The 55,557-nt window shown below is 31.8% G+C and overlaps 3 protein-coding genes and 1 pseudogene across 9 annotated transcripts; 2 read left to right on the top strand and 2 right to left on the bottom strand.

The window, feature by feature from the left end:
• The first annotated feature begins 13,777 nt into the window (after positions 1 to 13,777).
• Positions 13,778 to 17,944, top strand: LOC120083543. 3 transcript variants are annotated; one of them, XM_039039339.1, is made up of 8 exons: positions 13,778 to 14,219; positions 14,621 to 15,109; positions 15,286 to 15,445; positions 15,637 to 15,928; positions 16,727 to 16,799; positions 16,874 to 16,964; positions 17,186 to 17,265; positions 17,348 to 17,944. In XM_039039339.1, the coding sequence occupies exons 1-8, from the start codon at positions 14,139 to 14,141 to the stop codon at positions 17,531 to 17,533; spliced, it is 1,452 nt and encodes a 483-aa protein (XP_038895267.1). In that variant the 5' UTR covers positions 13,778 to 14,138; the 3' UTR covers positions 17,534 to 17,944. The 3 variants fall into 3 exon arrangements, with proteins under 3 accessions (XP_038895267.1, XP_038895268.1, XP_038895266.1); XM_039039338.1 differs by having other exon boundaries at positions 13,796 to 14,219; positions 15,634 to 15,928; XM_039039340.1 differs by lacking the exon at positions 17,186 to 17,265 and having other exon boundaries at positions 13,782 to 14,219; positions 15,634 to 15,928.
• Positions 17,945 to 21,587: 3,643 nt separating this feature from the next.
• On the bottom strand, positions 21,588 to 22,155 carry LOC120082722 (histone H4). Its single transcript, XM_039037999.1, has one exon. The coding sequence runs from the start codon at positions 22,084 to 22,086 to the stop codon at positions 21,775 to 21,777; it is 312 nt and encodes a 103-aa protein (XP_038893927.1). The 5' UTR covers positions 22,087 to 22,155; the 3' UTR covers positions 21,588 to 21,774.
• Positions 22,156 to 28,414: 6,259 nt separating this feature from the next.
• On the bottom strand, positions 28,415 to 35,201 carry LOC120082534 (leucine--tRNA ligase, cytoplasmic). 5 transcript variants are annotated; one of them, XM_039037738.1, is made up of 4 exons: positions 34,987 to 35,201; positions 33,856 to 33,975; positions 30,572 to 32,197; positions 28,415 to 30,425 (listed from the first exon to the last, which is right to left on the bottom strand). In XM_039037738.1, the coding sequence occupies exons 3-4, from the start codon at positions 32,176 to 32,178 to the stop codon at positions 28,760 to 28,762; spliced, it is 3,273 nt and encodes a 1,090-aa protein (XP_038893666.1). In that variant the 5' UTR covers positions 32,179 to 32,197; positions 33,856 to 33,975; positions 34,987 to 35,201; the 3' UTR covers positions 28,415 to 28,759. The 5 variants fall into 5 exon arrangements, with proteins under 5 accessions (XP_038893666.1, XP_038893667.1, XP_038893668.1 ...); XM_039037739.1 differs by having other exon boundaries at positions 30,572 to 32,188; XM_039037740.1 differs by having other exon boundaries at positions 33,856 to 33,902.
• On the top strand, positions 34,555 to 52,449 carry LOC120083917 (annotated as a pseudogene).
• Positions 52,450 to 55,557: the final 3,108 nt, after the last annotated feature.

Below are 55,557 nucleotides of genomic sequence, written 5' to 3'. Positions count from 1 at the left end.
CACTTGCTCAATCGTCTACACGATTGTTATTCCTCTGGCCTCTTCCTCGAACTAAGTCAACACAGAGCCCACACTTCTGGATTCTCACACTGAGAATACCAAGGTAGCCATTGTGGTGGTGTCCTCACTCAACTTGATTGAGCTCGAGGTTTTGGAGGTCATTCGTTGTGTGTTCGTCGTGTTCGTGTTTGCTGTTGATCGTGTTGTATCGTGGTCATTGTGTTCGAGCGTTCGTATGTTACTGTCATGGAGACTAAACGAGCGATCGTGATCGAGGGAGTTTGAAGCATGAGTCTTCAAAGATATGTATTTATTATCCCTTGATCTTATTGTAAAGCATATTGTAATTTCATATTGTGTATAACCTGTAAGTTTCCATTTTTTGACTGTAATTATTAGTGTTCAATTTCGAATGGAATTTGGAACAATCATTCTGCTGCTCATGAAAATCCTCATGTCTGATTTCCTTCGATTAGAACTACTCCTATTCAATTTTTTTTCACAAGTTCTTTTAGGTGTTTAAGCTGCTAGTCCTATATCTCTATAATTAACTTAATTTTAGGTTAATTCATACAATCTCTAACTCCTACTGGTATCTTATGTCTAAGGTTACGTGACAACCTATGTCTACATTATTAGTCTCATATTCTTTTGTAAATTTCGCTTATGTCCTAACCTTCACAGCATTAAGAATCCACTAATATGTTAAATCAAATGTCCAGTTGAACTTAACAAGATAACATTCATTCAAAAAAAGAAACAAAAATGATAGATGCAATGTGATACAGTTGCATTGGCTCAATCTATATTATCTTAGGGTATCCACATGACCGAATCCCTTAGAAAATTAGCCCATAAATAGATGAAAACTAATAAACTTTAGTAATTCAAATATCATGGATTACAAGTGTCAATTCAAAGACTATATATAACGACCTAACCCATACATGACAGGGTCCGACCACTATGACGTGCATGCCTAGACTTTTCTATCATGAGATAAGTTTTGATCAAAAAATTTTAAAAGAACATATCTAAAATTCTATTAATAAGTAACAAAACATTACAAAAAGTTTCTTTTACAAAACACCAGGATCCATAAAAACGTTAACATAGTGGAACAAAATGCATATATGACCAAAACAGTGAGTTTGATGGTTGGCCCCTTGAGCAACGTCCAATCATGCCACCTACGTTGTGTCCTTACCTACAAAGTCTGTAAAATAGGAGAAGTATATAATATAGCAGTAAGTAGCTCTCACTTAAGGTAGTGACCAAACGTACAATCACATGCAGCATGTCATGAAAACATATGATTGGGATCCAAAACATAAACTTATAATAATATGAGGTAATCGATTACGCTTCCAACATAAGTTCTTCCGCCCTAGTAGGAAGATGAAGACTTAAACAGAAACTAACTCATCTGATGATTAGCGAGACATGCAATCAGTAGGGTCAAAGTCGCATCCAACAACAACTATTAGCATAATCATAAGATTGGATTAGAGGGATGCGATCATACATACCTTGCTAGCCCCTAACATAAATATAACGTAAGATTGGGTTAGAGGGGTGCAACCATACATGCCCTGCTAGCTTTGGAAGCATAACCTATACCCAATTAAAACTTGATCTTAACATAATCATAAACAAACATAATGCATGGGGTCCCTTGTAGAGAAACATGTAATGTAACATAACAATAATAACATAATAATGCAACATAATAAAAATACACTACCATAAAACACTTACAGAAAGAGTGAGATAACTACTTACCTCGATTGCAATCTTAATTATTCCTTATGGTTTGGTCCTATAGATTTCATAAAGAAGACTTATGATTAAAACTAGTTTTAAGACTATTGTATTAACAAACTTAATGAACTTGCTTATTTATAGAATTATAATATTAAGTCTTGAGAGTATTAGTATAATTACGATTAATTCTTTAATGGTGTTGATGATGATAATATTAGTGATGGTGGTGGTGGTGGTAGTAACAACAATAGAATGATAATAATAATAATTAGAAGGAGGAGGAAAGGGAGAAGAAGAAGAATACAATAGTAATAGTATTCTTCAAGTAGTTGCAGCAATAATTTGTAATTTCAAATTATGTAGAAAAAAAAAGTTGAATTTAAATTTGATATTTAACTAAAATATCAAATATAGTTGGAAATAAAGAAACAAAAGTATGAGGACTTACTTTAATTGGCCAACATCCAAAAGTTGTTTTCAGTTTTATCTTACCCAAAAGTCTCTCACCACCCCTATTTATACAATTCTTCTATCGCCATTTCCAATATAATATATTTTTTTTCACCAACTAACTTCACAACACACGTACTATTTTATTATTTTATTAGTTTTCTCTTCTCCACTTAGTCGACATTCAATTTTACTTTTTTTTTTTTTATTAAAATACTATTATTATTATTTACTTCTTTTAACCGATATACTCTCATATATATAATTATTATTATTTTTTTAATTTACTCTCTCTAAAACCTTCTTCATGTTTCCTTCTTTATTTTTCCTTTGAACTTACTAGACTTCTCTTCTTAAAAAAAATCTTTCTATATCATTATGTATTTTTTTGATATTTACTTATTTAGATACTTATTTAATTAATATCTTATTTGTCAACTTATTTAATGGCTAATAAAATTTATATGTCAATTTTAACCTTAATGTCTTAAATCTAGAAATGGTCTCCTCTAACTAGTGTTAGAAAATTAAATTTCATGTAGAACCTAAACGAAAATTAAAATTTCAACTTATAATTCCTTATAATATTTATATATACTCGGGTTGTTACCTTAAAAAATAAAGAATAAGAAAAATAGCAAAGAATAGATAAAGAATATTGAAAAAATAGTACAAATCCTCACACTAAGGGGCTCTCTAGGATGGATTCAACCTTTCTCAAGGTGGATCCTCACTCTACACACATCCCATGAGTAAGGGTTACGTAAAAAATTAATATCTTCAAAGAAATTTTCATTCTTAAAGAGTCTTGGTTGAATTTCGTGGGTTTCCTTCTAAGGTGGGGAGATTATTGATTCTTAAGGATTCCTTCACAATTTATAGGCCAATAAGGTTCAGTGGAGGCCAAAATTCATACCAAACAAATTTGGAGCTAAAAAATGACTAAAGACTACAAAATCAGCAAGCGTTGTACGAATGGAACACGCTTTGACTCGGTTAGGGCACAATGTGGGTGCATCAACCATATTTCCTGCAAATTTGATAAAATAACTGTAAAATCTCCTAAAATTTGTTCAAAACATCCTAAACTAAATTAACATTGTTAAGTGACAAGTGTTCACATTTTACTTTTTTTAGACCATTATAGACAGTAAAAACATGCACTTTATAACATTTATCAAATCCTCCATGGGTCTTCTAAGGTCCTATCGAGGTTTCTCATGGGTCCTCCAATGTGACTCTTAAATCCATGGATCTTATAAGGACTTCATATGTAATACCCCGCACATTTTTTAGTAATAAGATAATTTCAGTAACTTTATTATTTGTAATTTCAGTAATTGTTATTAGTTGGAGGGCATTTTTGGAATTTTGAACTTCAAGTGTAAGTGCGGGAATTTAATTGTTGGCGTGAAATTATTCAAATTGGAAATTAATGGCAGGAATTAATTTTTTTTTTAAAAACGGAAAGGAATTTAATAGTAAAACGGAAAAAAATTAAATGTAATGGAATTTAATAGTAAAATGGCACCCTAACAACAACATTTTTCCCCTTTTTGACAATTGTTCGACAGTTCCCTATTCTATTTCGAATTTGAGTTACCCACTTCTTAATGGCTCCAAATTTCGAACAACAACCAACAAGGATTAAAGTTGTTTTGCATGTTTGTTTGATTCAAGGTTCCATTGGGCAAGGAAGAGGTTGAGCTTCTAGTTTCTAGAGTTTGCGATTAGAGGTAAGTAATCTTACTATTGGAACTGCCCACGAGCCAGGCATTAGATGTATGCTAGCATGATAGACTGATAGTATAATATGATCAAAGTATGTTCTGGTACGAGATCTGGATTATTTATTTGTATACATAGACACTTGAATGCTAGTATGAGATGGTATGTGCTTCCATATGGTTGTATTTGATCTGATGATGTTGAGGTATAATGTATGTTGTAGAACCATGATGTTGAGGTATATGTGTATGTTGTAGAGCCATGATGTTGAGGTTTATATGTATGTCATAGATTCGTACAGTGATGATTATGATGTTGAGACTGTGCAAATGTCCTTACTGATTAGTTAGATCTCCATTAGATTTGTATTTCCTTCGGGATTCACCAGTTTGTGTTTTCGGGATCCACCAGTTTGTGTCTCCTTCGGGATTCACCAGAGGTAGTGGGCATACTTAATACAGTAGGATAGGACTCAGTCTCCTTCTTGACCAGTTTGTGTCTCCTTCGGGATTCACCAGAGGTAGTGGGCATACTTAATACAGTAGGATAGGACTCAGTCTCCTTCTTGTTTCATGTGTATATGTGTCCCATGAGAATTAGAGCAGTTTATATGTTTCACCAGAGGTGGGTATCTAGAGGACATAGATGTCCAGCCTAACACCAGTAGTGGGGCTACTTACTGAGTATTTTGTACTCATTCTTTCTCATGTTGTTTTTTCAGGTAAGGGTAGAGATGCACCGGCGATGGATAAGTAGAATTCGTGATCGAGCCATCGGGACTAGTTTTTACGCTTCCGCATCGTGAGATTTAGAGTTTTTTTTTCATGTTTCTCTTAATTTTTTAGTTTTGATGTTTAAAACTTGCTTTTAAGAATCATTTTTCAAACTTATTTATTATCCTTTATGATTTGTGGGTACCCTTCTATTGATTTAGTATTTGAATTTAATGGAAGTCTTTTGAACTTACCTTGTTTAATTAGCATTTATTTCGTCATAACCGAGTGTCGTTTTGAGTTCCATGCATGCATGTATTTAGTAACGGCCTAACTTAAGTCCTAGGGGGTCGAGTCGTTACATCATGGATCCTCTAAGGTTCTCCAATTGACTATTAGGTCCTATTGAGTCTTCCATGGGTCCTCTAATATCCTTCGTGTGAATCCTACATCCTCCATTGGTTCTATTGAAGTCTTCCATGAGTCTTATTGAAGGCTTCCATGGGTCTTCCAAGGTCTTCCATGTGACTTCTAGGCCCTCCATGGATCCTGCTAAAAAAAATTAATAATTTATGTAAAAAAAATAATTCAATTCATTTAATAGATTTTTATTATAAAAATAAGTTAAGTAAATATTTTAATATATCATTACTGATTTATTAAAATAAATATTTATATCATTTTTGTTAAATTAATATTAATAATTAGTTAGCTATATTCAAAGTGAAATTATATGTGAAATAAAAAGCAGATAGAAAGGGAAAGAGAGAAAACCCATAGTTTTGGAAATGAATAGAAAACCCTTATATGTGGGAAATGAGAATGTCGGGGAATAGCTTATTCCCAGGCAAAGAGGTGAAAACTACGAAACAAACATGGAATTGGATACCTATGCCAATTCTTATGCAGAAAATCTGCCAACCAAACGGCCCAAAGGTTTTCAATGGGTTTTTTGAACTACCTCTAAGCTTTCTTATGAAGTCTATGAGCTACCTCTAAACTTATATGGGTTCTTTAAGTTTACTTCTCTCTCATGGGTTCTATGAGCTACCTCTCAGCTCCCTCACGGATCCTCTAAGATATCTCTAAGCTTCTCATAGGTCTTTTGAGCTATCTATTAGCTTCCCCAAAAATCCTCTAAGCTACTTCTAAGCTCCCTCGTGGGTTCAATTGAGGTTTTCTATAGGTCGTTTGAGTTTCCTTATTGGTCCGACCAATCCACTTAGATCGATTTCCTAAGGCCATGGGTGTGACTATTTCTCGAACATAGGTCCCACTAGCCTTAGTCGGCCATCTCGAACCTTTATCTTTATCCATGAATGTTCTATCTCTCTAGACTCTCAATCTCAGTCCATTTCGATAAATCTATCCATAATAATTTTCTTAGTGATTGATTTCATTGCAATATATTTATTTGATCATTATTCTTGTGCAGTTACAAATTAGAGGGAAAAAAAACAACACTAATCATATATATAATTGCATTAAGTATGGGAAAACATTTTTAAAATAATTAGATGAAAAGTAATAATTAAAAATTTTCCCCCCATCAATTACATATGATCTAACAATAGCTTGATTCTCCTATATTTGAATTTAAAGAACTTGTGGGATTTTAACATAATATCTTAACTTGGGGTCCATCATCAAGTTTTTTTTTTTTTCCTCTAATTTAACATGCGAAAATGTAAATACAAAAAAAAATTATAACTTTTTGAATGAGTATATATCTCCTAACTAGTTAAGTTAGCTCGAGTTAGTAATTATCATTCTATATGATTTTTAAAAAAAAATGAAAAATAAATAATGACCTTTATTTAATTTGAATTGTGGTCCTCCAAAAATCAAAAGCCAACTCTCCCATGTTCTTTTAAGGTGAAAATAAAAAAGCTTCTACATATGTTATTCCTTTCCCTACTAAAAGAAAGCCTTGAGAAAAGAGTTCAAGCTTGCTACTTTACAATGTCACCTTTTCCCCATCCTTAATTAAATTAAACCCTAAATTTTTAAATTGATTCTAAAAGTAATTTCCTTTATTGAATGGTATCTCTCACCAAAGAAATATTCTCTAATGTAAGTAGAAAAGTATAAATTTTGAATTTTGAAATGTGGGCTTTGTTCAATTGTTGTTGTCTAAACTCTTTGAAAAGTAGATATAATTTGAAAGTTCATACTTTGATTTTAAAATTTGGAGAAAACTTTTTAAGCATTTTAAAAACATTAAAATATATATAAATATAAATTAGAGCTAGAATAAGCTTTTCTATAAATAAAATTATTATTATGAATATTTGAATTTATTGACAATCATCGAGTGACTTGAAAAGAAAAAAAAGAATTAACAAATTAAACATCCCTTTACCCCATAAACATCCCTCTAGATCCAACTATGGATCTTTAAAGTAGTAATTAGGACCTTATCTATGTATAAGTTATATGTATACATATATTTGGATTAACAATGGATGTAATTTTCCTTTCGTTAAAATTTCACTAGTGAGCACAACTAGACGGTAGAGATAAATGGTAAAAAATTTGACACATTTTAACATTTTTATAGGTTGGAAATCGATATTTTTATTTTCAATATTTTTATCTTTTCTTGGCAAATGTATTGTAATTAAAGTGTGTGGTTAGGGAATTGAAATTCTGACCTCGAGGTCGATAGTACAAGCACTATGTCAGTTGTGTTACGCTCATATTGACGTCGATATTTTATCGATAACTTTATCGATATTGATATTTTATTGATATTATCATCGACATTTTCATAAAATTAAAACGATTATTTGTTTAAATTCATTTTCATTTCGCCTCAGAATTTGAAAGATGGTTATTTTTTGTTATCTAAAGTTGTGAAATATTTATTTTAGATATTAAATTTGTAGTATATTTTATTTCGATTTCAAAACTTTTAAGATATATTTGTTCGTCTTTAAACTTTTAAAAATTAATTTTTTTCGTTCTTATCATTAATGAAGTGATATATATATATATATATATATATATACTAGAGTTGAATCGTGAATAGATATGAAGTGACAATATTAGGACTAAAATAATTGTTCAACTAAGTAAACATTTTAAATTTTTTCAATAAAAATAAAAATTTTAAGTATTCATAGACAAATAAACATGAAAGTGAAATATTCAAAAAAAAAAAAATCAAATCTTATTATTCTTTCATGCAAAGAATTTCCTAGTAAATAGTTGTCTAACTATTCAACAATTATAGTTTTTACAAGTCTATAGTTTAAAAAAAAAATAATTTATAATTTCTAAATCATATAGATTAAATTATAATTTTACCTCATTATTTCTAAATTCATTGCGAGTATTCCTATGTTTACTTTGATGAAATTAATAAGTTAAAGAAGATGAACATCTTATTTTAGAGAAATTTTGCTACCAAAAGATTCAAAACTTGCTCTTTTTCTAAAATGCTATAAAATTAATTACATGGAAAAAAACGGTGGGAAATGGAATTACAAATTTACAATATAATTTGTTTATTTTTTATTTTTTAAATATCTGAATCTAAATCTTCTTCTGACTCCACACGTCTCCCAAGAAAAAATTAAATTAAGAGGAAAAAACCAAAAAAAAAAAAAAAGGAAAAAGAAAAAAAAAAGTATTTAAGAAAAGGAAAGAGGGATTGAATTGGCGAAGCGCTATTTGAAGGTGATTTTCAATCATCACACCCACGCCCTTAGCTGAGTTGGCAGCTTCATTGCCACCGGATGCACCGAATACCGTTTTAAATTATAAAAAATACCCTTAAACTTTTTTACATATTTTAAAAATAGTTGTAATATTATTTTTGAACTTTTATAAACATTTCAAAAGTATCATTAAAATATAAATTTGTTAAAATTTAGATGAAATTTGAGATGTGAAATGGTGCAGTAGATGATACATAATGAAAATTTGAACCATCATATCGTTTTAGGTCATCTCCAAAGAATTCCAAATCTCGATTTCTATTCGAAATTCTCAAGAATTTAATACTCCAAAGGTAGTTTTGAAACATTTTTTAAAGTTGAGAGGTAATGTTGCAACTTTTGAAAGTATATGGGTATTTTTTAAATAAAAAGGAAAGTTCAAAGATATTTGTTATAATTTAGCCTTTATTTTTTTAAAATCGATAATATATATCTTAACCAAATTAGATATGTTTAGATGGACCACGAAGATTTCATATAATAAAAATTTTCCAAATTATTCTCGTATATTAGTTAACTATGTATGAAAGTGGAGATTTGAACTTCTGATTTTTAGTTAAAGTTATAATGTTTTAATTGATTGAACTAAATTTGGATTACCAATCACATCAACATTATTCAACAACAAAATGAGATTTAATGGTAGTGAAGAACTATATGTGAAGAAAGTTTTATAGTTAGAAAACGAGCACAAATTTCAAAATAGTTTATGAAGGGATAAGAATTTATCTAATTATATATGAGTATAATTCAATTGTCATGAGTCCACTTGAAACCATTTCATTTTTCATTTTTTGTTTATTAAATTTATGTTTGTTTTCTCTTAATTTTCTTATCATGGAATTCTTATTCAATCTCACTCAATGCTAAATGTCTTTGGATTCTCATTTTAGCATCAAGATTCTATTATTTATGACATCTTGACGCTACAAAAAATGTTCTATTCTACCATTCATTTAGGATGTAACATTTCGATGCTACCCTATTTTCTTATAAATTATCTTATTTTCAATAAGAAAAAAAAACACACTTTGGATAAAATTGATATTGAACTAATTCATTTATTATTGAGAGAGTTTGTTAAGATTTTTGGAGCGTCAAAGAAGAGTTCCATAATTTATAAATACAGAATCACAATAGAAACGATCATTGATATACAACACTAGATTATTTCCGTTTATTTTTATATAGTCTTGTAATTTTATGAATTTTACATTTGGTCTCAATTTTGTTTTAGTGATGTAAAGTACCTAAAAAAGAATTGTTTTTATTATTTATCTCAAAAAAGAAAAGAAAAAAAGAATTGTTTTGCTTATTAATCATTCATGTTTAATTGTTGTTAATGCTTGTGTTCTTTTGACCAAATCTTGCATGTTCTCTTGTCTTGTAACCCTTCTCTTTTCTGAATAAAGAATTTCAGTCTCTCTCTCTCTTCTTTTTTTTTTTTAATTATTATTATCATTATTATTTCACTACAAAATCAGAAAGTATGGAAGTATTAATCATTACCAAACAAATAGTGACTTCAACCCATTATTTCTCCTTAAAGAGAATATAAAGGCAAGTATATTTATCACCAACAACAAATTTGTATATAAACCTACACCTACTCAATGTTTCTTTTTTTTTTTATTTTAATATCATTTTGGTTCCTATATTTTGAAGTCATTTGATTAATTTCGTCTAGTACTTAAACATCGTTGTTTGTTTATTGTTGAATTTTTAAAAATAAATTATTATTTATTAATATTTTTACTAGAAAATTTTAAAACATATTCACTTATTATACTTTCTTATACAAAAAGTGATAGGAATATTTTCTAATATAGAAAAATAAATCAACTTATTGCAAATATAACAAAATGTGTCACTGTCTATCAGTGATAGACATCTATAGACATCTATAAGTGTTTATCATTGACACTGATAGATGTCCATCTGCAGTATCTATAATTGTTAAACAATGACATTTTGTTATATTTGAAAATATTTTCAATGGTTTTATCTTTTAAAAACATAATTATCTAAATTATTGTTATTGCTATTATTATTATTATAAAATTAATTTTAGAAAACGGGACTAAAATTGAACAAATATCAAAATACAACTACAAGTTAATAGTTATATCTCTCTTATAAAGTTCCCAAATTTAAATTTCCTTAGGTCAAATGTGTATTAGGAAACTTTAGAATTTTTACCCATTAAAAGTAAGAGGGATTTAAGTTTAGTCTATTAACTTTATCTTTTTTTCAAATATATGAATCATGAAATCCCAATTTGAAATACATTATAGGAATCTTGTAGAAAGTAATGAATATTCTTCATACCATGACCAAGGATTAAATATATATATATGATTCATAAATTTATACGACTTGATATCGATATCAAACATCGACCAATCTATAAAAAGAAAAAATAAATAAATTTATATCTCTAAACTTCAAAGTTTGTTTCACTATAAATTTTAAACCAATTCTTACAATTTAAGATTTTTAATTTTAATAAGTGAATCCATTTAAAAGTTTATGTTCAGATTCATTTAAAAACTTGTCATGCATAAAAAGTCAATAATTAAATATACAAACTTATATGTGAAAGTATGGTTCATAAGTTTATCTTTATAAATCGGGTTTATAAAATTATAGAAATTAGACCCCTTTTAAAAATTTGATTTTTTCTTTTTTCTTTTTTTTTTATGACGTAGTTTTCACTTACAATAATAACTTCTTCATGTACTTAGCTGAGTTTAATTTAATAGAAATTGACGTATATTTTCTCTCTTAAATTTCATGCATAGTTGTTAGGGAAAATATTTAATGCCGAATACTTAAATTTATGTAATTAAACTCAATATACTAATTATAGAAATCCGTAACTTTCACGCTATTGGAAATTGAAAAAGGGAATATGTGGTTTTCATTCCTATTTTTCTATTTTTGACGAGTGAAGAATCCAAGCAGTTAAATTCTCGCACTCATTTATTTAATTTGTTTTAATAATTAATTATTTATTTTTTAAAAAAAACTAAATAGGTAAGCACTATTTTTCTTTCAATTTTTTTTTTTTTTTATCTTCTTTTTACGCATGATTTAAAAAATCAAGTTAAATTTTAAAAATTAAAAAAGTAATTTTTAGAAACGTTTTTTGTTTTTGAAATGTAGCTAAGAATTCAATTATTGTACTTAATAAAAATACAAATCATTATAAAAAAATAAGAGAAAATAGGATTGATTTTCAAAACTAAAAACTAAAAACGAAATTATTAACAAACGGATTTTTTACCCCCTCTAAATAAAGCAATAAATAAATAAATAAATATGGATGGATAGATTCAACAAATGAGTGACGCAACAAATTTCAATTAATATGATTCTCATAACCTCTCAAATGAACCAAAACTCACAACTTTCATCCTCCATCATTAAACTCGTTTGAATCATATCTAAATAAATAAAACACCTCAAACATAAATTATATTTATAATTAAAATTTAAAAAATTATTTTTTTCATCCTAAATTTGAACCCAATTTTTTTTAAGGTCCCTAATGCATCTCTAAATTTTAAAACATGCGTAATAAATTATTCATATTCACAGACGTTCAACAAATTTCTAAATTGTATGAAGTGTCTTGAATAGGTTTATGAAATGTTAACATTAGTCTAATAAACTTCCATTTAATAGTATATAATAAGTTTCTTTAACTATTAATTTTGTATCTAGTAACCTTTGAAGCTTTAAGAAATTACAATCTAAAGACATATGAAAACTTATTATACACGAATCTAAGTATAGTTCAACTAGATAAAGCATATATTCTTCATGAAATTTGTCTTTCCACCATGAAAAAAATGTTAAATTACAAGTTTAGTCCCCTACACGGTTAGGTTTGTATTCATTTAGACTTCGTTTGGTAACTATTTTATTTTAAAAAAAGTAATCCTATAAACACTACTTCCGTCTCCAAATTTATTCCTTTGTTATTTACTTTTCACCAATAGTTTAAAAAATCAAGTCAAATTTTGAGAACTAAAAAAAGTAGTTTTTATAAAGTAGTTTTTGGAATTTGAAACTTGGCTCAGAATTCAACTATTGTACTAAGAAAGATACAAAACATTGTAACAAATGTTGATGAAATCGGTTTAATTTTCAAGAACCAAAAACAAGAAACGAAATGGTTACCAAACATGACCTTAGTTATTAAACTTCAAAAAATATCTAATATGTCTCTAAACTTTCCATTATATCTAATATCCCCTACATTTTAAATATCTATTTCATAAGTCCTTAACCTATTGGTCGTTTATTTAAATTTCTAAATTGTGGTGTATAAAATTAAGAATTTAAGATCCTATCACATATGCAATTTGATTCTAAATATAATATACCACTTGATTTTTTGAAAAAGAATTAATCTTTCAATGACCTATTAGATACAAAACTAGAAGTCTAAGAATTTGTTAGAGAATCTTAAAGTGGATAAAGTTTTAAAATTCAAACATTAAATTTGTAATTAAAAATAAAAGGAAAAATTATCTTTGTGGTCTCTAGCTTTTGGGTCCAATTTCTATTTAGTTCTTAGATTTCAAAATGTTATACATTTAGTCCTTAAGTTTTGAGTTTAGTTTTAATTTAGTCCCTAGATTTAATGCTACAATTTTACCTTTGACATTTGAATTTTGCTTCAATTTGGTCCCTATTTCTCGAGGTTTACACTTTTAACCTCAATTTTTCACTAAGTATTCACTTTCCGTCTTTTGGAGTTAATTTATGTTAATAAACTAAAAATCCTTAAAAGAATTATAATGAATTAAGTCTCAATATTTTTATCACTTTTAAAATTAAATTTAAAATTTTACTTCTAGTTGCTTTTAATTAATTAATAGAAATTGACATCAATAATAAAAGTAAGTATTTAGTGAGAATATGTTGAAATTGTAAATCTTAAACCCTAGGGACCAAATTCAAACAAAATTTAAATTTTAAGAGTAAAATTGTAACATTTTGAAACTTAAAAACTAAACTGAAACGAATTCCAAAACTTGAGAACTAAATGTGTGACATTTTAAAACCAGAGACCAAATAGAATTTATAGCCAAAACCTAGGGACCAAAACGATATTACTCCCAACATAATACTTACTTACTAGTTTCTGACGCACAATCTAAAAGCAAAAAAAACAAACATATTTTAATTAACATGAAATTTATACTGTGGCTTTTAAAGTTAGAAGCTCACCCGAGCAAAAAAAAGGAAAAACAAACACACAATTAAACAAAAGAACAAAACTTGGATTGAACAAGAGAACAAACTAAGAATAAGAAGAGAACAAAGAGCAAGCAGAGTAACAGTCTCTGAAGAATGACTGAAAAAATTTTAAAAAAAATCTCGTGAATTTGAGAGGTAATTGTTTTAAACTTGAAAAGGGTGTTTTTGTGTTCAAATGTGATTCGGCCAACAAGGCCGTGCGGTTATGGTTGGGGTATTGCAACAGCGAGAGCAGCCAGCATCAAGCAAAGCCTTTATTTAGTGCCATTGGCGTCAGTAGCTCCACCTTTTGCTGCAATAAATGTAGCCTTCCCTCTTCTTCTTTCATCCCTTTTTCTCCTCTCTTTTTCTCTATTCTATTCTTTACATTTCAATTTCCCCTCTCCTCCTCTCTTTTATGTGCAAAGCTGATCCAAATTTGAATGTTCTTTGTGGTTTTTGAGGAGTTTGGCCTTCTGGGTTTTGTTCCTTTTCTTGATTCTTAGCTCTAATGGAAAACGAGGATAAGCTTGTTGTTCAAAGGACTCAGGTGGGTTCACGTGAAGAACCCATTTCAATTCCTGTCCAAAAGGTATGATGAATGAATTATTTTGTTTTTTCCTTGTTTTTTTCTGGGATTTTTCTTGTGGTTTCTCACTGCCGGAAGCTCTAATTCGTGTTTGTTTTAATGCGGTTTTTCTTGTTTTATCCTCTGATTTTCGTTTTTAATTCTGTAAGAACATTGATTAAGCTGAGCTAAGAGGAATGAATGATTGTAGCTACTGTTTCTTAAATTGGCTTGATGAATCAATATGGAACTAGATTATATCTACTCTCTTTTGTGAATTTTTGTATTGAAGTATTTTTGCTGTTTTATTACTGAAAATCTTGATGGTGAATTACGAGTTTGTTTTTCTGAAGGTGTTGTGAAATACCCTGTTTCTCTTTTCTTCATGTCCTTGTTTCTGTTCTTATTTTCATTTCTTCTTCCAGGATGAAGGTACAGCTGGGATCACTGAAGAAAAAGAGCATTCTAATCAATGGAAGAGATCGAATCTTGTCCTCGAGATACCGTCTCGAACACCCGAATCGTCCCCACAAGATTATCATGCTATAAAGATGCCTCAAACTCCTAGGAAAGTAAATTTTCTCTTGACACCAAGTCCTTCAGATGTGAGAATTAATGGATCTGGATCACCTGGTCCATCTTCATCTAGAGGCAAATCATCTATAAGAAGTCTCTTTCCTAAGTTAAGCTTTATCCATAGAAGTTCTTCAGACATTGAGAAGGTTGCTAACCTTGCCCTTGAAGGTTCATCACATGGGGCACAAGAGAAGCCTTCAATATCTAGGTCTTTGTCTCTTTCAAAGATATTCACCCCTAGGATAAAGAGGACTTCATCACTACCTGTTACTCCCATCATTCACTCGAATCCCGAATCGGCGCACGGTGGAATGAGAGGAGGCGCTACCAACTTTATTGTATGCATCCACTCCATAATTTCAATGCTCAAGCATTTTGGCTCTTTTTTAAACTTTTTGTTCTTTTCATATGTTTGGTTATATAGGTATCTATATTGTAAACATTCTATGAAATGTATTGTGGATTAGATATGTTGCAACTTGGGCAATTTTATCCAATCTTTGTGTTCTTTTAGGGAAAAGGAGCTCAACGAAAAATATCTCGTTCACTTTCTGTCCCGGTGAATGATAAAGAGTCAAGTTTGAGGAGGATGGATTCATTTTTCCGTGTAATTCCTTCAACACCACTTGTGAAGGGAGGAAGTGGAAAGCTAAATATACCCATAGAGGAAGCTGGTATGATTTGATGAAAGCATATCAAGTACTGTTGGATTACTTTTTTTGTGGTTTTTTTTCTTTATAATGAAACTGACACTTTGAGGTTGATCAAATGGTTGAGGCCTTACTAGCAAGATCTTCTACTCATATTTAGGGGAAAAGATCATTTTGAAAACTAATTTAATGGTGTTTATTTGATGGTTTAGAAGAAGATAATGCTGGTGAAGATATACCTGAAGAAGAGGCTGTTTGCAGAATTTGTCTGGTTGAATTGTGTGAAGGTGGCGAGACGCTAAAGATGGAATGCAGCTGCAAAGGTGAACTTGCTTTGGCACATAAGGACTGTGCCATCAAATGGTTTAGCATCAAGGGGAATAAGACATGTGATATATGTAAGGAAGAGGTCAGAAACTTACCTGTTACTCTGTTACGGATCCAAAGTATTCGAGCTCGAAGCACCGGAGCAATCAGAGCTCTGCAGGAAGATGTCAATGGATATAGGTATTTCAGGATTTTGTTTGGGAACATTTTTTATTTTTCTTGCTTTGTCCACTTGAGGCTTTAAAACTAGTATGATACTTTGTTCTCTTTGTTTGTATCATTCAGCATTTGCTTTCCATCTGATTTTAATTTTTGAACTTTATTTTGATCCTCAAACTTTTAGATGTTATATTTTTAGTCCAAAAAACTTTCAAATATATTGTTTTAGTCCCACAGTTGTCTAGAAAACAATTTGAAATTTTCTCATTAATTTTTAAATTTTTTATATTACTGAAAATAGAATTCTGATTTGTTTCCAAACTAAGCACATGACCCATTAAATCTAGCTTCAAACTATTCATTTTGACATTTACTTATATGATAAATGAATGGATAAAAAATAAAAATTAAGAGGAAACATGTTTTTTGAAGCAAAGTTCAAAGACAGTCAAAATGTTTAAAAGTTCAAGGAACGACTTTTATTCACTTCTTTAAACATAATTTCTTTGGCCCATAACATATTATACTGTTTGTAACAGAAGCATGAAAGTGAAGATTCTTTCAATAAATCATGTCATCAAAAACTGACATGAAAACTTTGAAGTATAATTCTTTTTTCTTGATCTCTCTTCTCTTCTGCATTCTGTGCTAAGAAAATTTGTAATGTCGATGATGAAAGTCGTCTTCAGATAACGACCGAAACATAACATTGATTTTCATCTTTGTATAGCATGTTCATTTATAACCATCCTGTTTGGTTCAATGTCCATCAGCAAAAAGGGGAGTTCATTAAAATTTTCAATGTGCAAATTTTTACAGGGTCTGGCAGGAAGTTCCCGTGCTCGTAATCGTGAGCATGCTTGCCTATTTCTGTTTTCTCGAGCAACTACTGGTAGGATTTTCATCTCTACATATTGTACATTGAATTCTTGGCACATTCCCTTGAAAATTGTTGTCATCTTTCAGGTCGGTAAAATGGGTAGTGGCGCTATCGCAATATCCCTCCCTTTTTCTTGTGTACTTGGACTGCTCTCATCCATGACCTCATCAACTATGGGTAGGCAATCTAATAATGCTGTGTAACATGTAACCGATCTTATCATTTTTGTTAGTTTCAGGGCTCACCGACCATCGTTGTATCGGAAAGTGGTCATCGTGTAGCCATTAGTGTTTATCATTTTCATTTTGGAACTTGTTTACACTACTTGATTATGATGCTCTGTTATTATGAAATGTGATTCCAAATTTTTTATATTCTAACTCGTGAATTATATATAGTTAAGAGAAGGTTCGTCTGGGTATACGCCTCATTTCAGTTTGCTCTTGTCGTTCTCTTTGCACATATCTTTTACTCCGTGGTGAGAACTCTGTGCACATGAATCTTTTTTATGCAATTAAGATGTTATTTTCAATTTGGTGTTGCTTCCCTTGTTGCAATAGGTTGGCATACAAGCAGTTCTATCTATTCTTCTTGCAACTTTTACGGGGTTCGGTGTTGTGATGAGCGGTACTTCGATCCTAGTTGAGTTCATCAGATGGAGAAGAAGATGGCAAGCTTCATTGGAGCAACATCAAACACAGATGATCACACGACCAGGCCAGTTTCCTAGAACATCGAGTGTATAACAAGAAAACCGTCCAGACTGATATCGACACCGAACCAGATACATACTAGAGGAACAATAGCAGAAGTGTATTTTGTTACTTATACCATACGCAGTTTCGCTAGCTCAATCGGTCATAGCAAACGTGTGTAAATGAGAAATTTGTGTTGTTTACCTGTGTTTTTCATCAAGTCAATGAGGAATTGGCTTCATAGGCTTCTTTTTGTTTCTTTTTCATGGTATTTTGTAGAACAAAGTTGCATTGTTTTTTCTTTTTTCTTTGGTGGATGAGAGTGCACTAAAAGCATTTGTGAAAGTTTTTATGTTATGTAGATTTGTATCACTCACTTTCTGATGTGAGTGATTTATAGAATAAACCATTCCTCTTGTAACATACATTCTTTTTCACTTATTTTTCATATGGATTTGTCAATATTGCCAAGTGTATACACTTGAATTTATTGTAGCAAGGGATAACCTTATCTTATGAAACAAAATGAATGTATTTTATAATACTTGAAGTAGAGAAGTTATTAGAGGTGCAGTCTGTATTTTATGGTTTTTGTCAATTGTTTCACATATGAAAACGCATTAATTTCCTTATCTATTGTTTACTCCATCTAATATTTGTACCAACTAATCTAAACCTTCAATGGGTTGTTTTTTTTCTTAAAGTTGAAACATAAAAATAATCCTCAACGGCCAAAACTTGAAATTAAAAAAATAAATGAATGACTCTCCAACCAAAGATTAAATTACAATTATGCTTTTTCCATTAAGGAATTTCAACTTTTAACCGTCTTTTTTCGCATCTTCCCGTCTCTATCTGGCATCTCTCAGATTCTCACACAAAAATCTTGTTATATCCTATTGCTAAGCACAAACTGTCATGTGAGAGAATTTTGCTACAAAAATACTTGTCTACTATTTGGACTATACCTAGTTTTTACGGTCGAGTTGGATTGCTAGCACGCAAGTATTGCTCGAGTTCGTTAGGTTAGGCAAATTATGAGCTTAGGGTTTAGGATTCTTTTCCACTTTTTTTTGGTATTCTATCTTAAATATCATATTTTATAAATAGAAATAAAAGTAAATTGTTCCACCAGTTTAAAATTTGTCTGGATTTTTTCCATTTGACCTTTTTTTTAAATTACAAAATTAATTGAAAATATTACCTTTTATGACCCTAACTTTTTGGCTATAGATTCATTTGGTCTCTTAATTTTTTAAATAGAAATTTTTAAATGGTTATAGGAATTTAATCCATAAATTTTTTAGAAATAGAATTAAATGGTCATTGGAAAATATTTAACCATTTGTTACATTAAATAACTTATTTTTATTACTTTTTAATGGATAATAAATAATAAAATTAATAATAAAACCAAAAACGCTTTTCTCTCTAATCATTTTCATCCTTTTTCTCCTAAATCAAAAAGGAAAATTATCGTAAATAGCCTTTTTAAATTTTCACTTTTCAAAACTAGCACGTTTTTTGAAAACTCGTTAAACTAGTTTTTGATCAAATATTATTGTTCGCACGAGATTTCAAGAGAAATTTATTTCCTGAAATTTGAACTTTGTATTTGTATTAATTTTGTGGAAAGTGAGTACAATCTCTAATACATAATATTTTGATACTTTCAAAATAAACAATGATCTTTAAGTTGGTTGATCTTGAATGATCGGCCTTTGAGCTTGTTGATTTTTTGGGATGATCGGCCTTTGGGCTTGTTAATCTTCTTGGATGATCAGTCTTTCGACTTAATGATGTTTTTAGATGATCGACCTTTGGGCTTGTTGATCTTCTTAGATGATCCCTTTGGACCTGATGATTTTCTTGGATGATCGACCTTTCGGCTTGTTACTCTTCTTAGATGATTAATGCTCGCACAAGGCTTCCGGAGAAACTTGTTTCGTGGAGTTGAACTTGAGTTGGTGTTGATGTTGATGTTGATTTGATGCGATGTGGTTCGATCTCTAGTATTTGATCATCTGATTCTCTTTCAGTCGAATGCGTACGCTTGATTTGAGGAAGCGAAGCGTGTGATGATTTTGGAGTTGAAGTCTTGAAAGAATGCTTGTATCTCCAAAGGACTTCAGTCTTCAGGTGTGGTCAGGAGTTAGAGAGTCTTCTAATTGTTGATCATTTTAGATCGGCCTTTTAGGCATGTTGATCTATCTCCAAAGGATTTCTTACCCGCTTGGAGTAGTCTTTGGGCCTATGAGCTTTTCCTTGAATTTGAGAAAATTGAATTTTCAGCTTGTAGGTTATAAAAATACAATCAGTTTATTGAAGTCTTCTAATCTTCAAACCTTCAAATAATTTAGAACTTTAAAATAATTTAGATCTTCAATTCTTTAGAATTTGAGTGTTTTAGTCTTCGAAACTTTGAGAAACTTCAGTTTTCAGCACTTGAGAGCGTTGGTTTTCAAGAATTAGGAGCTTCAATACTTGGATCTTGGGAGTTTAAATCTTCAAAGCTTTAGTATATTTTCTGATTTCACAACTTTATGTCTTTTGATCTTCAGAGATTTAGTATGTCTTCTGATCTTCAGAGTTTTAAAGGAGTTGTGTGCTTTAAAGGAGTTGTGTTCTTTAGATCCTCAGAGCTTCAGGTAAGGCCTCGAACTTCAGAGAGCTTTGGCCACTTTAGCCTTTAATTCTTCTAACCTCCCCCAAATGAAAAAGTAAAGCCTCTATTTATAAAGGTTTCTTATGAGCTTTACATGAGCTTAGACCCAATTGCTTTATTGGGTCCAAATTGGGCTTGGACTTAAATTTCAATTTGGCCCAAAATTTCACTATGGGCTTAAACTGAGATGGACCTAAAGGACTTTCATTACTCGACCCGATCTAAATTATAATTTTTCCAATAGGCTCAAGCTTTCAATGATGATGTGACAGTTTTGGATTCACTAAAATTTCTCATTCAACGATTATGTAAATTTTAATTTTCAAGTCTTTAACTTAATTAAATTATTTTTTAATGGATCTCAAGTGATTCTATTATGATTTTTAAATTTCAAAAAAAAAATTAAAATTTTGGATAATTTAGACATCCATATAATTGTTAAACTAAAATTTGATGAAGGATTTGAGAAACTACGTAAAATTTGAAAATCTAAAATTTGGCGTAGGATTTAGAAACATTAAAAAATGGAATAATCAAATTTTATACAAAAGTTATTGGAAAAAATATATTTTTGGTTCCATTTAATCCCCTAGGCGATAAGCTTCCATGTCCATCCACAAGTAAAATAGAGTAACTAAGGAAAAATATGTAAATACTACCTTACCTTATTAAATTATTTATATATTTATTATTGCTAATTGTTGTGATAGGCAATGAATAGAGATAGATTTCAAATAAACTATAAAATTAATTTAGTAATAATCCTAAATACTTGAATATGAATTATTAGTAATTAATTTACCAATTATTTATTTTAAAATTTTTGTATGATTATTATTTTGTAATATATATAGTTTTAAAAAAATAATTGAATTATAACATAAAATAATATGTTTATTATTGTCTATATTCTTTTTAATATATTTCTTAATTTTAAAATTTTCAAGATCAAAATCTAAAAATCGCAGAAGCCACAACAGTTTTCAAAAAACAAAATGATTGAATTTTATGAATTTGAAAACATTAAACAGAATCTGAATCCCTAACCTTCAATTTTCGTCGTCGAATCCCTTCGCGATCAAAAGCAAAGGAGAACAAAAACTTCTAAAATGCTCAAATAATAAATAATTTATAAATTTAAACTACTAATTGTATCCATTTAGACTAAACATTCATGCATTAAGATTACTTCGGAAAATTCTAAGGAAACTTTTGCTATCAAAGGTCTAATAATTTGATTAATAAAATTATAAGTATCCAAATCTAATATAAGAGTGGTGTTGATTCGATATATACACTTAAGTTTTCAGAAGAACACGTCATTCAGTTTCATCTTGCTAATGAATGCATAAGATTGAAGCCAGAAATCACCTCAGAAACTAATTTAAGAGCTGAAATTACGGCTTAGAAATCAGATCCAACAATCAGAAGAAGAGTGGATTTAAGATGAACTGACAAAATAAAGAGTTTCTAATTATGCAAAAAAGATTTCAAGTTACAGGATTCTCCATCAAACGAGAGAAATCAGCAATAATATACAATCTCTCCAGAATCAGAACCAAATTTCAACATCCAGACCACCAAAACCACAAAATCCCCAAATTCAAACCCTAGATTCTAAAAAACCTTAACCTCCAAAGCCATAGAGAGTACGACCTTGCCTCTTGAGCGCATACACGACATCCATGGCGGTGACAGTCTTCCGGCGAGCGTGCTCAGTGTAGGTGACTGCGTCGCGAATGACATTCTCGAGGAAGATCTTGAGAACGCCGCGAGTTTCCTCGTAGATCAAGCCGCTGATACGCTTTACGCCACCACGACGAGCAAGACGGCGGATGGCCGGCTTGGTGATTCCTTGGATGTTGTCTCTTAAAACTTTGCGATGCCTCTTGGCTCCTCCCTTTCCGAGGCCTTTTCCTCCTTTGCCTCTGCCGGACATTGTTGCTCTGATGAAGTTTTGAAGGAATTTCAGAGAAAAGAGGCTGAGACGGATGTTGAATGAGGAAAATGACAGAGTTGGTTATTTATATAGAAGATGAGATGGAAGGATGGCCGTTGGATGGCGATCCGTGTGTCGAAAGGATTTATTCTTTTGACCGTTGGATTTCACACGGATTGTGCCTTTAGTGGTTGGATGGATCCGTCTCGCGGATTGAGGACTTTTATTTTTCTTTTGGGATTACTCCATTCAAATGACCAATTTTGATCAAATTTAATTTTTGATGGACTAAATTTCATATTTTTATAATATACAATATTATATTTTACGGGATTGAAAATATAGAAACTAAAATAGACGTACATGAATCAAAATCAGATTTCAACCTACAAAAATTTATAAAGTTTCGAGTAGATTATATTTTTGTTCCTGTACTTTATATTTAAATCTAAAAAAGTAAAGCGAGTTTTATGTTTTCAATCTAGTATAATATATTAACAAAAAAATCAAATTGATATAAGGCAAAAAAAAAAAAATCTTTAATATATTATGGATTTTGTTTTAAATTGTTCACTCTTTGATCTCCCTTTATAGTCTGGTGGTAGTTGTAATTACAAATTCAAACTTTCAATTGTAAATATTATGTTGTCAAACTTCTAGATGTGTTGAAATTTGACCCTCAAGTTTACAATAATTATAGAAATTGAATTCACAAATGAAAAACATTGAACCCTCAAAGTTATACAGTTATATAAGTTTGAGGGTCCAACTAACACTTGTGTAAGTTTGGGGACTTAATTACAACTACCACCATATTTTAAGAATGATTTTTGCAATATACCCTACTTTAAAAATATGGAGTAAGTCAACGTTGGAGAAGTCTAAAGCTAGGACCTCCCAAAAACATGAATTTTAGAAGCCACATTATCTAGTTTTGAGAAATATTGCATTGAGGACTGCATGACCAAGTTAAGCTCCATTTCTAGACTACTTAGCACAACTAGTGGTTTTATATATGAGTGGAGAGAAATGTTCATGATCATGTCAAAAAAAAAAAATATCCTAACAATGTTACGTGTAGATTCTTCTCTTTGATACTTGGAAACATCTTTTTGGTAAGAAATAATATATATGGTAACTATCTTATCATATAATATATATATATTAAACTATATGTTATATCAAATATAACATATATAACTTATAGTTTCTACGTTGTATCAAATATGATATAATTTATAATTTTTATTCTCTTACCAACGACATTTAATATAAATTTCATTTATATTAAATTTTATTATATGAATTCAATTCACACATATTCAAATATTAATTTCCTCTCATATATACTTTATATTATAATATATCAAATATATTATATCAATTATATCATATGTAATTAGATTAAATTAATTATATTATATATAATTAATTTTCTCAATTGTTTTGAACAATTCAAATTAATCCAAAAATGGATTCTCATTAATTTCCGTTGAACTACAAAGGGGATCTCATGGACTTGTAGCTTGAAGCTTCAACGCTACATGAATTATTAATTAAACTCTTTAATTAAATTATTCATCATCTGTTAACTGTCGGACACTTCACTAAAGACCGACAGCTGCACTCTTCGCACTACAGATATATTTCTGTCCATTGAATATAATCAGTCTACAGTACGATGACTCTTTACAAATTGCTCATAAGTACAACTAGGCCAAAATTACCGTTTTGCCCATATAGTTACATCTAACTCCTTATGTACCACTAATCCCTCTAATAAATGATAAAACGTAGTCCAACTATGACCAAACCCCTCTCGGGCCAGGAGAGGGTGTAACGCCACATTGTTCAAGTCTCGAAATCAGCCCTTAAGAGAGCGATTTATCTACTTACCTCAACATTGGGGAATGAGTGAATTCCTTCTTGTGTAGCTATATTCCCAGCTCCCTAATCAGACGAATCCCCAAAATGGTAGGCTTGTTGAGTCGCCGATCTAGCTACTATCACTCATACAAATTAAAGGACCGTCTTCATAAGTCAAAGTTCACAACTCACTCAGAATTCAGGTAATGTCAACTATTGTCATCCTAGTGAAATATAGGTCTCTATTATGAACAGCGTTATATAATAAAACTAAACATGTTGTGGTCCGATCTTATACAAACTCCTTTGTATAGAATACCCTCGCTCACATGTCTCTCCATGAATGATCAGAATCAGATCATTTGCAACATTTTACAACAATTGTAACATTTACAAAGCGGGTCATACTCGTAGTGTCACCGGGATAAGGTATCCAACCTTATCCATCTACTACAGACCATTTAGGTTATCACTTAAACACGATCCACTCGTATGTCTCTACATACATGTTTAAGCTACAGGATAATCTTGGATATTAGTTTATTGGTTTGTGGGTTTAATGCAACTAAATGTCAAATAAAACCTCACATATTTTATTAGATAAATAAGATGTTTGTACAATACAATTACAAACTGTAAGACCATATGAGATTCAGGGCATCAATCCCAACACTTATGACATATAATTTATATGAATGAAACAAGCCTTTGTTACTTACTTTAAAAAAAATAAAAAATATATGTGCTTATTTGTTTTATTCGCTATTATGGCTTAAAATGACGATCATGATAGTTACTTGTCAACGTCTTCAAATGAGATGGTTGGTCGAATGTGTAACGCCTTAGTCCAATGGGCAAATGAATGAATCAAGATCGCATACGAAAGAAATGATCCTAAAGATATGAAAGTATGGTGAAGCAAGGCTTAAAAGAATTGAAAGTTACTACCTATACCAATACTTTTATATTATAGAGTTGTTGAAGGACACCCTGATAGAATTTTTTATTCTTTTTGAATAGATAAAAATACATTTAGAGCTTTATATGAGATATTGAACATCTTTATTCATAATTAAGTCGATTTACACACTCCATTAAGATTCCCTCTAAAAACTAGAGATTTTTACACGAAAAAGTTTTTGTACACCATATATTTCATAAATGTCCAAGATTTTGAATTATTTCGTTAATAGCTTTTAATTTTTTTTTTATTTTGAACCAATTTAGCGGTTTCACCATTATTTTGAAAATTTTGAAATATTTAATTCTTTCCTTATTAACATCATTTTCTAATTCTGACTTTATTTTTGTTATTTATTAATTTCGGTTGGTATACATATAATGCATGACATGTCCTTCATTTTAGAGGATTTTATTTATTTTCTTCCATATTCCTAGCTGAAAATCGATCATCTCCATTGAGATATCAAGTATATGTCGAATATACTGGTAATATACTAAAAAATGTAAATAGTATATGTCAAATATACTAGTAACATACTAAGAAATGTAAATATACATCACATATACGATGATGTATTTTTAGGTGTGTTTACAAATATATTGAAAATTATGTTATTTGATATGTAAAACGATATATTGTACAAATTGTCTTGTTAATGTACTTATCAAATATACCTTGGTTTACTTCTAGAAAATTCAAATATATATCGAATATACCGTATTATATATATCAAATATACCTTATTTTCTTCTTTTATACTTCTTGTCAATTCTTGTTTTTGTTTATGAGGGGGACAGTTTTTAGATTTTCTAACAAACTTTTTATTTGTGTAGATTTTGAAAATAAGACCGTTCAGGAAGCCATGACTGTACAAAAAAAAAGGGAAAAAAAAACTTCCTTTGCATGCATCTTTTGAAATTAATATTTTTATAGTTTTTTTTTTTCAAAACAAAAAATTGGATGGTAAGGAGGCTGGAAAAGTAAACTAGCCCAGACTTTTGTCTAAAATAGACTATTCATGTGAAAAAAGTAAAATATTTTTGACAATTATATAATTTGATCTATTTATTTATGCTATATGTGTAGAAAGCCCTAAAACTATTAGATACATTAATTTTCACATGTGCATAAGTTTCTTCGAAGGACTTCTCCAACCTGTGAATTAACAAAATAGGTAGTTTCTCAATTTCTCTTCTTCCTCTACTTTTCTCTATTTATTTGGCTATGATTGTGACACAACTTTACTCAAGTTAATAAAGTTTAAGTTGTGTTGGGCTAGTATCATATCGGTGCACATTTTCTTTACTTTGTAGACACTCATTTGCCCATTCAATTTTGAAAGAAAAAAAAATGTGGATCCCTTTTGTGATTAAGAGCCCATCTTTGATCCAAACGAAGTTTTATAATCTAATTAGCTTGTTGCAATCGAGTTCTCATGTCCCTTTTCAAGCCCCTTTTCAAGTTTATCTCAAATACGATGTGGTATGGTACTCATAACTTTGTTGGTGACCACCACTGTCTCGCATTTAAATGCGACCAGAAACAATTTTTTCACTCATTTTAATTATTAAAAAAAGAAAATTGTCTTCCACTTCTCTACCAAAAAAGGCTATGGCAAATCATGTTCACAAAGAAATGATCTGAAATTCAATCTCCGTCAATCTAAGATTATTTCTTTCAATCATATTGAGGCAAGACCTAGATTTAAGGTGATCTCAAAGATGATCTATCTGAAGAAATTATCGGTAGCTACATTGTGACTTGTGAATCTCTTCCCATCGAAAGCACAACACAAGTTCCACAATTCTATAAAAAATGTTGAAAAAGAGATGACCGAATGAGAGGATAGTTTATTCCATCTTCGATTTAATTTCTTGTACTCTCAATAAATATTAAAGATTTAAAATAAGCAACGTTCTTAATTGTTTTTGCCAACCTTGAAAATTTTAAGACTAAAATTTACTCACCAACTTTTTCTATAAAAAGAAGAAAAAAAACCAATGGATTCATTAAATGAAGCTTGCCATGAGGTACTAATACATTGGAAGAGGAGTCTTCCTCAACAACGTGTCCTAGCCAAAGAGGAAAGCTACTTTATCAGACAGTGGACATATTTGTCAAAAGACACTTTTTTTTTTCTATCCACTCTTTAAAAATGTTTTTAAAATCCAAGCCCATTCTTAAAAACTGAAAAACAAAACAAAACATTGTTTTATTTCTGAAATAGACATGAACTAAACAACCTTAAAATCTTTATCCTTATAAAGAGATGTTTTGCTCTTTTCAACATGCCAAACCCTATATGACAGGTAATTAAGACATCAAGGAGATATGAAATAATGACAAAGATGGTTGGAAAGATTGCAAAAAGACACGCACAGTGATAACTTTGACCTTTTAAAAGAAAGTATTGAAACTTGCAATTGAATTTGAAATGTAGGAACTCAAAGTATTGCCATGAGCAAAATGAATATTGGGGGAATGCATGCTGGAGAAACCAAAAGATGATTAATAGATTGCAAAAGTTTGAGAATACATGCAACATTGTAAAAGCAAACAAATATGAAGGAAAATATAGCTTCGCAATTGTTGAGAAACAAAAACTTCTATTTTAAATACGGAAAACCATAACTCTACCTCACAAACACTCCCTAATTCTTTCAACCAATTTACACTCCTCTATTTTAAATACGGAAAACCATAACTCTACCTCACAAACACTCCCTAATTCTTTCAACCAATTTACACTCCAAGCCACAATGACCGATTAAATATAAACTAAACCATAAGCACACCAAGAAATATAATGGAAAATCCATTACATGATGTTGCTGATCCCACGTTGGAAAAATCAAGAGACTCCACAATCTTTATAAGATATAGATAGACTACCCTTCCCATAATCAACTTGGTTTTGAGATGGAACCCATGTTATTTAAAACATAATAAGCAACTGGGCATTTGTATGAATCTCAGATACTAAACAATGTTGGACAATAGTATCATGTCTTTGGACAACCCTCTTCTATCTCATCACCATATTAAAACCAAATACCACAAATTACATACAGATCAAAATAATAAACCAAAAAAGAAAGAAATAATTTACTTAATTCGAACAGCAAGGAAACATCAGTCCAAAATCAAAGATTTTAGCATATTTTGATTTAAATGGGGGAAATATAGTCTATCATATTCACAGCAACTGACATGTGAATATTAGCAACAGTGTGTGATACAAATGAGGCCTTTTTTTTTCCTTTCTTTTTCTGTAAAGGAATTGTGAACTGTTAAACGATGCAAACTAAACAAGTTATCTAAGCAATAACAAAAACTTACATAGTTTCAATTCTATATATTCAAAATAAGTAGTTCATTCATGGCAGCAGGCAGCAAAACTGAAACATCTTCATAACCAAAGCACGCAATATAGAATTTAAAAGGAAAACCATGAACCCCATACTTCAACATCAACAGGATGCTGCAAGAAACTATAAATTATGACAGGTAGCCAAAAGAATAGTCTAAATGAAGATTGACTACAAAGTTAGAATTACACAATCATAACATCCTACCCATCCTCGAAATATTGTATTCAGTGTTACCCATTTGATCAAGTTCACAATCCAATGTGTTCGAACTATAACTTCAACGGAAACTACACCGACCTATTAAAAATGAATTTTTTCCCCAAACGGCACTCACTCTTTAAAAGACAGGAAGTTTTGAATTAAATAAAAAAGACGTATAGATTCAAACAAAAATAGTAAGTCTAATAAAACAGTTGAGTATATAGCCAGAAAGACAATTAAACCTCACCAGAATATGCCTTCGATATATTTCTCAATTTGTTAAGAAAATCGCAGTAGGATTCCCTGGAGATGGAGGATTCTGCTTCAACAGTGAAGCCAAAGCACCGGCTTTCGCAAGAGCATCTGCATCAGATGCACGCAAAACCTGCACCTCTTCCAAACCTATTTGCCTCCTAATCAACTCCAAGTTCTCATTAAGAACATCCATCTCCCCAAAAGGAAGCTTCAAGTCCAAGGCTTGAACCCCAAGTGAAGCAGCCTCATCCTTCTTAAACCTCAAGAATGGCATACACAGCTTCTGTGTTTGTTTAAAATCTGCTGCCTGCCCTAATGAACTCTTCTGTAGTGCCTCCATTATTTCACCATCCGGTGCAAATGTACGTTTAGCTGTGTCAAATTTACTTCGGAGTATTCTAAGGCATTCTGCTTTCCATCCATCAAATTGCTCATTCACATATATCAAGCCGGTCAATTTCTTGTCCTCAATCACCGTTGTGACAGGAGCGCTCTTCTTGTTGCCTTTTTTGGATCCTAAAAGTTGCTTTTGAAGAAGCTTCCTCATCAGAACTATTGAGTCTTGGAGATATTTGTTTGCACTTTTGAGAGTTAAATCAGGAGAATCAGCTGAAGGCCAGCCAGCATTAATGACAAATCCTTCCTTCTTCAACAGATCCCTCCAAACATGTTCCGCATAGTGTGGACAAATTGGAGTAATGAGTCGCGTCTGGACATCCATAAAACGGAAAACCAAATAACGATTCATGCCTCCCGCACCACATGAGAACCTGTACTCATCCCTAGCTGCTTGGAGATCATAAAAACCAGTCTTCAGAGCTTCACGGAACATGTAATCTTTGTAATTTTGCTCAGTCATTTTGACAGCTATATTGATTTCGTTTTCAAATACCCGATCGGCATAAGTTGATGGAGGGCCTGTTCTAAGGAATGAAGCAGAATCAGCCTGTAGAATATCTTCCATCCATGCTATTTCTTTAGTCAAACGTAATATTGCAGCATTTGCAGTCTCAAATACAAAATTTGCATCATCGACACCATCACCAGCATCAGCCAATGAGAATCGTGTGGCATCAGCAGAAAACTCTTCAATTGCCTCACGCAGAGTTCTAAAATTCCCTGTAGACTTGGACATCTTTTCAGAATTAAGCATGATGTGCCCATTACATCTGAACCCACGAGGCCAATGGCGCCTTGGCATAATTGCAGTATGATTGTAAATAGAGAATGTCAAATGATTCTGAATAAGATCTTTTCCAGAAACCCTAAGATCAAATGGATACCAATACTCAAACTCCTGTTTCATCTTCTTAAGAATTGACTGCGAGATGTCAGTTGATTTTGGTTCTTCAGCGCCACAAAAGACAAAATCCCAAACTTCGTCTGTCATCTGCTCAGGTTTTATTGCAGAGTCACCTGATCCATACAAGTCCCCATTCTGCAACAAGTGAGCAATGGTGTAGTAAGCCATGTAAATGGTGGAATCAGATAATGACTCAACTAGAAATTGTTTGTCCCAAGGGATACGCGTTCCAAGTCCGAAACTTCGTGAGCATGCCCACTGGTTGAGCCAACTCAGTGTGTGCTCAAATCCATGTCTTGTCTCATCAGAAAACAGATCCATGATGGCCAAGCACTCTTCAGACAACTTCTTCCATTCTGATTCCCCATATGTGATGTACCTGTTAGGAATACCGTTGAATAGAGATTAGAAATATTTCTATAAACAAAAATATTTTTTTTTGTAACATGAAGATTAGAAAGATTATTGAGTCAATAGTGATATGTTTATTCATTAACCAAAGAATTAGTTATAGGAGATAGTCACCATTGATCAGTAAGAGCTACAATGCACTCATCTCCAGACCGAGACATAACACGCTTCTCAGGTTCACTATAAGGGATAGCTTGGCCAGTTTCAATTAGCTGGCTCCGAATCAAAGGCTTTGCTTCCTGTACTTTCCTTCCAGCAAATTCACCAACAATTAGTGTTCCATCAGTAAATCCTCTCAAATACGTCAATCTTTTAGCTTCAGCAAGCTTGTCCTTCTCATTCTGACTTTTAATTTTTAGATCCAAGCAAACTTTTTCAGCAGCCCTGTCTCCAAATTCTGGGATATCAATGATCGGAACAATATCAAAGGGAAGCACCCATTCATCTTTAACACCATACTTGGCCCTAAGAGCTGGTTTTGATTTTAGATCATGCATCGCCATATAATCATCAGGAGCATCACTAGGTACACTGGTCACAATACCAGTTCCCTTATCTGTGAGAATTGTAAGCATGGGAAGAGCATAAATGATCTCATTAAAGGCTAGAGGGGACTTCAATGGAAGGCCTATCAAATCATTACCAGTCAGCTGAACCAAGCAAGTAGGTTTTTCGGGAACCCTAGAAAATTTTTGATAGGATAAGTTAAGGGCGGCTCTTTCGGTAATAATAAATACATCAGTATCATTAATTTCAAATGCTCCATATTTACCATCAGGCAGTACCCATGCATTTGTTTGACCATACATGGTCTCAGGTCTCAATGTTGCAGCGGCTAAAAACACTTTTCTACCCTCCAACACTCCCAATTTAGGAGGAAAAGGTGGCACAACCTCCATCTTAATCAGTGTGTAATCCTGTGGTTGAACCCCTTCACCAGTTGCCCTATCATGATCTGCACAGGGTTGGCCATCTAAGGGTGAATATATAGTATATCTAACATCTTTCACAATCTTCCCCATGGATTTCAACTTTCGCATTTGCCACTGTATAAATGAATCAAAATATGGATTGATATCAGTAGTAATAAAAGATCGTCTCCAATCACAACCTAAACCAAAAGCCTTTAGGTCTTCCATGGCCAAAGGAGGGAAGAATGTCAACCAGTTATACGGATTTTGGAACTTGGATATCTCACCATCAGACAGACCAAAACTGCGCATTATTTCCCACTGGTACATCTGTCCACCTGACTTAGAGGCTGCCTTAGATTTCTTGCCCTTGAATTTGTCAGGCAATGTCAGATTACTTTCATTTGTCTCCTCAGCTTCTGCTTTCAAGTTTTCTTGCTCTTCTATTTCACGAGGGAAGACAGGTGGATCACCAAATTGTTGGATTTCCCTAGCAAGCTTATCAGCAGAGGCCTTGATAGGCATTCCTGTGCAGTGAAAACCAAATGGTAATAGGACGTTTGCACCTCTCAGCCTATGATATGCTGCAGCAAACTCCAATTTTGAAAGGGAAAAAGCATGACCAATATGCAAGAATCCATTCATATAAGGGAAGGGGAAATTTCCAAAGAACTTCTCCCCCTCTTTAGGAGGTGTTTCACATGCCTCTGCCCTGAAAACATCATTCTCTTCCCATAAAACTCGAACCTTCGCTTCAATCTCTCGGAGACTGTCCCTCCTAGCAAAGCTTTTCCCACTCTCTGATGCCATGTCTGCAAGACTGAAAAATCTGCAGGCATTCAACACAATATCATAACTACACAATAGGAAGCACTCTAAAAATTTAAGGCATATGGAAAACATTTACACAATATGCAAGTAGGTCAAATTCCAACAATTCAACTAATAAATGAACTTCCATGCGTCATTTAAGACTTTGCAAATCGTGCGAGAAACCACTCCCATTTAGAAGAGTGATAGGCAAGGTGCATCTTAGAACTCAAATCCATTCAACGATGATCCTAATTTAAGGGACTATATTTACCAAGTATAGAAATAAATAAACAAGAAGTACCATTCAAAAATTAATCAATCTCTAGTAGAATTTGGGGACTTTGCTTCTAAACCATCAATTTTTTTTATAGAATCAACAACTTTCATTGAGAAAAAATGAAAGAATACAAGAACATACAAAAAACAAGTCCAGAAAAGCAGCCCTTTAAAGAAAGGGATTCCAACTAAGTAAGATGTTACATAGGGAATAATTACCAAAAAGCTTCGAGACCAAAACCCAAAGCAAAACATGAAACCTCACTAAGGTCCCTATCCAAACCTCTAAACACTTTATTGTTCCTCTTCCCCCAAATATCTCACAACATAGCACACACCCTAGCAAGCCACAAGAAACGGTCTCTCTCTTTGAAAGGCAGATGGAGGAGGAACTCCCTAATCATCGCGTGAATATCCCTTTGGCCAACTATCTAAACATCAAACCCCTGCAGAAAGCAAATCCACACAGACCTTGCCAACTGACAACCCCAAAGAAGGTGATCTAGGACTTCCTCCACCTTTCGACAGAGAATACAGCAGAAAGGACCCATTGATGAGATCATCTTCCTAGCAAATCATTTTAATCATTGCCACTCTCAACAATTATAATTATTAGGCTAAATTTACCTTTGTCCAAGAGTTTTTCCTGTGGTCCGCAAACCAATTAGACACAAGTGAAAACTCTTGGACCAAAATTGTAATTTACTCGAATTATTCATATTGAAAAATAAAAAGGGTACAACTTCCAAAGTTTTTTCCTACTATCTTGAAACATGCAGGGATGGAATTTCAAAAACCACAAGAAATAAAAGAAAGTAAAGCTTAGGAGTGCACGTGAAGTCTAGCCTCTAAAATTACTTGTGTACATACTACTACAAGTCCACAATAGACTTACAAGATCAAACATTATGCCCCTACAAAATTATTGATGAGCAAACATCAAATTATAGTTTACAACAATATATGACAAAATCCCACAGAAAAGTGAGAATTGTATCTACTCCATACTCATTTTGAGTTCAGCACAACATTTGGGCTGGGGAATTTCTCCCACAGAAAAAATAAATAATAAATAAAATAATTCATTTGACACTCACATAGAAAAACAGGAATGAAAGTGAACTGAATACCTAAATACCCTAATCGGTCCAGGTTACTACTTAAATTGGTTCAATCCATGAACTGGGTCATTCCCTTGACATTTAAAATTAAAAAACTCAAATGTGGTTCGAACCCCCATTGACAAAATGAAATTCATCCTCTCCAAAAATAGAAAAGAGATAAAGCACACACACACAGATTAGTATTAAAACAAAACCTTTACAAACTCTAAGATTAGAAGTCGAGGGAACTTCAAAAGGAGGGATGGACGAAGGGAGACTAAAGTCATGCCAATACCTTATATTCAGAACAGCACGACGATTTGTGGAGAACGGCAAAAAGCTCTTCACGGAATGAGAAAAAGCCAGTGAGAGACTAGTAAATTATTAAACCAACAATAGATAGAGTATGCTTGCCCTGTAAATCAAATGCTATTGAGAATGAGATGAAATATATATTGAAAAATAGGCTTAAAAGTATAAGAACAAAGAAGAACAAATACTTCCATGCTGTAGATAAATAATAGTAATAACTAATAAGATAATAAAAAAAGGATAAAAAGCAGAAGAACAGAGAATAAAACAAAATGAACATGGAAAATGTAACAAATTTTGTCCCTAAACTTTGATGTTTGTGATTATTTGGTTCCTGAACTTTTAAGATTACAAATTTAGTCATGAACTTTGATATTTTTTAAAATCCAAATATCTACTAAACCCCATAATTGAGGGAAGTTTAGAGTTCAATTAGACATAGAATTTAAATTTATATCTAATAGATCAAGTAATTATTAAAAAATTTGAAATTTTCAAGAACCCATTAGACTCAAAATTGAACGTTAGAGACCAATTGGACACAATTTAAAGTTCAGGGACTTCCAAAGAAAACATATCTTGAACTGTGCAGACTTCACAACGATCTAACTGAGAGATCGGGGGTCATGGAAGACTAAGTATGAATCTAAGCGATGAGCTCTTGTAGAAGAATCCGGTGGACATGCGTGCCGGAGCAGTTCAGCAGACAGGGAGATTGGAAGAGAAGAAAGAAAAGGCGATGCCAATGGATGCGACTGCAGAGGAAAATGCGGCTGCGGCAATGCGAGTGAGAAGAAACGAGGGAGGGTTGTATTCTATTTTGATTTTATGAAAAAAAAAAAACAAATTCCAAGACACCGCTGCAAACTCCCACAAAAAATCAGTACAACGCACATGAAATATCATACATTTTACGTACTGTAAACACAGTCCAAGTACTTGCATAATCTACCAACATGTTGGAGCTAAAACAATTAAACACGAACGCAGAACAAAATTTCATTGAGAAATTAGAGTTGAGAGAGCATAAATCGCATGAATCGACAATAAACAAATGAAATAGAATTTTTTTGGAAGAAATCAATCACATCGTGGAGAAGGTGAAATGACATACTCGAGCTTTGAGCCTGCAAGCTAAAAGACCAGTCGGTTGATAGAGAGTGACAGTAGGCCGCCGTCCGTTGACGCCGTGAGGGCGGTGGTCGCCGATCGGAGGTTTTACAAGGGCAGAAGCTTGCAAGGGATATAGATAGAGGGAAAGAGGCCGAGTGTGGAGAGGCCGTAACTGAAATGGAAAGATGAAAATTAGGGCTAACTTCAAAAATGAGATTGCCCCCTTTTTTTTTCTTATTTTGTTTATTTCATTTGTCAAATCTATTGAAAATAAACACAATTAACATTTTTTTTTTTTTAAAAGAAAATGAATAAAGGAGACACAAATAAACAACAACGAGAAGAAAAAGAATGGAAAAGAAAATTAAACAATTAAAAAGAAAAAAGGAAAAATGACATGTTTGTTAATATTGATTTTTTTTTATACTTTTTTAAAGATAAAATTATCTTTGTATCCCTAAATTACAAATACATCATATATGTGAAAATATCATTAAGGGTGTGTTTGGTGCGTGATAAAAGTAGAGAGTTGAGTTGAGTTGGTAATTATTATTTGGAGAGTTAAATTATCTGGGGAGTTAAATTGTATGTGTTTGTTTGCAGAGTTGAGTTGATAATTATTGTCTGTATTTATTGTATAGAGTTGAGTTAAGTTGAGAGTTGGAGATCTGATGCAGTTTTTTGTGAATGAGATTAGTTCTACTGTTTGTTTTCTATTTCATTCTTTTATTTTTTAGTTTTATGCTTTACTATTGTTGATTAATTTTCAAATATACACGTATTTTCTCAAATCATTTATGACATAAACTGGACAATCTCAATTTTTTTTCTTAATTTGTAGAACATAATAGATTATTTTTCATATATTCTTTTCAAAAACTGTAATAATTCTAATTCTCTTCAATCGGTAAAACATACCAACAAAATATATTTTATATTACTGCTAAATTAATTGGTATATTGTATATTGTATGTATATATATTGAAGAAAATTATCCCAATTACTAATTGATATATTGTATGTATATATATTGAAGGTAATTATCCCAATTACTAAGTGATATATTGTATGTATATATATTGATCTTGCTAACTTAACTTTATTATTTCACATATCATAAGTTTATTTTTTTTATATAATATGGATAATATATTTGGAATTGAAATTGTACATAGGATAATTACTTTTCATTTGATTATGATGATGAGAATGTGATGTAGTACAGTAACATTTTTCATAAGATCACAAAAATAATATGAACCGGCCGAATATGTGGCCGTTTCCAAAAAAAATTCACAAAATATATGTTCTTTTCGATACTTATAATATCTGTGTCATAATACAAACACAAAAAATTTTTACGACAAAATTTTTTTCGATACTTAGAATCCAAAGGTTTGACGATAAAAAAAAAAAAAAAAAAATCAGATATGGATCCAAACAGCAAAGATGAGGGAAGAGAGAAAGAAATGAAAATATATTGATTTTTAGGATTAGTTTTGAGGGGATAAAAAAGGGGAGTTTTGAGTGGGTAAAAGAGGAGTTTTAATAACCCGTTTTCTTTATGGGTTTAACAAACATGGGTAATAAATACCCACCCAACCCAATAACTCATACCCATTTATCAAACACCTCTCCTAAAGGGTTAAAAATTACTCTTAAAGTTTTCTATATAAATAGCACTTATTTTTGTCGATTATTTTAATGACTCATTGATAACTTGTAGAAATACAAGTTATTTTTGCTCTTAAGTTGGAACAACTAAGGTTTTTAATGATAAACTCTCCTCATTTTTAGTAGAAACACATGGATTTATTCAAACATCAACAAACTCATGCAAAAGAAGTTTTATGACTAAATATCGCGGCACTAACGCACTGAATTGCAGGATTTCAACGCAAGGATTAACATTAACACATTATATAATTGCCGCAGGAAAAGCTCTAACGCATGGGCCATGCGTCGGAGGGAGTTCAACGTAGAGAAGATTCATTGCTCTAGGCTAATTGTGTCACATCACCACTTGCAAGTATGAGCATCTGCAGCAGGAAGTGTCTGAAAAGCTTCCAAGTGACATGCGGCGTCTGAAAAGCTTCCGAGAATCAGGCGGCTAACCAAGGCATGGACTTTAATGTTGACCAGGGCATGGACTTTAATGCTGCCCATTCACCAAGTGGACGTGACCAACGCCTATAAATAGATGAAGTCCCTCTAGAATTAAGGAGTTCAGAAATCATCAAGATCCTTACTCTCTGTAAATTATAATTATAGTCTTAGTTCTGTAGAAGCTGTGTCGTGGTGTTGAGACGATCAAAAGGGTTGAAAACCACCAACACCATCGGTTGGGGAGCGGAGGAAACCACTCTTGAGAAAGATACTCTGTCCATTACCTATACAAGTGATTGTACACAACGAGATTGAGCCAAAGAACTACAAGAGATTGTATTCTTTGGCTTGACTCAGTTTCCTTCTTATTTATCGTTTTCATTCCATTCAATTGAATATTGTTTTTGTAAAGACTCCTTGTTTCTTTATAAAATTCATATGTTTGATCCATCATACTTACTATTGTTTATCTCTTGTTTATGTTGAACACATTAATACTTTATGCACAACTTCATTCTAACGCTCAAACCAACTTGACAACTTGGTAAAAGCATCTTTAACTTAGATTGTTCGAAAGAATAACTAAGCTGCATCAAGTAGAACGGATAGTACAGCTAGAGATAGACTTACTGGTATTTCCTGCATTATGTGTTAGATGCATGCACCCTATAGATAGGCTTTGTTTGTTATTCGCATTGAGAAGTGTTGAATAAGGCCTAACGCATAAACAAAAAGATAAGCAAATCATCCCATCTAATCCACATCAGATCTTAGTTGTGTACATTGTTCTTAGACCGACGCGTCCACCTACCTTAAATTCCATTTTCACATGATCCATCATTCACTACTAAACTCTTTTGTATCTTCTTGCACAGGCACAACAAGTTAGTATAAATAATACATTTCTTATATTCATTTAGGAAAACCCCTACAATAGATACAACGCAAGGTCTGCGTTTGATTAACTGAATCCTTAAGATCGACCCTGGACTTGCTAGGAACCTAAATTAGATTTATACTTGGTCTGGTTTAGGAAAACTTGAACGTCATTAGAAAGAGTTGTGTGCATTCTGTGCATATTTCTAACGCCCAAACGCGTTACCATTACTTAGACGCATCAAATCATAAACGCATCACTTATACTTAGAACTTATTTCTCCAATTTATTCTATACAATACACTTCTAGAACATCTCACGATAGTAACAAACACTCATCTCAATGCATCTCAATCAGGATCGATATCGAGACTAAAACAAAACTTTAACCTTTCTAAATAGTATATCCAAACCAACAATTTTTTGGATTTTCTTAGTTGAATCACAATCAAGACAAATATCAATACTAACTATTACTTTTAAGTAATCTTTCTCAAATCTTTTTTATTAGATTTAAATGGTATTCAAATAGGGAATTTGAAAAATATTACAGCATATAAAAATTTACTTAAGATTATTTGGGATATTAAAATAGATAAATCGAAAATAGTTCATGATGAGGAGGGAATCAAAGTTGAATAGGGGATTTAGATTATGAATATAGAATTGGAAAAAGATTATATACATAATATTTTGGGCTGTCTACATTACTGGATTAACTAAAATCAATAGTAGTCGAAACTAGGCGGCCACATAGACTATTCAGAGGAGGCATGCTAGGGAAGTTTATGGAATAAAACATACAAAACAATGGTTATTCTCGATCTTTGTCCTCCAAAAGGAAAAAAAAAAACCCGATGGTTTGAATATGTTAAAACAAAATTTTTGTTCTCGTCTTGATATCGATCCTGACCGAGATGCAACTAGATGAGTCATTCAAACAATGAGACAAAAGGATGCTATTTGTGAAAGATAAAAAAACGACAAGTTACTTGAAAATATCATTCCTCATTCCTCTCTCATCTATCTATCTATCTATATATATTTTTGTTTTCCCTCTCTCATTTCCACTTTTTTTTTTTTCTTTTCAACCTTATCCCTAACATTTTTCTTTTCTTCTCTTTTTTACCTATCTTATTCTTCACTATATTCTCTTACTACTCCTCTCTTTCCTTTATCATACCACCGTTGCTTAAACACCACAACTTAAAATGTTGAAAAAAATAGTGTGTAATTCAAATTTAGAGTCAAAATAATATTTTTTAGGTTGAATAGTCAAATAAGCTACCTACCAGTATGTAGATCTCAAAAAGTTACTAAATACTAAAAAAATAATCCAATTTAGTTGACTGAGCTTAAAGCTATGACCTCTCAAAGTTTAACTTAAATTATTTTGGATTTTGGGACATTAAACGATAAGATACCTTAAATTTTTTCGTATTGTATATTCATAGTTGAAAAGAACAAGATAGCCCAAATGAAAATGACGATTACTTAGCGAACAAGATAGCCCAAATGAAAATGACGATTACTTAGCTAAAACTTAGTTGTATAGAAGAGGAAAATATGACCAAAATAAAATTATCCACTACCATTGTAAAAAGCTCACGTGATCTTATGTAGAATACTATGTGATCTTATATCATGCCTATATGGTTTTTAGTGCTATAAGATCATATAACTATGTTGTGAGATCATAAGATCAAATGGTTATACTAAAAGTTTGTATATGCACTCTATGAGATCACATGGATGTGCGACACAATCACACTATACACTACAACAATTTTGGACTTCAATGTCGGTTGAAAATAGTAGTCTCGATGTATAATATTGGTTAAAAAAATGGATCTTTAATGTCGGTTTTAAACCGACATTGAAGATGGCCTACAATGTCGGTTTAAACCGACATTAAGGTCTCCCATTTTTTTTAATTTTATTAAAAATTTATTTCTCTCTTCTCTCAGCTCGATCCTCATCTCACTTTACCAAAACAGAACCCTCGGCGTGTGCTCTCTTCACTTTACCAAACATAACTCTCTTTTCTCTCAGTTGGTCGGTTGCCTTCCGTTCGGTTTGTCGTCATAGATGCTCTCAGCTTGGTCATGCACATCAGTTTCTGGGTTGTCGTCACCGGTATTTCGTGGGTCTTCGTTGGTTTTCGTCGGCGCGTGGGTGTTCCCGTGGGTTGTCGTCACCAAATTTCCTTAAATCTTCGTCATTGTGGGCTTTTTCTGGTGGTGGGTCATCGTCGTGAGTGTTCTCCAGTCGTTTTCGGTTGGCTTCCGTCGGCGCATGGGCTTTCTCAAAGTGTTCTTTGGCGGCGCGTGGGTTGTCCGGTTGTTGGCGTGGTTTATTCGATTGTTGGCATGGTTTGCTCGGTTGTTCGAGTGTTGTCCGGTTTCTTTCGTGGGTTTTCCGGTGGGTTTCGTGGGGTTTGTCCGGTTGCTTTCGTTGGGTTTCGATTTTTCAGATTGGTGGGCTAGTTGGTTTCGTGTGGTTTGTCCGGTTGTCCGGTTGGTTTTGTGTGGGTTATCTGGTTGTTCGGTTGCTTTCGTGTGGTTTGTCATCGGCGCGTGGGCTTTCGGTGGTTCCAGTCGTAGAGGTGGGTCGCTGGCGTCGTGGTCAGCTCATCGTTTGTCAGATCTGCCGTCTCAACTTTGTTCGCAAAGGTTAGATGCTCACCGACGTTCCAATCTTCGAGCTCCGATTCGGATCTCTTCAAGTTTATGGATTGTTTAAGTTGTTTGCTTGGAACTGTATAATTTTATTTTCATATGAATTTTCAATTTAGTAATTTAAAGTTATTTAATTCATTTTATTTTTATTTTAATGATTAAGCTTATTGAAATTTTGAAATGTTGGAATTAAATTAGTTGAATAATATATACTTGGTTAGTAGTCTTGAAATTAGTTGATTATTGATTGGTGTGGTTTAAGTATTATTTAGGAGTTATTTGAAATGTTTTTGGTTATGTTTGAGAGAAAAGGTGGTGAAGAAAATCGAATACAATGGTGTTGTGTAGTGGAGAGTTTGTTCATGATATTTATAGGATCATAAAAGAGACAAGTAAATAAAATAAGAACTTGAGAAGAAGATGAAGTTGTGCCATTTTACTTTGTTTTTTGTGTGAGTAATGTTTTGAAGTTGTGCCCTTGGTATGTCATTTACTATGGTTATATGTATTTAAATATTAAGATTATATGTTTTTTGTGTGAGTAATATTTTTTATTTTTTATTTTTGCAGATTGACATAGAAAATTCAACAAGTAGCAGCAAGGATGATAGAAATATGATCCCACAAAAAACATAGCAGAATAAGTATTCCACGTGGCTCAACTACAATGTCTGAGTTGGCACAAATAAGAACGTCTGGGCAGGTTGACCATTGATTATAATGAACACGACCGATTAGATTTGGAGCAAAGAAGATGCAAAGTTATATAGGAGTTTGTGTTCGACAACAAATACCTATAATGTATAATTCTTGGAAAAAAATTCCAAACCATTTAAAAGATAAACTTTTTTATTGTGTACCGGTATGTTTTCTAAAATTTTAATTTATGTGCATAGTAGTTTATTAGTTTATTGTTTAACTACTTTTTTCATTGTGCATATGTCGTTCGATGTGGACTCTAAGTCCAAACATTGTATACTCATGTCTGCATTTAGGAAGTTACGAACTTTCAAGATCACATTGACTCAAAAGTTCATACTTCCATTTAAGGATGAACCCTCGATCTTGCAATTTCCTCCCCAACAATATTTTCATATAGAGCAAGATCAGTGGACATCATTCGTTAATGAACGATTGAGTGAAGAATGAGATGTAAGTCATTCTAAATAAATTGAATGTCAATATTATCATTGTATTGATAGGTAACTTCAACTAGATTTGTTGTACAGGAAATCAGTTGTCTTCAAACAGAAAGACGTGCGAAAGCGTATATAATCATCACATTTCTCGGAAGGGTTATACGAATCTTTCCCAAGAATTAGTAAGTTTTTCGACTTAAAATAAATCTTTTATTCTAATATGTTTATGCTAATTAAATATGTATGTTCATGTAGAACCTATCGAATGATCCTTCTTATCGGGTGACTTTATGGAAAGAAGCAAGAAAATGAAAAAATAATGAATACTTTGATGAAGCTACTTGAGAATGTGCCAATCAAATTGTATGTTTATATTGTGCAAAGTTAAGATGACATAATATAATGTTTAAAACTTGTGATGATATAGATATTGTGTGAAAATTGTAATATGGTTTACAGGATAAATCGGCTGAAGCCTATGAAGGTGAAGATGTTTTGACCAAAGCATTGGGTACAGAGGAACATTGGGGACGTGTTAAAGGAATGGATGATTTTGTTTCCCGTTTCCAATATTTCAAATTAGTAAAACCAAAGTCCTCAATGAGCCAAGAAATTGAAGGAGGCTCTAGTGAAAAAAATGTTCGACATGGTAAAGTGTCAAGAGAAAGAATTCACAGCAGACAATCTCATCAGTCCAAATTATTTGTTGGAAGTGTTGCACTAAGTGCATATGAAGAAGAAGATACTAAGAAGATGCTTAAAGAAGATTTGGAGCTAATTTATTTGTTGTGACTTTTAGATTTTAATCATATTGTATGTGCTTAACCATGCATGACATTAGTTATTTTAAATTTGTTAATGGGACACCATGCCACTTGGCTATAGGAACTGTAGATAATATTGTTGCAGTAGCCACAACATTTGATGATGATGTGTTATGCTTAACCGTTAAAGTTTTGATTGACATTGTCATGGGAGAAGATTTGCCTATACCAATTCCTGTAAAGGGTAAAATAGAGTCCTTAAATCAAGCAATGGGTAACTTCCTAACATGGCCACGTGAACTTGTAGTTATGGTTGATGAGAAAAAAGTATGTCTCTTTTTCAGTATATGAGTTTGGTTATTTATTATTTTTCCTATTTGAAATTTTTGTTACTTTGGTTATGGTAGGACCATTCAACAATTAAGAGTTTCGGCCAGTCCTTCTAATATACTGACGCCAATGGTATCATCAAACTCTTGAACGGACATGCCATGCATAACATGAACGATGTAGACATGATTCGTATCACTTTGGACGAGCATATATTTGGAAGAGACAAATTTATTTATTTAGGCCGTGATGATCTGATCCAATATTGCAATATGGTTGAAATAGGCTACATGTGTATTTTGACATGTATTGCGTAAGTATTACTCATCTAGATTCACTCATGTATACTTTGTTTCATGTTTAAATAATAACTTTTACTTTGTTTAGGTATCTTTGGGATGAATATAGTCGTGATATTACGAAGAAGTTTTTTTATAATTGATCAAGCAAGAATATCGCCACACGTGAAGTCTCAAGATATTCGATCCAGAAATTTAGCCAATCAACTAGAATTGACTAATTTAGACCAATTAGTCCTTATTCCATATAATACAGGGTAAGTAACCATGATCTGTTTAGAATGAATGCAAATTTATCTAACCATGATCTATTTATTGGAAGATTTATGTATAATATTTTTGTGTTTATGGGGTATTTGGTATTAAGTATTCATGGAATTAGTACTAATTGATATTTGTGAATGAGAGAAAATATGGCTTGGTGTAAGTATTCTATGAAAGTTTGTTATTGTTATACAAATGTTGGTGATTAGTGTGTTTATTTCATATTTGATGAGTATGTGTAATGGATTGGAAATATTAATTCTTGTTTGTGGATAAATTCATAGGTGGAAGACAAATATTGATGGCTTGCCATGCAAATCTTTTTTATACTTTTTAATAAAAAAACAATGATGGACATTTCCTGACCCAACCGAGATATAAAATGTCGTTTTTAATTTTTTGACCGAAAAATGGATTCGGCAACGAAATTTAAAAAAACGGACAATAGTTGATAAAACGGACATATTCTGGGCTTTAATGTCGACTTAAAGGACTTCATTTGATTTTTGGGCTTCAGTTGCAACCGACATTAACGGACTTTAATGTTGGTTGACATTAAAGGGCTTTAATAACACTATCTTTAATGTCAGTTGTCAATCGACATTAAAGCTCGAAATTCTTTTAGTGATAAACGAGTGTTCATCACAATATCATACACTTGTGTAATTGTAACGTGCGATTTTGTTTTGGTCATATCACTTTCTGTACGACTTCCTTTAAGCTAGATAGTCACTTAACATTCATGTATCTCTTCGCTTCTTTTCAACTACAGACATAAACTAAGCAAAATTTTACAACATTTTGGCTTTTAGTACACCCCACACAAAGAACGATCTCAATTTAAAATTTGAGTCCATAGTTTTAAGCTAAATTGACCAAATTGGATGATTTACATGCTCGAAGCTTATTTGACAACTTATTTGACCATTCAACCTAAAAAAATCGTTTGGCCCTAAATTTGGATTAGGCAATGGACGAGAGGGAAGAAGAAAAAGATATAAGTGAGAGAGATAAGAAGAAATGTAACAACCCATTTTTTTTTCTTTTTGGTATTTTAACTTAATTACCTTAAATTATTTAGGTATTATTTTGAATATTGAAACAAAAATTGAATTTTGGGTTAAGATAATCTAATTTAAAATTGTTTGGGTGTTATTTTGTTAATTAAATGTTGAAACTGAATTTGAGAATGTTGAAATTTATTTGAGGAAAGTATGATAAATGAATGTGAAGTTTGAGATTTAATTAATTTGCTAAGTTAATTTCAATTTAATTATTTTGGAATTAATTGGAGTTATGTGAATTTAATTTGGAGTTATTGTCAAAATTAAATTCAATTTGGGGGGAAGTAATTAATTTTGAATTGGAATTAAGAGATGGATGGTTATAGATGGATGGTTATAGATGGATCTAGAGTTATTGTCAAAATTAAATTCAAAATTATGCAGGCTAATTGTTGGGTTGTTATAGATGGGAAGAATGTAACATCCCTTGTATCTGTAATTTTGAATTAAAATTCACATGTATTTATGTCATGTGGTTTTAAAATTGGAGTATTAAATTCATGTGAATTTATCTCTTCCCTCCCTCTTTCTCCCTCACGTGCGGCACCCCCCGCCCCCAAATTCTCTATCTCTTTTGTCTTCACGAAGCGCCCCTACCATCTAAGATTTTTCCTTCCCGTCATTTGTCCCTTCGCCCAACAGCCGCGCTGCTACTCGCCTCCCGCCAACACCGTCGCTCGTTCAACCAGCTGTTGCGCCGTTTGCCAGATCTGAGTGCGTCGCTCGTCCGCCACCACTGATCTGCCGCACATATTTTCTTTCCTTCATCACTATTCTTGTTGGATCTTGGCTTCGAGATGAAGTTGGTGTGGAATTTATTTGCTATTTAGTGGGTCGATTTTGTTGGCATTTTCGGCACAGTTTAGGAATGTTAAGTTTAGTGCTGCTAGTGTTTGATTGCTTGAGCTAGTCTTGAAATTTCGACTGAAGGTAAGTAATTTTACTACTGGAACCGCCTTTGTGTTGGGCGATAAGATTAAGGACAATTTTGTTAGTTCTGAGATTGAACTATTTAGAAAGAATATATGAGCATGTGATAATATGTTTGAAGCATGTTATATGTATGAGCATTATTTAGAATTTTTACGAGGTATATCAGCAAAACAGTTGAGTTTGGGCCTAAATTATGAGACAAATGACACTACCACTGAAATTCCATAGCACTACACGGAAATTAGATATATGTTGATGTACATGTTTTTATGAGATTTGTTTTTGGATCTCTGAATGTATGTCGTGCGATTTACCTTGAAATTATGAACGATCCATTATGTGAATGTTTTAAGGAGTCTAGTGCATGAAAGAGATGTACTAGGGCTGGTTCATTTTTACGAGATACATGTTTTTCTAGACTGATCCGCATGATATTATTTACAAGATTTTATAGGACTCGTGAACAGGTAAATGTTACATGTAGTATGATCTTGGATGTAATCTTTTTTCCTTTCCAACATTTGATTTATTTGAGTGCATGAAAGTGATGCATGTCTAGGAGCACTAGTGTGTGAAAGAGATGTACCAGGGTCTGTGTGTATGAAAGTGATGCATACTTAGAGGGGGCTGAGGTGTACGAAAGAGGTGCATGCTTAATGGGTTATGTGTATACGAAAGAGGTGTATACATAACCATGTGTACGAAAGAGGTGCACATCCCTATATTCATAGAGAAGACTTGGGGATATACATCGGACCTGATTTGTATGAAAGTGATGTACGTCTAAGGGAAAGGTAAAAGAGTGAGTCAGTTAATAGAAATCTTTTGGTCTTATTAGTATAGAATTTCAGTTCTTGTAGCATTTATTTGACATAAATGCTTACCCTGACCCCGGTAGTGGGGTTACTTATTGAGTATTTTATACTTATCATTTTCATGTTATTTTTCAGGTAAGGGTAAAGACGCGCCAACGAATGACAAGTGGAATCCGTGATCGAGCCACTAGGACCAGTTTTATGCTTTTGTGCATGTTTTCGAGATTTCTTTTCAAGATTTCGATTTTAGTATTGATGTCTAGAACTCTTCGTTTTGGTATTCATTTTTAGACTTGTAGTTTTCGAGATTCGTTTTCATGGTTATGGGTACCCTGTTACTTTATTATCTAGTTTTAATGAAATATTTTAATTGACTTTATTTATTTGGCATTTATTTCGCTATGAAAAGGTGTCGTTTCCATGCATGCATGTGTATAGTAACGGCCTATGTTGTATAGATGGAAATGAAAAGGAAAAAAAAAGGGTTAAATGAGAAAGAAAAGAGAGGAAAAAAAAAAAAAGAAAGATGAAAAATGATGGATCATTTTTCTATGCATTTGATATTTTTGTAAAGTAAGGATAAAAAGATAATTTCACCCTTTAAAAAGTATAAGAAAACTAGGTTAAAATACTATTTTGAAGTTTGTTTAATTTCAGTCCTTGTATTTTCAATTGTTCAATTTTAGTCTATATATTTTTAATAGATCTTAAATTTAGTCTCAAATACTATTTTATTGTTGATTTTATTTTTTTAAAAAATTGTTATTTATACATTTTTACTATAAAATTTTGAAAAGATAATTCATATATTTTATTTTATTGGATGAAAAATGTTATTATTATTTAATTAATTTCAGTAAAAATTATTTTCGAAAATTTAAGATTTATTTAAAATATGAGAATAAAATTGGTCAATTAAAAGTATTAGAACTAAAATTTAACAAACTTTAAAGTATGACGACCAAAATGATATTTAAAGAAACTACTTTCTGGCATGTCATTTTTTATAAAAAAAAAAAAATCAAATTAGTTTTATCAATTTACCATCGGGCAATAGAGATGTCCACGAGGCGGGGTGGGGCCGGGAATGCCATTCCCCATCCCAGTGGAATTTCCTATGGGGAATTCCCTATGGGGATCGGGGCGGAGATTCCTGGGGAATTCGGGGGATCGGATTTCCCACGGAAATTTTTTTTCCGTTACTTTTTTTTGGTAAAAAATCAATTAATTTAAATCACTAATGTGAACAAGTTTTAATTAAATAATTAACTTTATCACTAAATTATTTATTAGGTTAGTTTTACATGACAATTTGAATTTAAAGATAAATTATCCAAATTTTGGCCTAAAAGCTAATTAATTTCTTATAATAGAAAGAAATAAATATAAATAAAATTAGTCACATATACAATCTAAATTTAAATATTCAATTTAAATATTTTCATTATTTTTTTCAATAAATAATCAAATTTGAAATTTAAATGTAATATTTATATAATAATAATAATAACATAACATTAGATAACTATACTAAATAAACATGTAGAAACTAATCGGGTTGGGGATGAGGAATCCCGTCCCCATTTAGCTAGAATTTTTTCCCCCACTCCCTCCTCCATTTCTCGTCTAATCTGGGAATTTCCGTCCCGTTCGGGACGAGGCCTTGCGAATTCTCGTCCCCGTAGAAAAATTGAACATTTCTATCTGACAAAGACAATCAAAACAATAAAACAAAACTGAAGATATAATTTTACTCTATTAATGGACATGACCAAGACCATGGCCTTGATATATCAATTAATCTTACCTTAAAATTTTCGTTTCATTTTATTTTATTTAATTGCATCTCTATAAGATGACATGAACATAGCTCGATGTCCATGGTTAAAAATTTTACTATTTTTTTTTTAAAAAAATTGAAAATTCAAATCACAACCTCCACAATTGAAGTAGGAAAAGAATGAAGTGTTACAATCTTAATCTTCGATGACTTAAGTATGGTAATTTTTAAATTTTCACCATTTAATAGTTTATGTTTCAAGAGTAGTTAAAAAAAAAAATATTCTTTATGTGTGTTTAATGAATTATAAAATAAACTCATAAACACTCTTTCTACCATTAAATCTCTTGCTTTGATATCTACATTTTACCCCTATTTTCAAAAACCTAAGTCAAAATTTGAAAACTAAAAAAAGTAGTTTTTTAAAACCTATTTTTATTTTTGAAATTTGACTAAAAATGCAATTCTTCTACTTACGATTGATACAAACCATGGTAAGAAAACGAAAAAAAAAATATAGGCACAATTTTCAAAAACTAAAAACAAAAAATAAAATAATTACCAACCGTGAGACTTTATTTAAATAGTTGAGATTAAGACGAAAGATGTTTATTTTTCTCTTCGTGTACATTTATGTATCTATATCTATAGTATATATACAAGTGTTTAGAAGGGTTAAACTTTTCTCCCCATTTTGTGATCTCTAAAGTTTATTATTCATTTAACTAATTAGGTTTTATTATAATTGTCTTTTTAAACTTAATAATTCATATTATAATTAATTATAATTTTACCGTAATTGTAAGTATATAAAAGTGACCATAGGAGATAAACTTTTCTCCCAATTTGGCTTTTTATGAAGTAATTTAGTTTTATTGTAATTGTCTTCGTATACTTAATCTTTCATATTATAATTAAGTATGACTTTATTGTAAGTGACTAATAAATTTCTTTATTTCACCCATGTTTACCCTCTTCTCCCAATTAAACCTTATTGTTAAACAAAATAATAAAATTAAAGGTCTCCAACTATTCTCTCTCCCACTCACCTGTAAAGAAAACTTGTGTTTTAGTTGAAATTAATTATAATTTAATTATTGAATATTAAAAGTTTCGTAACCCATTTTTTTCTTTTAGGTTCTCTTCTATACTCATTCCGAAGAACATTTTGAGATTTTGTTTTCTCTTTATTTTTATGTTTCTCTTCGTTTTTATTTTTATTTCTTTCACTAATCATTTTAATTTTTTTAAGTAGTGTTGTTTAGTAACCTTCAAACTACTTATGAGAGGTAAATCTATTTTTATTATGTTATATTTAGGGGTGTACATGGTCCAGATTAGAAGACATTTGTAGACCAATTCAAAAAATCGGGTTGGCTAATAATGAACCCTATTGGTTCAAGGGTCAACCCAACCCAAAATTTTCGGGTTGGGTCACTGTTTTTTTTTTTTTGGACTTCAATTTTTGGAAGCGAAGGGATTAAGGCGGAGATCGAGATTCTTGGGCATGAGGCGTGGAAGTATTGGAACTGGAAGCGAAGGAATTGAGGGAGATCGGGTCGGAAGCGTGAGGCGTGGGCCGGACCTGACGAGGGGACTAAGGCGGAGACCGGATCGGAAGCGGAGGATTTTTGTTCGACTAAGCGCGAGGGGTTTTGTTTCGACGGAAGCGGCGAGGGTTTTGATCGGGAGCGGCGAGAGCGAGTGAAGATTCGATTGTTTTGATCGGAAGCGGCAAGGGCGAGAGAAGAAGGCGACTGGCGAGGGTTTCGTTTCTTCGGACTTCAATTTCTGTTTTGTTTTTTTAATATATATATAATAAAATTAAAAACACTCTCTCTCAGACTCTCACCGTGTACTCTCTTTTGTCTTTTTCTTTGCTTTGCTTTTATATATATTCAGGTCGGGTCGGGTCGGCCGATCCTGAAATGGAATAACCCGAGATTTGATTCGGATTTAAGATTTTTGAAAATTTTTAACGCAACCCAACCCAAAATAAAATCTAACCCAATCCAACCGTTACTCTTCACCTTCCTTGCATCTTTAGCAAGATTATAATTTTCATAATTTAAATATAATACGATAAACTTCTTGCATCGTATTTCAAATTATAAATATATAAATGAATTAAAATTTCAAAATTTTTAATATGATTAATGTTCCGTCAATTTGAGTTCGTAACAGTACTTAAAAGTCTGTGAAATTGGAAAAATAATTTACGGGCAATACCAACACTAATATAACATTTGTAAAAAACAAATTAAGCAAAACATTATAGAAATGGAAAATTAACAAAGACAAGGATAATGAACTTAAAGATTAATAAATATAATCCATAACAAATTTTCTTTGAGAAAAAACAATTATGGTTATGGGATTTTAAGGCTTTGAAAATTTTAATAATTTTGCAATTTTTTAACTACCTACAACAAGATTAAGTTTTCTACTTTTTTTTCTACCTAGAATTTTCTTATCGTGTCTCTATAACATAATAATCTAACGTACTAAGTATTTTCAATAAATTATTGTAAAATTATGTTGGAAGTTTGAACCATCAATATTTTAGATACTCTCAACTTTATACTTATAAAACAATAATTTTAGTATATGATAAAATAAGATGTTTTTTTTGTTATATTAAGTGACTTTACTCTTTTGAATAATACCTAAATATAATTGTTTCTATTCTTTTATTAAAAATAGTAATATTATTATATTAAATAAATAAATTACTCCACATACTCACACATCCACCTCCACCATAACATAAATAATTAATAACATTTTCTTAGTCATAATCACATATTCTATTTAAGTAGCTAACAAAAGAATTAAGTAATAATATATCCTATTTAGAAAAGACCTATTTTCTATCCATTTCATCACAAAAATTGAGTTTCATCTAATCTATTTAATTTTGTTACATCCTAATTTTGTTGATCTTAGAGTCTTTGTGATAATGAAAAGACATTTGTTCATAGTTGTAAAGTCTTCCTTCTCCCTCGTCATTATGTTCTATTGTTATTTAATAGTTGATGACGTTTCTTTAAAAGCATAAAAGCAATAAAACATTGAATCCGAAATAGATCATAGTTGATTTTGTATTTAACATTTCAGTTTTTTAAAAAAACTTAAATTCAATATTTGATCAAATAAATTTGATCAAATACTACATGTATGCGCTAAATACTATACTATCTAAAAGAAGCTATCACTACTACAAAATCAACATTACTTGATACTTGTAGTTTTTAATTACTTGACGTCTCTGTGGAAAAAACGTCAAGTAATATGATTTTGGACAAAAAAATGTCAAGTAAAAGGGTTTTTTTTTCACGTGAACCTTTACTTGACACAATTTTCGTATCAAGTAATATAAGGTCTTACTTGACACGTTTCACGTGTCAAGTATAAGAAGCTCTTACTTGACATTTTTTTTTCATGTCAAGTAAAATATAAAAAAATTGCCTAATAATATTTTTTTCTTATTTTAATGAAAAGCCCTAAATTTATCATTTCATTTTCTCTAACTGCCGCATTTCACTCCTACCCCAAACCCTAGTCGTGCGAAAAGTTGTCCGTCGTCCAAGCTTGGTCGTGTGAATCTGGTGTTGTTCGTCCGTGGTGTCCTGGTGACATATAAATCCAGCGGTGACTTTTGGACTCTTTTTAGCACGGAAGGTGTCACTGGTGAGAGCTATATTGTACATGACGGCTCAGAGTTTGGGTGCCATTTGTGGCTGTGCCTTGGTGAAGGCATTCCAAAACGCTCACTACAATAAGTACGGTGGTCGAGCCAACTCGCTCGCCGACGACTACAACATCGGCACCGGTTTAGCTACCGAGATCATCGGTACATTCGTTCTCGTTTACACTATTTTTTCTCCTACCTATCCTAAGAGAAATGCTAGACTCCCATGTCCCCGTAAGTTCAATATCCATACTATTCAATATTAATGAGATCGAAAATGACATTACAAATAGAATTAATGTTTTTTTTAATATTTGAAATGAAAGGTTTTGGCACCACTCCCAATTGGGTTTGCGGTGTTCATGGTTCACTTGGCCACGATTCCGATCACCGGCACCGGCATCAACCCGGCTAGAAGCTTTGGAGCTGCAGTTGTGTTCAACAAATCCAAGCCATGGGATGATCAAGTATAAATATATATATATATAAAAACCAATTTAATTTCCTCTTCATTCTAAATTCCAAAAGTATTATTTAGTCTAATGTTAATTTGTTTGTGGTTTTGAACAGTGGATATTTTGGGTTGGACCTTTCATTGGAGCTGCCATAGCTGCCATTTATCACCAATTCATATTAAGAGCAGGAGCAGCCAAAGCTTTAGGATCATTCTCAAGCTCTTGATTAAGTCCACATTTAATCAAATATTAGTTTGGCTCCTTATAATTCTGGGTAAGTATAATTAGTTATACTCATGTTCAGAACCTTATACTCATATTCTACCTTTTCCTGTTTTGTTCCAATGTAGAATTGTGTTGGGATCATTGTACTTGAAAGCTCTTTGTACTTTGTTCTACCTTAATGTAATGAGTTACCTTCATGTTCCATACTAATTAGTTGTGTATTTTATTTAGTGATCATTGGTCGTTAATTGTTATTAATGCGTATGATGACGTGGAGTACTATCTTGACTCATTAAGAACAAATTCACTAGAAGAGATCAAATACATAACAAATATGTAAGCTAACTTTGCTTGAGTTTGTTTGTTTGTTTGTTTTTTTTTGGTGTAATGTTTATTTCATTATGCTATACTCTTTGACGAATGTAGGGCAATGACCATATTTTAGTCTAAAAAAAATTTGCAAAAGACTCAAAAAACCACATTCTGGAAAACAGTAAAGGTAAGTATAAGAGCATCGAAAAAATTAATAGAATGATGTTTATTTAATGCATCTGTATGATATGTGTATTAATTATTGGCTTTGTATTGTAGTGTCCTTTACAAGTGGGAACTGTCGAATATGGGTATTATGTTATGAGATATACGCGAGAAATCGTGACTAAAGAGAAGAATATTATCATAGATGCGGTATGTTTTTAAACTACTTATATATATTATAATATTATAGGTAGTGTAAATAGTAAATAAATATGTATATTTCACTTTCTATGTTTTATAGGTTGATACGAGGAGCTCGTACTCGCAACTTGAATTGGATGAAATACGCGTGGAATAGGCTGAATATTTAGGTCGTTATATCTGATGGACTTCCTATAAATTTTGTGTATGTGGCTACATGGGAATGATCCCCAAACTTTTTTTTTTTTTTTTTATGTAAATATTTTGTTCAGCCATTATAGGTTATATACTTCAAAGAAATGTGTGGTGGAGGATATAATTTTAGTCTTGTGATTTTTGGAATACATAGCACATATAGATTGGTCTTACAATTTTGGAATTATCATATATTGGGGTGGGGTGATAGACTGTACAATTGGTCCTGTAAATTTTGGAATTGTTCATATAGACATGAGTAATAGAAGAATGGAATTGTTTATTTTAGTATTCCGAATTGTTATGTTGGATATATTGGGCTGATATGTAGATCTGAAATATGTGCAATTGTTTAGTTGATGAAATTGTCTTATTGGAACAAATGTAATGCAGGAAATGAGAAATGGGAAAAAAAAGCATAGATGACATTGGAAATGTGTCAAGAATTAGATTACTTGACCATTATTTCGTGTCAAGATTTTTTTGACAAATAAAAAATGTCAAGAGTAATCACAATAATAAGTGTCAAGAATTAATACACTTGACATGTCATCAGTGTCAAGTGTATTATATTTCTTGACACGGAAATTGTATAAAAAATTATTTCTCTTAACGTTTTTACAGTATCAAATTATGACATTATACTTGACAGTCGAATACACGACATTTTTATTAGCGTCAAGTATACCCTCTATTTTATATTCGAAAAACATAAAGTAATCCAATTTCTGTAGTAGTGTATGGGGAAGAACTTTTGATTTCCGTTTTTGTCCCTCTTAGATGATGACTATAGGGTTATCTTAGATAATTTGATATTTAAATCACTAGATAAACTTTTCTCCATAGTTTTAAGCATCACACGTAAAAATACAAAAAAAAAAAAAAAATCAAAATTTGATACTATTTTTGGCATACACACACATTAAAATAGATCACATTTTAAGGTTAAGCATTTGATTTGAGATTAAATTAAATTAAGATTTGAATATAAATTTCCTCTATAAATTAACTCAATTATACCCCAAGTTTTCATCGTTTATCTCTTTTCTTTCTTATTGTTTTACCAAAATGCATAATTGGGAGCTATGAAATCGAGAAAGTAGAGGAAGCAAAGAAAAAAAAAAGGAAAACGTAATTTGATGCATCACATTGATATAAAACAAACTAAGATTGATGAAGACAAATCTTTTGGCACTCATCAAGTAGCATGAAGTAAGAAGATAACTAACATATTTCTACTCCAACGGTTACTTCGTTTTGGGGATTACATTGAGTTTTCTTTAGGAAGTATATATCTTGGTTACATAGTTATTTCCTCCTCATTTTTATTTTTATATTTAGTAGTTGTGTTCTTCCTTGTGAAATATATATTTCGAATAACACAAGTTTATGTGTCATACTTTTTAAAATATAAAATAAAATAGTGTCATACATGTCTCTAAGTTCTTTAGCAATCCCTATTCACGTTAAAAGAAGGATTTTTTTAATAAAAAAAAAGTCACATTTATAATCATTAATTCACCTCAAATAAAAGGGATTTTTTAAATTAAAAATAGATTTTATCTCTAAAAATCCTTTTCACCTTAAAAGAAGGGAAAAATAAAAATAAAAATAATGTTTTATCTCAAATAATCCCTATTCACACTATAAGAATTTAAGGCAACCGACATTAACGATAGTGTTATTAAAACCCTTTAATTAAAGATGGTTTCAGGCTAAAAAATTGGGCCCTGGGGCACCCCCGCCGGGCTCGATAACCGTCTGCGGCACCAAACGAGCTTCGTTCCAAAAATCGTCTGGCGCATGACTTTTTCTCATCGTTCAGAACCCCTGGGTTCATTTTCAAATTTTCACTCGCCAGAAAGTTCGAGCAAAAAAATTGGGCCCTAGGCACCCCGAGTGAGCATTTAACTAGCAAGGCTTTGCGGTGATTGTGCTTGCAAACAATTGCTCAAGAAGGATTTCTGCAACTTGGTGGGCGCAACTTGGTGTGCGCATCTGAGTGAAAGGCATAATTAATTACGATGGGACTGAAAGCTGATGACGGTCGAATCCGAATTAAGCTAAACAGCCGCTAAACGATAACAAGTACATTCAGCTTTCGGTGACAAATATTCGGCGCCAATCAGTCAGGGAATTAAAGCCATCTCATCTATGCAATCATAACGAGAGAAGTCTTCTCACCCCGAACTCTATAAATACCAAAGGCATCCTTCAGGAAAGGGGTTCCAATCAGTTCACATCTCACGAGTTCACAAGTTCCATTCATAGTTTAGTC

Source organism: Benincasa hispida, chromosome 8 (genome assembly GCF_009727055.1).
Source record: "Benincasa hispida cultivar B227 chromosome 8, ASM972705v1, whole genome shotgun sequence".
Taxonomy (NCBI): Eukaryota; Viridiplantae; Streptophyta; class Magnoliopsida; order Cucurbitales; family Cucurbitaceae; genus Benincasa; species Benincasa hispida.
The sequence above is the reverse complement of the archived record's forward strand: the minus strand, read 5'-3'. Positions and strand labels throughout refer to the sequence as shown.

Excerpts from the sequence above, each read along its gene's own strand:
- LOC120082722 (XM_039037999.1), bottom strand. The coding sequence starts at position 22,086 with ATGTCCGGCAGAGGCAAAGGAGGAAAAGGCCTCGGAAAGGGAGGAGCC.
- LOC120083543 (XM_039039338.1), top strand. The coding sequence starts at position 14,139 with ATGGAAAACGAGGATAAGCTTGTTGTTCAAAGGACTCAGGTGGGTTCA. Across the intron at positions 15,929-16,726 it reads GAAGATGTCAATGGATATAG|GGTCTGGCAGGAAGTTCCCG; the intron begins GTATTTCAGGAT and ends AAATTTTTACAG. Across the intron at positions 17,266-17,347 it reads CACATATCTTTTACTCCGTG|GTTGGCATACAAGCAGTTCT; the intron begins GTGAGAACTCTG and ends TTGTTGCAATAG.
- LOC120082534 (XM_039037738.1), bottom strand. The coding sequence starts at position 32,178 with ATGGCATCAGAGAGTGGGAAAAGCTTTGCTAGGAGGGACAGTCTCCGA. Across the intron at positions 30,426-30,571 it reads GTAGCTCTTACTGATCAATG|GTACATCACATATGGGGAAT; the intron begins GTGACTATCTCC and ends TATTCCTAACAG.